Consider the following 72,089-nt stretch of genomic DNA (forward strand, 5'->3'; position numbering starts at 1 on the left):
TGGGCTCCATGAATGTGTGAATTTTTAATGCCAGCAGCTGCTGAAATATTTCATGGACCAAAGAGGTAGGCTGAATAACAGACTAAGTGACATTCCTAAAGCCATGACAGTCGTGTGGTGGATGTTGGTACAAGTAGTTTGTAATGTGTAGTATTTGATCATGACCAGAGGAGCTGGTTACAATGAGTGGAGCATTTGAATGAGAGAAGTAGGTCCATCAGTGTGTCAGGTGTTTTAAATAAGAGCCAAGTGTGTCAGTGGATATTTTTGGATGGCAGTGGTGGAGGGTCTGGGAACACAGCCATCAGTGGTGATCCGTTTGACCTCTGCTTGTTGTGTCTGTGTTGGAGAAAGCACAGCTGCTTTGTGAGGGCCGGAGGGTCTCAACTGCAGCCTGTTTGATCTCCACTGTTCTCATATCCAGGATGTGATAACGACTGCTGGTAATGTAGTCACACTTCAGCTGAGGCTCCTGTTGCTGCTGCCAGCAAACATCCAATACCAACTCTGGATTAGAAAATGCACCATTTTTTTAGACATTATTAAGTACACTTTTCACTGAATATTGTGGGAGACACAACAAACCAGGTGTCTGAGGAAATTTTGAGCATCAATACTTCATATCCTGCATTTTGGGAAATCTTTGGCACCAATTTGTGCCTTTTTGTACATCACTTATTAATGAAAATGTCTGTTGTTGTAAAATAAAATTCAGACAGGGGGTTGTGACTCAAAGTAGTCATAGGTAGTGTCTACAGATACGGACCCGTACCCGTAACCTGTGGCCTACGGATACACTTTCCATTTGCCAGACAGATACGGACCCGTACGCGAGTCTCGCGAGTCAAGAAGCTGCTAACCACTGCAAACTGTTGAAAGGTAAGCAAAGGTTAGGGTTAGGGTTAGTGTTAGGTTTAGGGTCCATACCTGTAGTACCGATGCTACGGGTCCGTACTCCTAGCGTCTACCGGGAGTCACGTGACCAGATCTCGCGTATCTGATTGGCAAATGGAAAGTGCCGTATCCGTAGGTCACAGGCTACGGGTACGGGTCCGTACCTCTAGCAACAACCTATCATATATTGGTCCAATTATGTTTTCCTCAGTTAATTCATTGGTTGTATGAGATCATAATTCACATTTTGGGAGAAAAAAACAAGACCCAGTGCTGAAGAAAAAGAAACTTACTCCTGTCTAAGGTATTGTTCCCATCCATTAGTAACTTTGTGGCAGTTCTTCAAAACAAGATGTCTTTTTCTTACGTGTTTTTGTTGATTGAGCTCATGATAAATTACGCCTTTGTCTACATTCATGGCGCCTAAAACAACATTAAGCTATCTTTACACATCAGTAAAATGAGTGAAATAATAATAAAAGAATCAGTCAAGCAATAAAAATAGACAACTTTATTGATTAGTTTGATTACTGTCTTCGACCCAGAGATCAGTTGTGCACAATGTCAGGCTAATTTACAGTCCGATGCTCACATGCAGTATCAGGCATGCCACCATGTATTCCAACCACCTCTCATGACCGATCGATTGTGTGGAAAAAATGGTCTAAAGCAAGCTTAAGCAGCACCGCATTTCTGCATAGATAAAATCAAAACCACATCTGCTGAACCAGACATTGGCTAGTTTGAAATCTATCCTGCAAAACACGAGGGACATTGTGCTCATTCATTTTCATTTTTTAACCATAATCTTTTTTTTTCTAAACTTGAATATGAGTAAAATCATCATGATGGTAGGGATGCTGGTCAGAATAAAAATATCTTGGATTAAAAAAATCAAACAGACAGTGATTAAGTCAAAGATGGAGCAATTTTTCAAGTAAAATGTACATATTTCATACAAATCCAGTGTCAAAAGCGCCAACATTCCTCATAGTCTTAATGACTGCATGTGCCACTGCTACAGTCTTTCGTTTTGTGCAGGTTTAAAATGCTTAGCTAAACCAAAAACAGCTCACAGCTAATGTGGCGGTTTCTAACATTAAGTACAACCTTGCAAATGTGCATCTTCACTTGTTTTTGTTTTTCTTCAAGTGCAAAAAATAGAAGATTGAAACAGTAATCTGTAGCACCATCACTTGCTTTAGACCACGTACGCGGATACACATGTATATAAAAACGGGGAGGATTTCAGTTCTGACGATTTCCACAGAACAAACATTTATCAGTCATGACAATATGTGTGCAAACTGTTACATGTAATGTAAACAATAGAAGGTTTATGAGAGAAACTAACAGTAAATCCAAAAATAAGTTAGAATGTCACAATGAAAAACATGATATTTTATATGTTTGTATTATACAGTGATTACAAACGCATGTTTTATTCCTGCAAACATCATTAAAGTAACATATGATGTGGGACGGAAGCTGATAAGTGAAGAAGAAGAGTAACATCCCTGCTTGTTGAATCAAGCCCTTTAGCATTTATTCTGTATTCATGAAAAAACAATCCCAGTAACCTTCTGCGTCTTGGCTCAAACATTCATGTTAAACAGAGAAACTGATGCTTTCGGGTGTAGGACTGGTAACTGGACCCTAACCAGACCTCGGGCTGAGTCATGTCGAGGCCAAAGGCCGCAGGATCTCCAGCTGGGACTCCAAGGTGACTCTCTCCTGGTGAACCACCTGCAGCGGACCAAAAGAAAACACGACCTCTGATCACTGCAGTCTGAGCAAGAGATGCACCTCAGGCGGTAATAACGTTATTTGCTTTGTTTGCCGTGGTGACGACGGCTGAGAACAAGGTTAAAACTGCTAGTGGCCCCAAAAGGCTGCAATGTTCATTACATCACCAGATGTGCTGCACAAGGATTCAGCTATTATGTAAATTTTACAGGAGCAACGCTTAAAAAAGTACATTTGTTATAGGTAGCGCTGCAAGAAAAGCTGCAGGGTCGATTCAGTCAGCAAAAAAGTGCAATAGATTACATGAATGTAGAATATGTTTAGCATTAGTATTTGGAATCTAGGTCCTGACCTTGTCGCTCCTCACAAGAAAGCACAAAGCTCAGCACAGCAGGGAGCGGCGATAATAAGTAGCCCCCTGGGGGACGTCCAGTGCCATGTTAGCACAGCAGCAGACTCAAGCTGACGGCCTGTTTGCTATGGCAACCATAGTCCATAACAGGATTAATCCCCTAAATTGGCCCCTGATGTTCAGCGCACCCCAAAATATGAAGGCATCAACGGATCTATTCCCAGAGCTTTTCCAGAGGTATTTAAGGTCACAAAGTGAGCAGTCGGCCACCTCACGTGGAATAGATTATATGTGCCTGTGGGACATATACAGCATTGATAGACGGCTGTGCTCCAGCATCACTCCCCACATCACATTAGAGAAAAGGTCACTGCTAAACTAAAAATTTATGACAATGTGCTTGTTAGATTTGGAGGAACGGTGAATGAAGAGCTGACATTTTGGCCTGAGGTTGGCAGCAGAAGGAGGGAAGTATCAAAAATGAAAAGGGTTCTGTAAATTTCATAGCAAGTGGCCTGCAGTGACATGGAAAATTCTGCTAGACGGTCGTGTTCAGTGCTGGAAGAAGTATGCAGATCCTATTTTATTTAAGTAAAAGTGTGAATACAGTGATGTAAAGGTACTGTATTATGGGGAAAAATATTGCAAGAAAAATCCGACGTAAGTAAAAGCACGTTAAGTCATTAAAAAAGACATTAAGTAAAAGTTTGTTAAGTACATTTTTGGGTTTGTTGGACTGATATGACATCATTATGGTCATTCTATCATTAATACCAATCATCAGTGTGTCTTTAGCATGTTACTGCTGCAGCTCAAACTACTTTATGTCAAGTTTTATACACAAAAACAGCAGATAAATCTGAAGTGTCCAAAAAGAAGGAGAGTTCTGATGCACAAATATGTTTTCAGTTTTTGAACTTTGTCTCTAATCTTTGATTTTCACTGGAACATTGTTGAAATGAAGCCATGTGAGAGTGAAAAATCCCTATTTGGTCGAGCTGTAAACAACTCTGACATCTGAAATTTGATCCTGATTTACACACTGCTTTTTGGAAGAAGTCAAAAATGTTGGAAACCACTTTTCAAAATCTAATTTAATGGTAAAAAGCTTGCTATATTATCCATTGTGTAAAATATTCATCTTTAAAGCAACTAAAGCTGTCAGACAAGTGGAGCAGAAAGTGCAGTATGTCTCTAAAAATGACAGTATAAAGGAACAAAAAAGCAAATATTCCAGTAAAACACAAATACCTGCAAAACTCTACTTCAGTACAGAACTTGAGTAAATGTACTTAGTTACTTTCCACCACTGGCAATGCTACAGGATCCTGACTGTCCATGCTAAACATAATGAGAAGGTCAATAATTGCCAAGTTATCTTCTCTGAACATCACCGTTTTGAACTGAAACTTCACTTAAAGTAACAGACGTTTTGGAATATTTACAAATACTCTCAAATTTGGGGGTAAGTAAAAAGCCACACTGTAATCAATACCAAAATGTCTGTTTTAGATCTGTGGAGATTTCATTAAGATTTTCTTGAACTGTCTCCGGGCAAAGCCAGGGCAGAGCTCTCGCTTTTCCATCCAGCCTCTTCTCTGCACTCACACACCCTGTTGTATTTGGATGCCTGACCGGCCCAGGCTCTATTTCGAAGAAGACAGTTGTGGATGCCAGTGGCTGTTTGGTATTTCAACAAGGCCCGAGTCTATATAAAGACACATATGCCTTTCTCTGCAGAATTCCACAGATGCTTTGAGGGAGTAGCAGAATTAGACGGAATAAATATCATCCCACATGACCTTAAACAAAGAGAAGAATAGGATTGTAAAACCTTGAAATCTGTGAAATCAAATAGCCTGTTTGGATCATATTTGAGAATGTCAGAAAAATAGGTCATTTGTTGCCAGCTCTCTTCTCCTCCTTTTATATTCTTTATTCTCTGTTGTATTGAACCTATAAAAGCGCTGCATGTGAGCGTGAAGGTTTCGCTCCTGGATCATTTACGGGGAGAATGACAGGCATGCAGCATGTGCTCCAAATGTGAGCGTGAGCGCCACAGGCAGATCCCCAATGCAAACAGCCAAGTCTTTGCCATTAGTTCAGCTATGAGTGATGGGTTGGGGAGCAGACAGTTGAGCTTGGGGCTTTTCACCAAGTTGGACCGGCAGGAGCGTTCGCTGTCAGTTGCAAATGAGCACAATTCAACTTCTGACACACAATCGAGAGCTTTTGGAAACAGCGTTAACACCACCATGCTCGAAAATGCAGTGGTGCTCGATTGAACTGTCACATTTAAAAGCACATTCTGTGTGTCCAGTATGCAGCCTTTTAGATGAGGTTTGCAAGAGCTGCAGGGCTGGTTTTTACATTTCAGCGTCCCTAAGGGCAGAAAGTTCACACAGATGGACACACGCTAGTTTAGCAAAGCACTGTGCATAGACTGTGTGGTGCTCTCAGGAATAGAAAATGAACACACCTTCAGTTGCTGCTGGAGCTCACTATTGAGGCGTGTCAGCACTGCGTTGGTTTCCTTGTTCTTACGGATCGCCATCTGGATTTCCCTCTTCTGTTTGGACAGCAGTCTGAAATAACGTCACTCATTAATTATCAGCTTTTAAATTAATTGTTTAGGAAGATAAAACGGCATAACATCACTAAAAGGCATAAGATGGATGCACAATCTCTGTTTCCTTCTATCTTATCTCAGGGCTGAGCACAGTGTTTGTTAATTAACTCTCAGACAGGACTGTGTCACTCGGCGACAACGCGCATTAAAAGGTCAATGCAAAGATCCTTGCAGCTTCACATCAATCAAACCAGTCATTGCTTGGAGTCTCCGTTTATTGATAGCCACCTTCTACTGCACTGACAGTTTCACTGAGCTGTCTGGTCAATGAGGAGACAGAGGCACACATGTTAGAGTCATTATGGTGAGTTAGGGGGCGCCTTAATGTTTGGTGAATTCCTCTCTCTGGGTGTGTTGCAGCAGTTTTACGATCACTGCGTACGTGGAAGAATTCATTGTGCTGCATTAATTAATATTATTGGCCACTAGGGGGCATTTCAACAAACAGTAAAAACGGACATTTAGCAGTGGCTTATTTGTGTGTCATTAGCATTTTTATGGATTTACATTTTTACTGACCTCAATGGAAGTCCAATATGCACTCTACCGTTATCTCTGCTTTGTTTGCAACCAAATTATTTTACCAATTCAGCCTCTAATTTGTTCACAGTGTTCACAATCAGCTGCTAACTTTGATTATCTGCCATTAGTGGTGAGCTGGTGGTGTACAGTGAGTTTTCAGTGCTTTTGTCATTGAAAGAAATGCTGAAAGACGATGCTAATCAGTGAGTCAGGGAATATTGTAGGCTGAAAAACTGAAACAAGTTCGAAGATGTTAACTACAGTTCCGACTTGTGTTTGTGTCCCTCTGCCAAATAATCAATTTCTAATTTACATCTGTATCAGCTGAGACTTGCACCATGTTTTTTGGATGTAAAAGGTCATCACTTCAGTTTCTCAGAGGATATTTGTGTGAAAGTTTTTCATAATTAGTGCCTGAATTCTTGAGTTGCTACCAAAAATGTGTTTAGTGAGATCACACTGAACTCTGACCGACAAAATCTAATCAGTTAAACATAGAGTCCAAGGAAACATTTGTGCCAATTTAGAGATATCCCCCTCGGGCTGATCCAAGAGATAACACAGTAACAAGAATGGGATAGACGGATGTGTTTATGGATGAACAGCCCCAAATATAATCCCCTTTTTTCAAATCTCAGTTTGTACATCCTCGATTCCTTTCCTCATGTCTGAGTGTCTCACACCTGATATGCGAGGAAGAAAAACAAGGAGAGAGAGAAGTTGAAGATACAGGCATTTATTAAAAGGAAGCCTTATTGCTTCAAGGAGGTAGTTTTAAAGTCAATTAAATATGATTTTTGGCACAGCTGCATCACCCGTTTGTTGTTTTATTACAGCCTACTGCTGTGTTTTATGCTATTTGTCTGATACAGTGTTAAAGACTCTTCAATTATACATTTACTTTTAATTAACTTCACAGCATGTCATAATGTGACGAGAATGTACAGAAATCACACATAATATTTTTGTTTTAGACATGCTGTGAGGTATTAAAGAGCAGCGCCACATAAAACTGTACTATACAAATAAAGTTTCACATATTCTGATAGTGTGATATTATCCTGACATACTGCTGCCACAGGGGTTTGTATATCCCAGTTGCGCCTAATTTTTATTTTTTTTAATGTCAAATCGCTGCAGAAACGTGTGCTTTCTCACTCACAGCTCCTCCGGTAAGCTTCCCCTCTCCTCGAGATGCATTTGAGCAATTCAGACATCCTTCAAAATGGCGTGCTAAGATACATTTCTGGGTCACAGGCAGGAGGGTGGAGGACGGAGGAGACGAAGTGGCACAAAATGGAGAAATGAGAAAAGCCTTATGCCTCCGGCCAAGACATGAAAGGCTTCACAAAGCGATCAGTCTCACTGCGTTCATCGCTAGTTCCAAATTACATCGAGTCGTTTGATTCATTGCCGACACATAAATTAATTATACCAGCTTTAACATAAGTCACCTTCCCTGGAAGTTTTTTTAGTTAGAAGTTCTTGTGCTGTCCTGCGGGTCAAAATTTTGAAAATGTGGGAAAACCCCCCCCACATATTTTCACAGTGAAACTTCTGATGTCCACATTTTCAACATTTTTGGGAAATCTTTCAACATTTTTCAGTGGAAAAAAGAAATGTTAAAAACGTTTCTTTCAGAACATTCACATAAAAATCAACCAAAATCCAGCGAACTTCGCTGGATTTTGGTTGATTTTTATGTGAATGTTCTTAAAGAAAATATTAGAAGTTTTACTGATATATATGTAATCACTTTAGATATTTTTAGGATTTTTCTGGAAGATTTTTACTCATTTTTTAAAAAACTATTTACAAGAATTTTCTTGCCAAATTATTATTATTTTTAAATAAAACTTTTAATGAATTAACGGAATTTTCTTCCTGAAGGTTTTGCAAATTTTCAGAACTTTGAGGATTTTTTTGCTGAATTTTTGGATTTATTTCAGACAAGGACAATATTTTTGCCTGTAAATGAGGACAACAGGAGGGTTAATGAAATTCAGCACAGAATTCGAAAAATTCCATGCGTTGAATGTTTGACTAACTTTTGTGTAGCTTTGGCAGCCGGAGGAAACGACACGGCAGGTGGAGGCGGAGTCTCCAGGTTTTGGCTCTCTGGGTGATATTTCCTGCGAACTGGTTTCTGTGGCGCCTGACCGTGAGATGAGCCGATGGCGTCCTGAGGAGTAAACAGAAACAAAGTCTGACAGCTCATCACAACAGAGACACAGAAACCTGAGCAGCAGAACCAGGCGGGCTCTCGCATGTCGTGTCTGTCAGCAGTTCTGACCTGTTTTGACTGATTTGTCGGGTCTTCGGTACCCGGTCCAAATCTGGAGCGTGGACTCTGCTCTTCAGGTTTCACACTGCTCTCCTCCTGCAACACAAAGGAGAAAGCAAAATGAAATGATAGCAAAACTTAGCCTGGACATCAGCTTTAGTTCTAAAGATTCCTTCCCACAAAGAGAAGAGTGTTGATGTCGTGATGAGGTGAATTGACACGAGGGAGCTGCTATAAAGAGGGAGGATGAAATGTATCTGCAGGACTGTGGATAAATCAGCAGCTTCCCTACAGGGACCACGATGTAGTGCTCTCTAGACACGACTTCTTGCCTGCTCAGAGGATGGATTTCCTCAATTTTATTGCATCGCCTCACTGAATTTCAGCCGTTATTCTCTTTTGGACATAAACTTTAATGCATCAACACCTGTGCTCATTCAGCAGAGAGGTTAACAGTGCAAAAGTGTGAGGACAGACCCTTCACAATAAAGTTGCTAATTTTGGCAAGACGACAAGTTCAGTTATTGCAGAAGTGGAAGACACTTTGTCCCCATCTGTTAATGCTGTATTTAGTGAATAGGTTCCATTATTTCTAAGGGCTGCTCTCTCCATTGTGGTGGCAGCAGAGATGTCTGGGTTTTCCTGATGGTTTAAACAGGCTCTTGCTTTAATTTGTACCCATGGAGCCTAAAAATGCATTTTCCTGAGAAACGCTACCAAATGGCTCTGAAATTTACTGCCCCGTTGGATGTGAAACACAACCACAGCATGGAAACTTATAAAGGCACCGTAGTAGTTGCTACAGTGGCAATGAACCACAGGAACCCATTAGCTGTATGTGTGGTCACATCAGCTGGAGGTCATGGATGTTTCACTCCAGCAGGATGAAGGCTGGAGTTACACAAGGAGTGTCATCACTGTCACCAAGACTCTCTAAGGAATGGCTTCTGCAACTGGCCTAATGTAACACAAACTATGGCAAACTAGCTGAAACTGAAGTTGTTATGTACACTACAGTTCTACTATGTGGTCATTGTGCTAAAATTGCACCATGAGTGAAGCTTGTGAATATGATAGAGGAAGGGAAAAGAGACAATTTCCACCCTGTCTGACTTTTTGTCTGAATGTATTAACTTCTGCAGTGGATCGATGCTGACTCCACCTACTCTCAGGAGGAGACAGTGGAAAGCATGGATGGTAGTTGCACTGACAGATACATGATTTCAATTCTGCTGTGCTTTAGAAAAGAAATACAAACATGTGGCATTTAAAAAGCACAAAGATGACATGGCAGCAGTTCTATCCTGACTCCATACTCAGTGTTTCAGTTGCCTTTTATACTGACCCTGCTGTGGTCACTATGAAGGTTTGTGGTTTGGAAACATGAAGCAAAGTGACAAAAAGAAAGATGTGTGATATAAAATAAGGGTGAAGCAAAGGTAATGTCACTCTCTGGTCACTGACCAAACAACGATCTGTTAAAAACTCATCAAAATTACATATTTAGAAGTTTTCTCTGTGAAAGTAATCATTTCCTACATTAAAATGACTTTGATTTCTTCTAGATTGAGAATCTATGAACTCTTCATCACCCCTCTGCAGCACAAGCACACTAACCTGGCAATAGCCAGATTAATAATTGTGTAGTACTTGATAGTACTCCACAATATCAATCTGGGACCGCTCCATGTAAATCCGTTCGGAGGAAAGAGGCACGGATTGGACAATGCAACAGTATGTCCCGCCTCTGACAGGTTTGTTTTTAGCCAATCGCGGCAAACTTTAATATGTCGTCATCGGGTTGCGCGCAGGTGCTATGGTGTGGTCAAAGTAAAACTGACTTAACAGCAGCATCTACACGATCGTTGTCCTCCGTTGCCATGTTTGTTTTGATCTACTGGCGCTTGGTGTTGTCGTCACACCCGGATATCCCGCACATTATCCCGCCCCACACACGAATACTGCTGCGTGATTGGCCCGAACCAACTTGGTGCTGTACGAAAAGTGAAGGCGGGAGCAGAGCAAGATGGTTTCTTGAGAGATTTGTGAACTCACAAATATCGCGAGAAATCAACTTGCTGGCAAGGTTACAAGCACACCAGCTCACCTTCAACTTTGTTTAATGTAAAACTACTTTATGCTACACAGTAACAAGTTGTAATATTACAGTAATTCACCCATTCATGTTTGAACCTGAAGCTGATTCTGAAGAAGAAGAATACAGAAAGTTCCACCCTATGGTGCTAACTGCTTATTTCAGCCCATGACGTGTTTTGCAGCAAAATACAAAATACACAGACAGGAGGGGTTTCAGCAAAGAACAGGGAGTTTCATGAATGTAAGTGGAGTAAAATGTGAAAATGAAGTTAAACAAAGGGAGGTGCGGTGAAGAAAAATAAGTGAGGTAAGTCACATTAAATCAAGTAACTTTTAGTGAAGTTAATCCAATTAAAATAAGGCTAAGTGAAGGTAAGTGAAATAAAGTAAATGCAAAATTGAGAGAAGCAAAGCCAAAAAGCTTTAGTGAATTCGCAAGATGTAAAGTTAAATAAAGCTGAAGTTAAATGAAGTTGATGTAAGTGAAAAAATAGAACAAAGTGAAAGCAAAGGAAAATAAAATGAAGGTCAAATTAAATAAAGTAAAACAAAATGAAGTTAAACAAGGAATAATGAAGTTAATTTATGCTAAGACAGGTGAGTTGACGTAGAGTAAACTAAGTGAAGAGAAACAAAATAAACTGATGTGAAGCAAAGTGAAGAAGAGCTCAAGTTAAATTAAATGAAGTCACACAGCAAGTGAAGTGAGACACGAGTTAAGATAAATAAAACAAAGTTGAGAGAAGTCACATTAAGTTAAATAAAGTGAAGTAACAGAGTGAAGTGACTCTAAATTAAGTCACACTAAAGTTCCTACTATACTTTTACCTTTTTACTAAATACACGACAAAACTGAATGACATGCACAAATAATGAACAGTATACATATTTACAGCTGCCAAATTTAACTGCTCCCAGGAGCCGCCTGCAAAACCTGGTATCAAATATTCACCTTTACCTGTGGATCAACATATTTTATGTAAAGGAAGCTATTTTTAAGTATGCCTATAGTTCACTCATGTAAAATGTCTCTCTGAGGAGTACGGGCTGGTTTGAGTTTCTGTTTGTCTTATTAAGTGAAAAATATACATGCAGGGCACAGATACCTTTGGGATCATCTGGTGGGGCTGGTTTTAATTAAGTAAAACATCATGAGGGGAGAATGAGACATGCTGATACTGCAGCCGACAGTGACGGGAAGGAGGAAGTAATGGATACGAGAGCAGAGTGAGAGCAGTAAAAGGTCACCTCAACCACAAGTGCTAACAAAGACAACACAGGAGGAACATAACAGACACCATAAGAGGAGAGAGGCTGGACTGAGTCTGTCTGAATACAATTAGGGGCTGCTGTGGCCTTTAACCTTAAAACTCCATCTGGTTTGTCACTTGAATGCCAGAAGGTTGGAGTCACAATGCTTCACTCTGTTCCCCGAGACGACAAACAAACACTGTGAAAAGCTGTGTCAATACAAACCCTTTGAAAATGGGAAATGGGGATTTTTTTCACCTGTATGTACAGAAATTTTTGTGCGCTTAATGTCTGTATATTTTATTTACGTTGCCTGTTGGGCACACAATTGATGGTCAATAATGAAGGTCAGTTTAGTTTGGCTGTTTTGCAAGAATTTACAAAAAAAGACTCTTTCATGTCAAAGTAAAAACTGACTTCTACAAAGTAATACGAATTAATAAAAAAATATAGTATTTACACATGCTGCATTTGCAGCATTAAGCCAGTGTAGCTGAGTCTTAATCAACCCTCCACTTACAGAAATGCAATTTTATAGCATTTTTCTCTGAAAAAATTCTCAGGCACTGTCAGGTTGAAAAAGTTTTTTTTTCACCTTGAAATGAAAGACTATATTATTGTAAATTCTTGACAAAAAGGCCAAGATAAAGTGATCATGAATCAATGTCAAAAAAGCATTAAACTAATTGAAATTTTTTAATTACTTACACACGTGGACAAAATTGTTGGTACCCCTCAGTTAAAGAAGGAAAAACCCACAATTCTCACTGAAATCACTTGAAACTCACAAAAGTAACAATAAATAAAAATTTATTGAAAATTAAATAATCAAAAACAGCCATCACTTTTGAATTGTTGATTAACATAATTATTTAAAAAAACTAACTAATGAAACAGGCCTGGACAAAAATGATGGTACCTCTATAAAAGATTGAAAACTATTTGACCAGAGTGACATGATTAACTCAGGTGTGTCATTTAATTGACATCACAGGTGTTTCCAAACTCATAATCAGTCAGTCTGCCTATTTAAAGGGAGACAAGTAGTCACCCTGCTGTTTGGTGAAAAGGTGTGTACCACACTGAACATGGACAACAGAAAGCGAAGGAGAGAATTGTCCCAGGACATCCGAAAAAAATTATAGACAAACATCTTAAAGGTAAAGGCTATAAGACCATCTCTAAACAGCTTGAAGTTCCTGTGACAACAGTGGCTCATATTATTCAGAAGTTCAAGACCCACGGGACAGTAGCCAACCTCCCTGGACGTGGCCGCAAGAGGAAAATTGATGACAAATTGAAGAGACGGATCGTTCGAATTGTATCCAAAGAGCCCAGAGCAACCTCCAAAGAAATTAAAGGTGAACTCCAAGGCCAAGGTACATCAGTGTCAGATCGCACCATTCGTCGTTGTTTGAGCCAAAGTGGACTTCATGGGAGACGACCAAGGAGGACACCACTGCTGAAAAAAACTCATAAAAAAGCGAGACTGGAATTTGCAAAAATGCATGTTGACAAGCCACAAAGCTTCTGGGAGAATGTCCTTTGGACAGATGAGACCAAACTGGAGCTTTTTGGTAAGGCACATCAACTCTATGTTCATAGACTCAAAAACCAAGCATACGAAGAAAAGAACACTGTCCCTACGGTGAAACATGGAGGAGGCTCAGTAATGTTTTGGGGCTGCTTTGCTGCATCTGGCACAGGGTGTCTTGAAAGTGTGCAAGGTACGATGAAATCTGAAGACTATCAAGGCATTCTGGAGAGAAATGTGCTGCCTAGTGTCAGAAAGCTTGGTCTCAGTCGCAGGTCATGGGTCTTCCAACAGGACAACGATCCAAAACACACAGCCAAAAACACCCAAGAATGGCTGAGAGAAAAGCGTTGGACTATTCTAAAGTGGCCTTCTATGAGCCCAGATCTGAATCCCATTGAACATATGTGGAAGGAGCTGAAACATGCCATTTGGAGAAGACACCCATCAAACCTGAGACAACTGGAGCTGTTTGCTCATGAGGAGTGGTCCAAAATACCTGTTGACAGCTGCAGAACGCTCATTGACAAATACAGAAATTATTTAATTGCAGTGATTGCCTCAAAAGGTTGTGCAACAAAATATTAAGTTATGGGTACCATCATTTTTGTCCAGCCCTATTTCATTAGTTTGTTTTTTTAAATAATTGTGTTAATCAACAATTCAGAAGTGATGGCTGATTTTGATTATTTAATTTTCAATAAATTTTTATTTATTGTTACTTTTGTGAGTTTCAAGTGATTTCAGTGAGAATTGTGGGTTTTTCCTTCTTTAACTGAGGGGTACCAACAATTTTGTCCACGTGTGTATTATTTCTTAATTTGTTCTTCAGTTAAAATATATCTCATATATTCAAGAAAATCCACTGTTGAAAAAAACATGCTTTATTTTAAGTTCAATAAATGCATTTTACTTTCAGAGTTAATTAGGAATCATGTTAAATAATCATGATGTCAATAATGACCAAAGATAATGGTGATTATTATTTTTGCCATATTTAAGCAGCCCTAATAGCTGATATGAAAATAAATATGTCAGTACAGTTTAATGAGCAGCACATGTGGTGGAGGCTGACGCACTATGAAGTCAGTTCTGAAGGGCATTAACCAGGCGAGGATACTACTTCCTAATATGGTGCCTGCCCATGCTTCCTAGATTAGACTCCCCACTGGGAAAAAGAGGAAATGTTAAAGGTTCTCATACAGAGTGGCATAAAAATGAGATAAAGAGAATAAGGAAGTTCTCCTACTGACTGGATGGTTCTATGAAAAGGCACAAAATGTTAAACATGGTTTTACAGAAGAGCTTGAATAATTTATGTGGATATTCAATGGAACATGGTGACACTCCCTCTTCAAGCTGGATGATGTGATTATATTCTGTTAGAGATTGCTCTCTTGCAACCTTTAAAATGCTTAGAATATTAATAAATAGGCTGTTAAACATGCACTGTATCACTGTGTGGTGTAACAGGGTACCAGTATAGATTGGTCTGGATACCAAAGCTGTGACTGGACGTTGAACATGTAGCTCCAGCCATAAATAAATCTGTGATGTCTTCATTTGCTTGCAGTCCACACAACCAGACTTTGATGCACGGATATATGTCATAACCTTCAAGTTTCTTTATGTCTTGAAATAGACGCTCGTATATTTGTCAAACACAACCTCTGTGACAGATTTACAGCACAACATCTGAGATGGAAAAGCCTGCAGTGGAAAACGCTGACATTTTGGGAATGCAATTTTTAGTTCGCCTGCTTTACTTTTTCCTTTTGCTGAGACAATTTGTGCTGCAGCTTGCTATATATGCAAGCTCTAACCGAGACAAATCAAGGAGGAAATTCAGTGGTGCAGCATGTTTCATGCTCACCTCTTCTCTGAAGTGACTGAAGTCTGCAAAGTTCGGCTGCTTCACCTTATTCTGGGGAGGCACCTCTGAAACGTTGATGAAATGAGAAACCTGACGAGAGAGGTGCAAAGTACTGATTAACCAAAGCTGTCTTTCATCATTAATTTATGAGACATTTAAAGTGTCGGAGGTCAGAGGAACAAGAAAAGCTTTGTTAGCTCGATATAATTAGCATTGATCGCTGCTGCTGAAATCTGTAATCGAACAAGACTTACCTGTGAGGTTGATGGTCTGGGAGGGAGGGCTGGAGGAGGCAGCAACCATCCACTTTTCACCCCTAAAATCCAAACGTTTTGCATTAACAATGTTACACATACATTTTGAGTCAGATTTCACTCTTTAAAACACACTAGTTTCAGCCTCTCACCTTTCATACTGAGCAACAAAAAACACTCATCTCCATTTCTGCTTTTGTCCCCCGTGAAAGGAGAACTGCCATCAGCAAAACACAATAACCTGTTTGTGTGGCTGCTTGTGTTCACGCTTTCTGTGTTAAAAAAGACTATTACTTTGGGAGGATCTGGGTGAAAGTGTGGATGCGAATCATACCTGGAGCTCCCTGCTGGAAGAGCTTGTTGAGGTCCAGCGAGGAGGCCCTGGAGTGGGTCTTCTGTGGTCGAGGCGGAGGGGTGGGAGGCTCTTCTGCCTTCTTCATAGCATCTTCAATAGAAGTGCTGGAGTAGGACCTGGAGGTAGGTCATATAAGTGGTATTAGGTGGGATTAAGTGATATTTTTAAATTCATTTGTGTGGTGGAAGGGGAGCAATCTTCACCTTGGTCTAGTTTTTGTCCTCATTTGTGGGTCCAGGTCTTGAGGTGGTTCTGTGAGAGAGAGGATACAGTAAACAAAGGTGTGCCAGGATTTTGCTCTTGTTTGAGGGGCTGTAAATGAGAAGCAGAACTTCCTGTTATCCACAAACTGTAATTTCACTCGTGTAAAGCAGCTCAATCTACGCAACACATAATCATCGCTGCCATTTCTGCAGATACTTTAATTACCAAAATATGTGACATCCTTCTGACACGCCTAAACGCTGCCATGTGCTGTCAAAATGCATTTAATCCTGTAAAGACATGCTACAGTCTCAGTTCAGTCACACTGAACTATACATAAAGTGTGAAGCATTTGTAGTACCCTACAACTGTGGCCACATCCGATACTTGATGTAAACAGATAGACAGAGAAATCATCCTCTGTATCACCTGGTCTCTCAGGAAAAGCACCAAGTTGTAGAGCCTGCTTCTCTTGAGTCCCCGCTCTCTGCACACTTGCATCTGCAGACACGGTAATAAAGAAATCAGCCTCAGAAATGACTACATAAAGAGTGGAAGACTTCAGTACGTGCTAATCTTATAGAGTAATGATGGCAGTGTGTGAATACATTTGAATGTAGTGTTGTATAAACTGCAACAGTGGAGTGTTATTTTTACTTTTTAATTTGGTCAGAATTGTGTGTGAAAAGTATGAAATCTGTTTTTGTGCATTTCTTATATACGTGCACAGGCTGGGACAGCAGTATGAAGACTTTATATGTTGATTCTGATTATATACATATTTGATGCTTTACTGACACCTTCTGTTTTGTAGTTTGAAAATTGAAAGAAAGTAAAGAAAATTGAAAGGCTTCTTATCATTGTGCCTTAAGGTGCATCAGTTTTGTATCTGCCTTCAAAATTCAAAGAGTTATTATTTACTCAAACAGAAGGCATTTCTACATCAGTATTATTACCTTGTTTACTGGATTCCTCCTTCATATCTTGTGTGATTATGGTCAAGCCTGGCTGGAGTCTCTCTATAATGCCACGATCCTAAACAAACACAGAGCACATACAGAACACACCATCACTGCCTGTAAAGAGACAGAAATAATGTAAAGTATGTCATGTGTTTCAGGGAGTATTCGCTTCTGCTCTAAGCTCATCATGTTGATGGGACTCCACGGTCCTGTACTGGGCTGGTCTGTCTCATGTTTAGTTTGTTAGTGCCCCCTACAGGGACCAAAGAGGACTCCATGTTAACATTTTTAAAATTGGCAGAAGTTCTGAAGATTTATCTTACCATCTGACTGGGCCTCGGTTCTGTATCCTCAAATACAATTAAAGGCTCTGCATTCTGCCAGAGAAAGCACACATAGAAAGAGCTTAATTCTGAAGAAGGTCTGAAAAAAAAACCTCAAACATGACTCGTGTTGCTTGTATCCTCACTTCAGGGGTATCGGGTATGTCCTCTTCAGACTGCATGAACCCTGGTCTCAGGGTTGGAGGGAGGCTCTCTGGCAGAGGGTAGCCGTTCTTGCGCGCCACAATTAAGTGAAAGGCTGTGCAGAACTCAGAGAAAGTGAGAGCTCCATCTCTGTCCACATCACTCAACTCCCTTAAAAAATGTTAGAAAGATAAAGAATATCTGCAAAATCTAAGAGCAGAGTTGTAAAGTTGCAACTCAAACAAGAATTCAGATTTATCCGTGTAGATTCCCAGTCCCTTAGGTCATGGTAATCCTTAGAGATTCAGTTAAAAAGCAACTGCAATTCACTAAGCATTCCTGAAGACATTTCTCCTCTTATTCAAGAGGCTTCTTCAGGTATGAGTAAGAAATTAGAACTGTAGAGGCCTTTTTCAGTGAGAGATGAAGGGTCTTAAAAAACTTTAAAAAAGGGAAATCCGGTTGCTTTTTACTGAAGTTTCATTAAGAGTGTCAATAATGACCAATACAAGAAACTGTAAGTAAATTGGTTTACATTTTTTGAAAAAAAAAAGCAAATTTCCTTAAAAGAAAGACTCAATTTAACACTAAATTACAATATCTTATAATTCAAGCTGCTATTATTTTTTTTTAGTATATCATTATCCAGCTGACCTGATGGACATAGACAAAAAGACAAATGAACTTTTACTAGAGTCACTTCCGCAGAAAAACACAACCGAAATTTTCAGAGTTGAGGAAGTATCTTTTTTCTGGGAAACTTCATAATATGCACAATTACTCTAAAATTATAGACAAGTAAAATGAAAAGTCACTACAATTTTACTAAGTCTCTTCAGCATAGTACTGTTATAACAGTTAGCATATAACTGTGTGAATTAATATGTTTTGGTATTACAGATTTACTAATGTTCAATATTTATGATAAACGCTAAACTACGACATGACGCAAGTAAATATGCTGCTTTCAACCTTATAGTAATGGTAACAGGTAAAGGTAACAGCCAGGAGTTCTCTTTGATGATATGCGCAGCTAAGCTAAGCTAAGCTAAGCTAAGCTAAGCTAAGCTAAGCGGTTGTTAGTTGCAGCTTCATGTTCATCATAAAGACCTGAGTGGCATCATTCTTTTCACTTACTTATCTCTAACAGCTTATTTTTGCTCAAATATTTTGCTACTGAATCACAGCCTACATAAAATAAGTATTAGCTGTGTGAGTTAATTAATATGGTTTCGCAAAATTAAAAGGTTTTATGTTCATTTTAAGCTGAGAAAAGTGGCAAAGCCTACTGAGGTTTATATTACTGAAATAAAGAACGGAAAAAAGTTCATAGATAAAAATCTGCTCTCCCAGCACCTATGATCAAGTTACACTGCTTCTGTTTGGCTTAATTTGTATGTAAAGTAAAGCATTCAAATGAAACAACATGTTTCTTGTGTTTGTGCTACTCTAAGCTAACCGGGTGTTTGCTGTAGCTTCATGTTCAACACCATGATGTACATTAATTGTCTGATCTAACTCTGCAAGGAAACAATAATTTTTCCCAAAATGTGAAACTATTCCTTTAACACTGCCTACATTGTTAAACGAGTACAGAAATTTCTTTAAATAAATGCTATTCCCTGTCCACACATACACAGATATTTTTTAAAACATAACTACTTCTATGAGTTTTGTCCTTCTGGTTACTTTTGCTGGAAAAGCCCTCCCATTATGAAGACATTCAGAGACTCTGTTTACTGTGTTGACATCTAGACTAGGAGAAATTGAGTTTTTGATTCGTAACGAGTGTGTGACATTTGTTTATATTATGTTTAGAACTATGTTTACGTTAAGAAATTTTGTGCAATAGTGTACATTGGTGGTGTAGAGTCTAACATGACTTTTTACATGTTTGTACATATGTGTATAGTTACTCTCCCACTATACTGCATAATAGAGATATCAGTATCAATCCCCACATGTAATTTCTCTCTTTTGCATCACTGCTGGTAGCCTAGGTAGGTTTCTGAACGGCCAAAATGGCGTTAGGGTTGATGTTATTTCATCGCCTGCTTTTCATGCATGGTCTTGACAGTGATTCACGTGTGTTTTTGTGTTTTCATGTGGCTGAACACTGTTTTTGAAGACAAAGTAGACAAATCCTGTTTAAAAATACTTATGTACGTGTGGACGAGGCTTAAAACTGTTTAAAATATTCTTGTAGTGCAACCTTAGTGCAGTACAGTACAGGTCTGCACTGAGGCCTCTGCCTCAGTGGGCACGCTGAGCACCCAACCGACACCAGAACAGTACAAGGACACAACACAATGAGTCAGCACTTACCAAATGTGGGAGAGCTCTGGTATTGGGAGCTTGGATTTTGTGAAGAAATTCTTTGCTACAGCTCCTGAAAAAATCAAATCGGGGGTAAAAATTCTGATAGCATGATCTACAGTCTAGAAACAGGTGCAGGTAGTGGGGTGTTCATACCCAGAATCAGAGCCCCCAGGTCAGGCTGCAGGGTTTTGAATTGATTAGTGTAATACTCCAGCTGTTCCTCTGTAATCCTCCAGGGGTCATCGTCAGTGTAGTCCACGAGGCCCTGCTGGTCGAGCCTCTCTACTGAGGAAGCCTGAGCAGACATAAAGAAACACAAAGTAAGATGTAGCATAATACAAATGACAAAAGGTAAATTTAACTGCAACGTAAAGAAAATGTCGCTTCACCCGAGCCATGGCCTGCTGCTCCACAGTGGGTTTGGTCCCATAGTTGCTGGGTGAGGAGTGCTGCTCCAGCTGAACGATCGGCCGCGAGGAATGTTTGCTTTCATAGGCTGCAGGGTAGAGGAGAAAAACATAGCTTTGCTGGAGGAGAAACCTGAGACTGACATGCAGTGATTTCCTGCTGATTGCATCCCTGAAAAATGTGATCTAAAAGAATGGTGGCAAACAGTTAGGAAACCCACACCACTACATCTTTTTCATTTCTGTACATCTGTTTCTATTATACAATATAAGTGAGCATGCAAATTGCAGTCCTGTTACAGGAATGAAAAACTGTCTTACTGATCTGTGAGTCAACCCCATTTCTCTGCTTGGAGTACTGGTAGCTGCGGTAAGTCAGTGGAGAGCCAGGCGGAGAATTACACGGTGATCGTGGCGGGGACCAAGGCTCCTTTGAACAAAAGAAGAAAGTATTAAAATATTTGGTATTTCAAACTCATAAAACAGTATGTATATGCTCTGTGTGTATACTCCAAATACTCCTAGAACATGATGTTGGAAGCCCTCCAACTAACATGACAGTGTGACTGCAGTGAGATCTGTTGAGGATCATGTTTCTGCAACTATCCTTGAAGGTATTTCATGTATTTGTCAAATGCAGGTCAAGAAACTGTTGACAGGAAATTAAATGGAAAGTGGTGGAGGTCTGGGATATTAACCCCATGGGCCACCAGAGTACAGCCAGGGACAATGTTTGGGTATAACACAGAAAAAAAAAATCTCTAACCAGCCACAACATTAAAACCACCTGCCTCAGATTACGTGGGTTCTTTTTGTGCCCCCATTGGGGAATGGACAAAGAACATCTTAAGATGAGCAGTAGATTCTTTATATCCTGAGGTATCCTCAAGGAAACTATGACAGGCGCCCAGCTTGTGAATGATGCAAAAGAAATCGCGGCTCATCAGGCCAGTCCTCTTTCTTTCATTACTCCATGGAGAGGTTCTGATGCTCAGGTCTCCATTGTAGGCTCTTTCAGCAGTGTAATGCAGTTGACAAGAGCTCACAAGCTCCATATGCAGCAAGCTGCGATATTCTGTGTGTTCTGACATCTTTCTATCATAGTCAATAATTAGAGTTTTCAGCATTCCTGCTACAGTACATCCTCTATAGGGTCAGATCACACAGTCAATCACATGAATCAATGGATCTTTGGTGCCCATGAACCTGTCACTGGCTCCCTAGTTGTCTTTCCTTGGACCATTTTTGGTACTAACCACTGCATACCAAGAACAGCCCAAAAGTCATGCCATTTTGGAGATGTTCTGACCAGGCGTAAACGAACCGTGACGCCGAGAAAATGAAGCCCGGATTTTGCTACTTCCTGGTCGCCGTTTTGGATTTTTTGGAGCCAGTGACGTAAAAAGCGTCATCAAACAGACTGGACCGGAGAGCAACTCGGGGCAGGATTGGCTGAGGATTCTCTTATCCCACCCACATTTTACCACAGAGGCTTCTCTTGCTGTCTATCAAGTATAGCCACGCCCCCTGGCTCCGCCAACTTTAACAATTTATTTAAAATTCAGTATTGATTTATTTGAAGATCGGCCACCTGATCTCTCATTTTGACCATGAAAACTAACGGGAAAAAAATCCTGAGCCGTAGAAAATCAGTCTATCAAATTTTATTTTTTCCAAAAATGAATTGGGGTCTATGGAGAAAAAGCTTTTTGGAGCCAACACTAGCGGACGGCGTGATATTGCAAGTTTTTGACACTTCCGGGTGGGCTTCAATTCTGGAGCCAGATGCTACGTCCACTATATATACAGTCTATGGTTCTGACCCAGTCATCTAGCCATCTTAATTTGGTGCTTGTCAGAGTTGCTTAGATCCTCACATGTGGCCATTTGTCCTGCTTAAAACACATCAGCTTCAGGACCCGACTGTTTTACTGCCTAATGTAATCCAAGATAATGAAGGTTATTTACTTAATCCTTCACTGAAAGAGTGTTTTAATGTTGTGCTAATGTGTGTGATTTTAAACTGGCACTAATATGACAAAAGCATGCTATTAATGTCAAATTTTGACCGAGCTCCCAAGTTGTGGTCAGGAAAGTCATTAGGCATGCAATTTTGAGAATCATGTTCCTGCTCTGTTTATTAAGCTGACACTGAACAACTGTGCATGGCATCCACATCATGTTTAGATTTGATCTGATACCCTGAGTGAGGCTTATCATTGTTTTCTAGTCTCTGATCAATGAGGTATATCTGCTCTGGTGATTATGGTTCACTGGAATGTGGCCAGACTACACAGCTTGCACTAACATATCTGTAACAGTGATCCATGCATGCAACTCAAAACTATCTCCGATCACAGCCCACACATTATGTTCTTGTGGCACGTTTTAGAGCCATAATCACCTTTTTGTCTACATTGGCCTCCAGGTGTCTGAAGGTGCTCCTGTCTGCTGGAGTCCAGGAAACAGAAGTGGGTGCTGATCCACACTGAGCCCCCTGAGTGTCAATGCCAGGAGGGACGGCTGGATATCGCATCTCTGGTTCATTCTTCAGCCCAACAAATCTGGGCAGAGGTAGATCTGCAGAGACAACATGAGGACACTTCTGAATTCTTGTTTACCATTGTAGATTTTTTTTCCCCTTTGACACTAGTATAAAGCAGCTTCCTGTCTGATGACCTTTGATACGTCTAGAATTAGAATGTGGGATTTAATCAGGATGAGCGTCTTTACAGGTCTTATTCTGCTGAGGTGAGCTGCTGCTACACACTACAGTGAACATGAACCTCTGAACATACACACGTGGACAAAATTGTTGGTACCCCTCAGTTAAAGAAGGAAAAACCCACAATTCTCACTGAAATCACTTGAAACTCACAAAAGTAACAATAAATAAAAATTTATTGAAAATCAAATAATCAAAAACAGCCATTACTTTTGAATTGTTGATTAACATAATTATTTAAAAAAACAAACTAATGAAATAGGGCTGGACAAAAATGATGGTACCTCTATAAAAGATTGAAAACTATTTGACCAGAGTGACATGATTAACTCAGGTGTGTCATTTAATTGACATCACAGGTGTTTCCAAACTCATAATCAGTCAGTCTGCCTATTTAAAGGGAGACAAGTAGTCACCCTGCTGTTTGGTGAAAAGGTGTGTACCACACTGAACATGGACAACAGAAAGCGAAGGAGAGAATTGTCCCAGGACATCCGAAAAAAAATGATAGACAAACATCTTAAAGGTAAAGGCTATAAGACCATCTCTAAACAGCTTGAAGTTCCTGTGACAACAGTGGCTCATATTATTCAGAAGTTCAAGACCCACGGGACAGTAGCCAACCTCCCTGGACGTGGCCGCAAGAGGAAAATTGATGACAAATTGAAGAGACGGATCGTTCGAATTGTATCCAAAGAGCCCAGAGCAACCTCCAAAGAAATTAAAGGTGAACTCCAAGGCCAAGGTACATCAGTGTCAGATCGCACCATTCGTCGTTGTTTGAGCCAAAGTGGACTTCATGGGAGACGACCAAGGAGGACACCACTGCTGAAAAAAACTCATAAAAAAGCCAGACTGGAATTTGCAAAAATGCATGTTGACAAGCCACAAAGCTTCTGGGAGAATGTCCTTTGGACAGATGAGACCAAACTGGAGCTTTTTGGTAAGGCACATCAACTCTATGTTCATAGACTCAAAAACCAAGCATATGAAGAAAAGAACACTGTCCCTACGGTGAAACATGGAGGAGGCTCAGTAATGTTTTGGGGCTGCTTTGCTGCATCTGGCACAGGGTGTCTTGAAAGTGTGCAAGGTACGATGAAATCTGAAGACTATCAAGGCATTCTGGAGAGAAATGTGCTGCCTAGTGTCAGAAAGCTTGGTCTCAGTCACAGGTCATGGGTCTTCCAACAGGACAACGATCCAAAACACACAGCCAAAAACACCCAAGAATGGCTGAGAGAAAAGCGTTGGACTATTCTAAAGTGGCCTTCTATGAGCCCAGATCTGAATCCCATTGAACATATGTGGAAGGAGCTGAAACATGCCATTTGGAGAAGACACCCATCAAACCTGAGACAACTGGAGCTGTTTGCTCATGAGGAGTGGGCCAAAATACCTGTTGACAGCTGCAGAACGCTCATTGACAAATACAGAAATCGTTTAATTGCAGTGATTGCCTCAAAAGGTTGTGCAACAAAATATTAAGTTATGGGTACCATCATTTTTGTCCAGCCCTATTTCATTAGTTTGTTTTTTTAAATAATTATGTTAATCAACAATTCAAAAGTGATGTCTGATTTTGTTTATTTAATTTTCAATAAATTTTTATTTATTGTTACTTTTGTGAGTTTCAAGTGATTTCAGTGAGAATTGTGGGTTTTTCCTTCTTTAACTGAGGGGTACCAACAATTTTGTCCACGTGTGTACTTCTTGTAATAATCCATCGAGCTATGTGGTGCTGTGGAGAAAACAGATTTTCTCTTTGGTCGAGGTGCGACTGATTGTGCACTCTTGTAATAAGGGCAAACCCACTTAGCCCTTTCCACGCGACTCCCCTTTCATCCAGATTAGACCAAATCCTGCCATGTTAAGATAATCTCCTGATCCCCTTTTGCTCTCGTAAGACGCCTCCTCTAGGAGCAGCAGACTTACTGGCTGTTACACTCTCCAGGCGGACGGGCAGACCAGACTGGGCGGCTGCGAGCAGCTTCAGGGCCACATAGAACTGAGGAGTACCAAAGTAACCCAGACGTTTAGCTCCACACACTTCGGTCACCTAAAGAAGACAAAATAACAGTCATTTTCCAAGAGAGAACAAGCACTTGATCCAAAGCAGTTGAGCATATAATTACAGTCGAAACAATGTTCTCACTTGATTATTTGTTTCTAACAGTCTGCTTCTCTGATACATCTCATCTTTCACACTGCCTGCAGCGATTTCCTTTTTTTCTGAAACACAATCCATCCAGGCCTTGAGCATGTAATTATTTTACACCCTGATCAAGATAATGTGTGGTACAAAATTATGTGCTCTATCAACAGTATAAAGCTTGAAGAAACACTGTGTAAAGGATAAGCAGCACAGTGAGATCTGTTTATCCTGTACCCTTTTGATTGGAGGTACAATGACTGCTTTAGGGGGGCCAAAGGAGATTAGGATTATGTAGGACAATCCAGAAAAGAAATCACTGAAATGTAACAAAATTGCCTTTTGGCAGAAACAAAACAGGTTCTTCAACAGCAAAACTATGTATAATTGAGTTTAGATGTAAACACAACCTCTTCTGCAGACCCTAAATTAAAATACAGAGAAAAACAATGATCTCTTTCTGTCATGGAAGTATTAATGGTATCCGATATACTATGTTCACATATTACCCTCAGCTCACTTTCCATCAGGTTCCTAAGCTAATCAACTACAAGTGGTTAGCATGCACAAATGTGAAACTATCTGTGATATTGGCTGATTCATTGGCTAGTCACTTAACTAGTTGAAGACTGTAATGTAAAAGCAACACTGGAGTTTCTCAGGCCCATTTTTGTTGAAAATACATGCATTCATACATTTTAAGAGGCAGCTAACTGTTTCCCTCTTTTCCCTGTCTTAATGTCAGATTTAGCAAAGCTACGCTGACTGCAGGTGGTTAGCATAGCTAACATACAGAACTGTCCCTTTTAATTAGTTCATGTTTACCTCAAAGAACTAAAGTATGAAAGCAAAACAGTATAGTTTTAGAGAGGAAACAAAGCCAGACTAGCTGTTTGACTCTATTTCTAGCCTTTATGCTAAGCTAAGCTAACCCTTCAGTAGGCAGAAGGTGCGTATTTATCACACTAACATGTCTTGACAAGAAAGCAAATATGCATGTTGTCCAACATGCTTAGACTTGTCTTATGTACAAATCTAGTTTGAATAGTGTTTATATTTGGATTGATGTTATCTTCACATGCATAATCTTAAACAAACATGTCAATAAGTAAGTTATTTGGCAGTTCAGTACCAAAGAAGTACTGACTAGTTTTTACCTCATCATAACGACTGGGAAGGAAAACAGTTAGCCTTATCCTGTCCCTCCATTAAGAAACTCCCTTAAAACCACAGTGTGTTGCTTTTACATCACTTTCTGGAAACAAGTGTTTATTAAATAAGCAATTAATTAGCTAGTTGATTTATTAACTATTATTATTAAGATAGTTCCAGTGTTGTGCTAACTATGCTAATCATCAGCAGCTGGTTAGCCTACTTTATCACAAAAACTGCAGAGGAAAACAGCTGTTTTGTAATGACTTTGAAACTACAGTATGTTACTTTCCCACTGTATGTTTTCAACAAAATGTTTACCAATTAAACAAAATGATAGTTCTTAATATGTGCAAATGGACAGGTACAAGATGCCATTTTGGTCAGCTCTGAGTCTGTTGTTATCATTTCAGTATAAAATAATGTGGTTAGAATGATTTAATATGTTGCAAATAGCAGCGTTTTCTGTTTATGATTGAATTAGTCTAGCAGGCAGACAGCTCTCAGCGCTCTGTGGTCCATTTACCCGATGTAGAGATAATGTGCAAATATTTTCCCCTGGCGACCGATTGATTGGTTTAAAAGTGGGTACGATTTCACTTGACCACAGCCCTGTTGCTTTTACACTGTAGTTTTTCAAAGAAGTGTTTATTAATTTGCCAATATTAACAGTCCTGTATCTGTGCAATTGGAGGGAGTGCAGGTAGCACGGCTTTATTCAAAGGTACCTACCATCTATCAGCATCATCTAAATAAGTTAACAAGGAGCACATTGTAGTGGATCTCTTTGGTTTCATCCCCTCAAAACCCAAGGTAAACAAACAACACGTCATGGTATCACAGAGCTAAGCTAATTAGCAGCTAGTGTTAGCTTCAAACTGTGGAATTAGAGTTCATCCTCCAACTTCTATCGATGATCATTCATGCAGCTCACTAAGACAACACTGATTTCTATCATCACTCCAAAAAGGCTTGTATGGAACAAGACATCCTGCTAAATAAAGTCTTTTCAGCACAAGTCACAAAGAAGAGACTGACAGATTCCAGACTGTCCATTTTCTTGTGGAAACAAAGGATTAACACTAGTTATCTAACACGAACAAGTTTTTCATAAACACAGAAAATCCAGAAATCTCCTTTTAAGTCAGCTACTCAAGTGTGATATTATGCAAACCCACATAAAGATGTTTTTTAGTACACACTGGCTGGTATGTGTTTATGAAATATGAAGTGACAGGGGTGCTGTTAATACTTATTGTCTAACGAGGTTGAGGAGCCGGTTGAGTGCATGTGGCTCACATTGTCTTATGAGACATTACTTCTGCCTGACCTGCATTGTATTCATTCAGCAGCTTTCAGAAGGACAGGGATTCCAAAACAACTGCAGTCTCGTGAGATGCTGAGCAGACACTGAGGGTCAGGTCTGCAGTGTTGCTGAGTGTGCCTGAGGTCACTGGAGAAAGATTGATGATGGGATTTTTTCAGGGCCAACGATGAAGGCCTGGAGGAACCAGACTGACAGGTCAGATCTATTGCCTGAGGGAGAAAGTTATTTAAGGAAGATGGAAAACTGCAAAACATATTTCAGCGCACATAGTGTCACCACTGAATCATGTGCCTTGTTGAGAATGAATGAGAATAGAAGATGAGCCATGTTACTGTAGCAGAAGGACAATCTGACAAAGGTTTGACCTTTTTAAAAATTTTGCAGCAGACTTTTCCAGTTAACAGATCAGCATGTACCACAACTAAAAATCTGCTGGTATTGTAAATCACACCGTTTAACTAATACCTGATTACATATAGTATATTTGGTGTTGAACAGCTTCAGTATCATCTCTGTAATGTGAGTAAAAGCATCTAGTTAGTGAAACCAAGACTGAAGTGCTTATTCTGTGTTTGAGCAAATGTTGGAAGCAACCAGTGGTGTGCAATTATGTAGTCCACTCCAATTCAGAGAGAAGCATTCATTTTCCTTTACAATTATGTAAAATGTATAGTTTTTGTTGCTTGTCAGGTTGTGCTTTTACATTAAAAACCATATGACAGATGCATAAAACGCATTTCATTGTCAAAGACTAAACCAGTGGTTCCAAGTAGCGCATAGACTGGACCCTGTTATCGTGTTCCAGCTGTTAACAATTTCAATATCTTTTTATTTAGGCAACTGTTTAAGGTCCAAAAAAAGTGAAATTGTCCATTAATTCCCCACAAAAGCAGAATTTAGATAGTAAGCTCCTTCTTTTAGACCTACCCTTTGACCCTTAGGAGGGATCTGATCCCTTGGTTGTGAGTCACTGCACCAAATGACCAGTCTGACTGACTGGAAGTAGGATGCAGGTTTAAGTCCACTATTGGCTGCTGAATTCTGCTTCTGCTTTCCATTTTCTTCATGACAAGAAACAACAACAACAACCTCCGAGCACCAACTAACCACACAAAATGTCAAGTTTGGCAGAGGATTTGGATCGTGCAGTAGGGCAGTGCTGCTATTTTTTTTTTTTATCTAGTTGGTGGATTATCCATTTTAATCACAGTGCTCATCTGCCTGCATGCGAATGTTCCACCAAAACAATTCCACTTGTCACTATTTTTAGGAACCCCCGCGATGACTGTGATTGGTTTAAAGAAATACAAACAAGCCAAAGCATACTTTTTCCTCCCTGTGACAGAACAATAGCGAGATGTAGTCAGACCATTACAGTATGTTTTCAAAATGAGTCTGCTAAACTACTAACTGCATATCAACTGAGCAGCTGCAATATTGAAAATACTGAAAAATAAAGTTCATGACATTGATTTTCTCGTTACTACGCAATGTTCTGCTGGAACAACTTGGGTTCTTTGACACGTACCAACCATGTAAACTTTGCTACAGACCATGCCCACCACCTTAGCAGCAGTGGCCTCAACCTGCAGGACAATATGCTTTGCAACACTGCAGAAACTGCATAGTTATAGCTAAACGAACATGACAAGAGCTGAATGTGTTGACTAGACCGCCAAACTTCCAGATCCCAATCTGACTGAGCATCAAACTTCCAAGTGCCAGACACCACAGGAAATGTCCAGGCTGGTTGATGAAACTCATACTTTCACTTTTGATACTTTAAGTAGATTTTGTTGATAATACTTGGAAGTATGAATGCAGAACTTGTATTTTCACATTGCTCCTTTCACTAAAAGATCTGAGTTCTTCTTCCACCATTGCAAAAAACACTTCAACCATCACACCTGGATGTCACAACGTCATCCGAAGCACAAACCAACAACTCATGCAACTAGACAGGTTTGGCAGCCATATCTGCCAACACATCAGTGAGCATGCCTCTGAGCGCAAACACATACCGAAGAGTTAACCTTCAACCCGACAAAACAACACACATATTAATTCTGTAATTTCATATATTTACTACAAGTTCCAGGTAGAACGCTGACCTACATCACTAAGGACTACTCAGAATGGCTGCTGTGGCTGTGACCATGCTCCCATAGTAAAATATCATGGGAAACATTTGCATAGCTAGCAGAGAAAATAAGCTAAAGTGTGTGCATGTCATTGTAATAAGTTCAGCAACTGATTTCACCACAGCAGGAGGAAGTATCATGTTTTTCCACTTATCTGCTGTAAACACAGGTGAGACAACAGGATCCTTGCTCTATAAATGTGATCACTGTGAAAACATAAGTCAGCAAAGCACACCTCCACATTTAACACATGTGGAAAATGTCCTTGTTTTGTGAAATATCAGAGACTATGAACAGCAAAACTTAAAAAGGCCAAATTACAATATCACATCTGACTCATCATAAAACTGAGTGGAAATACAGGGTTCTGTGACTCTGCGTGACACGCTGACCTAGAAGTCAGCTCAGACTCCAGGAGTGATCCTGCAGGCATCCTGCAGCAGCTCCAAACACAGCTCTGAAGGCTGAGTGTCAATCTCCTCCAAATGGTGGTGGCGATCCAGGCCGGACAGGAAGGAAGTGCAGCTCATTGCCAAACTTCCTGACACCCACGCAGAGACACAATAGGCTGCCATCGCCGGGAGCCGACCCCTTGGGACGGAGAGTTGCCTGAACGGAGACGGCAACCTGCTGTGCTCATCTGAGCTGGAAAAATGTGTTTATATATTCTTGTGATGGGTCAGCAAAATGACTTGGTGCTTCTATTTTGGAGCCAAAACAGTTCAACTCTGCCACTGTTAATCAGTTCTCTGTCTGGCATGTCTGCTATCAACTCTTAAATCATGATTTCTAACTTGCAAAGCAAGTTTTTGAATTTTATATGTATTGAATTAGACTCTCGCTTTGTCTGAAATGACTTTGAAAGCATCAGTGAACAAAGTAGTAGATTCAAACTTAAAGAACTACACCAGTGCTTTTTATGAGATTAATTTCAAACTAGGCGTATTTTTGTTATAGTTTTCAAATTCTGCGGTTTCAGTTTTACATAATTGTGGCTGTGGCTCAGGTGAAGAGTGGGTTATCCAGGAATCACAAGGTTGGTTGTTTGATTCCCAGACTAAACATGCTGAAGTGTCCTTTGGCAAAACATTGAACCCGAAGTTGCCCAATGGCAGGCAAACTTCTTACATTGCAGCTCTGTTTCTATTAGTGTGTCTGAATGAGCGAATGGGAAACATTGTGAAGGGCTTTGAGTATCACTAAGGCAGAAAAACTTAGACCACGTTTTCTATTTCTTCCTGCTCTAGTGTGATCTTAAACCCAAATTTAAATACTATGTCTCTAATGATGGCCAACAGACTACATAAACAATCAATCATTTTAAGCTGTTTAAAAATAATCACTGTCATGTTAAGTGTAAGTGTAGTAAATGGGCAAAAATCGCAAAACCACTGGTGTAGTGTTTTAAAAATGGATTTTAAAGACCTAACTCTTACTTTCAGGTAATACCAATTACTAACCTTACGTCTTATTATAAAATGTATAACTTCTCTTAGGAGGACCAACAGACTACATAAACAGTCAGCTAAATAATCAAAAAGTGCCTAAAAACTAATTTACTAAAAAATAATCATAGTCATGTTAAGTCTAAGTGAAGTAAATGGACTAAAATGACAAAAACCACTGGTGTGGTCCTTTAAAAATGAAAATTTTGCAAACCTAACTCTTATTGTTAGGTGATAACAACACCAACTACATCTCAAATTAGAAAAAAAAATGTAATCTCTAACTATGAAAAACCAACAGACTATATAAGTACTCCATCAAAATAGTGACGGAAAGCCTAAAATAATCACTGAAAGTAAAATATATGTTTAGTAAATGTGCGAGAACTGATGGGGTCCTTTTAAAAACAGATTTTAGAGACCAAACTCTGATTGTTAAGTCCTTGGAACATCACTAATTTCTTTAATCACTACAATCGTTTAATCAATGAGAACTCAAGTCAGACCACCAAAATCTGTCATTTCTCTTATGAGGACCAACAGATTATCAAAACAATCAGTTATTCAAGAAGGAGACTGGAAGCTTCATCACTATTAAAAACAATAAGTCATGTCAAACTTGCAAAATCACTGGTGTGGTCCTTTAAAAACAGATTTTAGAGCTTGAACTCTTATTGTCAGGTGACACCGACAACAACTGTTATGCAAAGCTAATCTGAAATTCCTTTGAACACAATGATAAACACACCGATTGCAAATAAGAACTACATGTCTACCCTTACACCCAATTATAAAATCTATAACTTCTCTTGTGAGGACCAACAGACTATATAAACTGTCAACCAGGTTACTGAGAAAGTGACAAAAAGCTTTATCAATATTAAAAATAATTAGTGTTATGTTAAGTGTAAGTGTAGCAAATAGACTAAAAATGCAAAACTACTGGTGTGGTCATTTAAAAAGAGATTTTAAAGACCAAAATCTTTTTGTCTGATGACACCGACAACAGATTAATCCAAAGTTCCTTTGATCACAACCGTAAACAGACTTATTGCAAATCCAAACCAAAAGCCTAACCTGAAGTCTGACTCGAAAATCTGTCATTTCTCTTATAGAGGTCAACAGACTATCAGTTAACCAAGAAACAGACTGACAGCTTGATCACTGTTAAAATAATCCAGTGTAAGTGTAGCAAATGGAATAAAATTGCCAAACCAATTGTGGTGGGGAACATTTTGCAAACCTAACTCTTCCTGTTAGATGATAAAAGCATGCAGCATCAACACAGAAATTCCTTAGATCACAATAATAAACAGGCTATTAGCAAACCAGAACAAAAGCCTGCCTTAAATCTACCTATAATATCCATAATTTCTCCTGTAATGATCAGCAGGTTGTACTGATGTGCTGAGGAGACATCTGCAGCTCTGTGTGAGGAGGCTTCCTAAAGAAAAGGTGTGTGACTCTTCTGTCTCACTCACAGCACCAGAAAGCAGCTCCACAATGAAAAAAAAACGCCTCATTGTCACACCCAGTAGACCTCAGACTGATCATTCGGTGTCTCCTGCAGATCTGTGAGGCTTTCTAGCAGCAGCAGAGGCTTCATTCCGGGTAACATGTGATGCAGCTGCAGACACTCACTTTATGCAGGGACTCCGGAGGCAGCTGAGACGCCTTGAACAGCTCCGCCACTTTGCCGGACGACAGTTTTCCTGAAGTGTCCGCCTGGCACAGACCGTGGAGACCTGAGTAATACCTCTGCTCGTGTTCGTTCAGGGGGATGAAAGTCCCCGTGGACGCCGCACCGGATTCCTGCTCCATTCCCGGGGCTGACGCATGGAGGATCCGCCGGAGAACAAGCAAACAGATCAATACATGCTGGAACCCGGACACCGGTTCCTGTTTCCAGTCGGAGGAAGAGGAGGGAGGGTTTAGCAGGTGGTGGCTGGTTTTCACCTCCTCTGATCAGTGATCTGTGCAGACAGACTGCTGCCTGCTCGTCCACTCCTACCGCCTATTGTGACTGATTGTAGCAGCACCACCGTCAGCCTGCAGAGGGCGACAGAGCAGCTGCTGTAATATAATCCCCATAAATAAAAATAGTCAATTAAATGGTGTTTTATTACCGGTTACTGTGCTGTGTTTGTTATGGTGTATCATATTACAGCTGTGCAGTGTTAAACAAGTAATGAAGTCTTTAAATAAGCAAATAATTAAAAATGAATCCGTGAAAGAGCTTAGGGAAGGTTTAGTGTATCCCCCTTAATTTAACATGATAATAATGACAACAATAATTATAATTATAGACAGGGTGTCCCAAAAATTTTTACATTATTTGAGATGTCCATATCGGAGTGACTACATGGTCATGAGAAATCATACTTAATAGGATTTATTTTGGACATAAAATGTTTTATTCTACAAAATTCAAATTCAAAATTCTGGGCAAGGGTAATTTGATAGTAATTTGTTCATGTAATTGGTAACTGTCACGTCCAAATCTGCTTTTCTGTTGGCACTTGTTTATGAAATTTTCTAACAAATTGCACATTGCACATTCACATTTGACTGAGTTTGGGCGCACTTCAGTACACAGAACACCTTTTCTGTTGTAGTAAATGGCATGGCTATTACTGAAGGCAGAAAATAAAAATGATTAAACTTTTTTGAGCAAAAAGATCAAACAAATTTTAAGCTAATTATTATGTGTATGGAAGTAAGAACAATAACAGCATCACTGGCTTTTAGGGAGGAATAAAACTAATGTTTGTCTGTACAGGTGGGTTTTTTTTAAGTTTATTTAACTGAGGCTCTAACAGGACTGTAACAGGAAGTTTGGTCAAGAGTGTTATGGCTACAACAGTAAAAGCACATATATAAATATATTTATATACATTCTAGGCCAAACCTGGGTAAGCCGGATCAAATTTTTGCCCCCCAAAAAATCACATTTTCATTGGTACAGCAAAATAAACATGACTATTATATGAAGAATCACTCATCAGAATACATCTTTACTGTCATCATCAGGTGTCTCTATCTATCAGTGGCGGGTGGATGAGACGTCACGAGGCAAAACATGTGACTTTGCATGTTTTAACACCTTATTTTGCAAAGAAATTAACACATTCTTGCCATATGCAGATTGCACGTTCAAGAAAAGAGCCTTTATTTGTCACGTTGCGATAAAACTAAATAAAATGTTTCCTCTCCAGCCTTTACAGTAGAGCCTGGAAGTTGCCTGATCTCAGACCAGCTCTGTGTTCCAGCAGGGCCATACATTCACCATGCCTGTTTGCCTGTAGTGGGAAAACAAAATATATGTAAATATAAGTAAACGGAGTGCAAGATCTCCCTGGTCGATAGAGTGCTTTGAATTTCATTATGCAACAAGCTGTCCGGCCGTTATAAAGGAGGCCTGTGAAAAAGAAGTGATCGCTGGATGAGATAAAGATGAAATGTAATAGTTTACGCCACCATGAATCTAAATGTAACATCCACACTATTAGAAAGGCCGATAAGAGCATTTATGACTATTTGCTCAGTGTCATAAAGGGAAGTGGGCTGTTTGATTAATACGAGCAGCTGACTTTTGCGGAGCATTTTGATAACTTTTCATCAGGAAGGTCTGTTGCCTATACTGGCCAAATTTGTGGTCTCTCGGACTTACCCCCGATGAGTTATTAATCAGAAAAAATTTACAGCTAATACAAGATGGCCGACTTCCTGTTGGGTTTAGGGCGTGGCCGTGATTGACTGTCTCCTGTGTCCTGATGTGCTGCATGTGCCCCCAAATATTGTGACTGTAGATGAAACGTCCTGGCAGTTGGCCCAATGACCACTTTTTCAATTTTACAGGCGCTATGGAGCCATTTTGCCACACGTGCACAGCTCCCATAAAATATCAAATTTTTCACCAGTCCTGATGTGCATGCAAAGTTTGACGCATTTTGGGGTATGTTTAGGCCACCAAAGTGGAGTTTGAAAAGACGGAAAAAGAGTGAAGAAGAAGAAAAAGAAACCCTAGAGTTTCAACAGGGTCCTTTGGCACCGTTGGTGCTCGGACCCTTATAATGCAAAGCAAATAAACAGAATTTTTGTATATTTTATGATGTTTCAAAAAAAAAAAAAGGAGTTAAATACAGTAAAAGATAGAAAATGCAAACACAGAATTTGAAAACAAATGAATTCATACAATAAACATCAATTGATACAATAATAAAAGCTCCAAATATGTAAAGGAACACATTCAAGGAAAACACTTGCGTTTGAAATGCAAAAACAATACATCCTTCCACTGCTGCATTCATAAGCAATACAACTTATTTTAATACAGCTGAGGTTTATGACTGGTCATATGTTGGATGACTCACCCTGACTTCTGGTAAACAAACTTAAGGTTAATATTATTAATGGCTTCATGACTCTTTTAGGACTTAGCAGTATTGTTGAGAGATTGCAGATATTGTTTATCTGTTTTAAAACTACGTCTTTAACCATTAATTTAACAAGGGTATTTGCAAAGCAATATTGTGCAAGATTGATTGTAATGTTATGGATGTTTTTGAAGCTTGAAGGACAACAAATAAAGTTATATAAAATAAATATTGGACTCTCAGCTAAATCACAGATCAAGTATGGGTAAATATATTTAATAATCTCCTCAACATAAGAATAAAAAATGTAAAAATTCTGAAAGTAAATACAAAGAAGTATTTATAAAAAAATTAAAAGTGAATGATTAGGAAAAGTTAATTATATTTGGTGGAGATCAGACAGTAATATATTCAGATGCAGGGAAAGTGAAAGTGCAGGCTATTTCCACAGAGGTTATTAAAGTGCTGCCAGATTTCATTATATTTAAAGACACACTTTAGAAAGTAAATCAAATATGTTCAGGGGTGACATAGTGAAGAGTATCTTAAATCCAAAGGGAATGACTTGGCGAGGCAGATTGATTCCACTTTAACACTGATGAAAGGCCTCCCAAAGGGATGAGAAATGACACAGTGTTGGACTTGAGCCTTAAGATTACTTCTATACTTCTTCACAATGTTTTTAGCTGGATTAGGTTTGGACCACGTATTCCAAATGTCTAATATTTTTGAGAAGAATTAAAAATAAAAATCATACGTAGACATTTTTCTTGCAAGTTTGATATCAGCTAAAAGTGATGACTGAAATGTTTGCAGCTCTATACAGTGATTTATCAATTCATCATGTTGGGTGATACTGTGTGTATCGCTGAAAACATCTAGGGAATTAAACAGGTGTGCAAGAGAAGACGTGTGCAGTATGTCTCGTATTAAGGCAACAGCATGAACCTCCTGGGTTTCTCATTTCATTTAAATTATTAATGACTTAAAATGAGGAAGTTTAATGGAAGACAAAATGAGTAAATCTAACAATGTATTCAGAACAGCTCCATTATTAGCTGCAGCTTTAATTTTTTTAATGACTTTAATGAACTGAAAATGTAGCACTCGGGTACTCTTGTGATTGAGCATTTCATTTTCATGTAGTTGGCGGAAGCAGCAGAATATGAAATATTCGGACTTTTTGTCTTTAATATGATTCAAGCTCCAAGAATGCTGCACGCCTCACCGCAGACCTCTATTGCAGTAAAATGTCTTCAGACTCCAACCTGCTAAATACACAATGAATGTTTCTGAGATCCTGTGAACCCAGTTTGTGACAAAGTCTGTAACTTGTAAACCATCACTTAAGAAACTAAATCTTGCATTGAGTGAAGTACTTTCTGAGACGAGTAACCTGAACTTCATGTGTGAATTCAGCCAAGTGCCAGTTTAAGAAATCAAAAATTAAAATCTAAAAGGTTTAATTGTTGGATACAAGTTTTGCCACGCTGCAGTTTTGTTGTTGTTGTTGTCATGTTTATGCTATTTCAGAATGAAGGGATATTAAATGAGAAGAATATCAAAGTCCAGTCTAGCTTGTCTTCATTGGGCTTCTACTGCCATCATCTGTTCAGGAAAGATATTCACAGTCAGAAAGTACACGAAAAGCACACTCTGTAAATCTAGCAGTGACTAAACTAGAGTCAAGCTAAATTTAATTAATCATTTGGGGAAATCTCACTAAGATTGTGAAAACAAAAAGACGTCCAAAATTCTTCGAGTTATATCTCTGTTTATTATGTTTTTTCTCTTTCTCTCATTACTGGAATTCTTGTCATATTTTCTTAAATAAAAAGATTTATAATCTGATTTTAGGAGGAAATATCAGTTTTGTTACTGTAACTGGGATATTTCACTGGACATGTACTGCAGTGTAAATCTCAGCCATGTGATTCCTTCTCCTTTATTATAGCTGTTGTCTGGTTTATGGAAAATCACTCGACATTTTATGAGAGCAAAAGATCGTTTATTGTGGGCCAAATGCATGATTTAATGTGGCTGGCTGGGGCCTGGATAGATATGATAGATAGTACGACAGATACGATCTGCTATCAAGAATGAGAGACTAAAAGACAAACTTGGCAGCAGACTTTGCTTACCTTGTGTCAATTTAGTTCCTTATAAATGGCTGTACCAGGCACACTTCACTCTGGAGTGGTTGAACAATTAACCAAGGGGCTTTCAGGGCAGAATGAATGATTAACCTTAAATATACTTAAATATTTTTATGGATAACTAAGTTGGGCATGATGAGGAAAAACAAGGAGTAAGAACAGTGCAGCACAGCTTGTAACAAAAAGTACTGCTTGATATGTACTAGTGTTGGATTGATTCTCACAAGGAGTGTAACTATGATGTTTTTATCTTTTTTAACAGCAGATACGGTCAGATATTTGCTCCTTTTCAGTCGTACAGATTGTGCATTCTCTTTTTTGTCACATAAAGGGGCAAAATGTTATTATTAAAGTGTGCAGGACGCTGAATAGGTAGGTCACCTTGTACTGAGTAAACAGAGCAACCTGAGCCGCTGTGTTTTCCTCCTGGAGACCTGCCTCTCTGGCATTAGCAGACCTATCTGGTTCCTTTAGGAAGCTGGAGCAAACAGGAGCACTTCAACTGCAGCGTCCACTCCACAGTCTCCATGTTGTACAACAGCAGCCGCCATTTTTTTCCCAGTTTTTTCTAAAGAGGGCGGATTAGTTCAGGTGTGTCCTGGCTTAACCATTAAATTTTATGTCAGTTGAAGTTCCTCTGCTGACATCTTGAAATCACAGCTGAGCTTTGGCAACGTAGTGTCATTCTGCTCCTTGTTTTCTGGAAAAATGTTGGATAAAATCTTGTTCCTGCTCTGTTTGGCGTCTGCTTTGGCAGATGAGCGCTGCATGCCAGGTAAGACACCCCCTCAGAATGTGGCTTTTTGTTAAACAATTTAAATATTAACATTTTATCACACAGTGTACACACAAGTGTTGCTGCCCTAGGATCACCAGTTCAATTGTGTGTCCCTATTGCTCCACCAGTCAGTGTGGAATGCAGCTTCTAATCTCTTTTAGTCAGATTAGACACATAATTCGGATGTTTTCCTCACAGCTATGTGTTTCATTGAATATCAACAATGATCCTTAAACGTGTGCTAAACCATAGTCAGACTTTGAGGAAATACTGTAGCCGATGTAGCTTGAAATGATGTTGACTTTACCTAACAGAGCTCGAACTTTGATTTATCTACCAGGACAAACTGGGCACACTGTAGCTGCATTATTTATTTAAAATCTAGGACAGAAATGTATGGCACATAGAGCAGATTTTAATGTGTTTTATTTTTATAGATACTCCACACGGCTTCCAAGTTCGACTCAGCATCAAAACTGCTCTTGGAGATGAAGCTGTACGTACAGATTTACTATGTCACATACAACTCAGACTACTTCCAAATATTACATATTTAAATAGTAATGTACTGAATATTGTCCAGAATTTTCTCAAAGTGCACTTGACTGCTCACTATGAGGACATCTGGTGATTAGGTCTTTAGTGAAAGTAGGCTGTGATATGACTTTGTTGATGTTGCAGTATGCCTGGAATGAAAATGAAATGTTCCTTTTCCGAGCAACTCTGGCTTTTGCGATGAGGAACCACATGACGGGACAGCAATTTAAGTAAGAATTTTTCAAAAATATTTGCTGTTTAGTTTCATAAAGTTAGAAATGTTTGACTTAATAGGTTCTACTCTTGTAAAAACATAAGATCTGTGACTCGTGGTTGATGAACGTGACATCGCTTTTATTGCCTTGTGGAACTTTCCCAGCGTGTCAAACATCGTTGTGTGCGATGAGACCGAGAGAGTGTCCTTCTGGTTTATTGTGACGTCGCCGTTGGACACTTCACAACTTATTGATCAAGAAAATGTGGAGGCTGCTATCAGGTAATCACATGATCCAGAGACAGTGTGGCTCTGCTTCAAAATATTACACCTTTTTTTTTCCTCAGAGGTCAGAGGTCACATTCAACTTTTTTTTGTTGCAATTTTGTAGTTCTTTTGAAAAAGTGCTGAGGTGTGTATAATATGTATAATATAATGTGTAATACTGCAAAAATCCCAGTAGCAAAGCTATTGGGATTTTGACCTGATAGGCGAAGTTAAAGGAAAACTAATTTTTGTTAAACAGTGACCATTGTGGGAATGGGTAAATATTAAATCATATGTTACCAGGAGTATTAACAGACAGGGCTGGCTCTCTAACATTTATCATTTTGCTACGTTAGCAAAACTCCTGAATAATGAATTCCAAATGTATATTTTATGAAGAAGAATGTTTTAATGTGAATGTGTTATTTTGGTAACATTAGCTAAAGTTAGCCACCATAAGCTGAAACCAGAAAAAGTTAGACCACACCCAACAAATGATGAAGATCTTGTAAATTTTTAACAGAGAACCTAATAAATCCAAAGTGTCCTCTCGATTCCCTTTAAGCAAGGACTTGATGACAGTGGGAAAAAAGAATTCTCCCCTTTACTGAATCTTGAATTTCCCTTGGGATTATCTATCTATCTATCTATCTATCTATCTATCTATCTATCTATCTATCTATCTACTGGGAAGGGCAGAAAAAACTGAACAGAATATAACAAAAAAACAGACAGAATCAGGCTCAGGGAGGTTGGGTAAGGATGGAGATAGGTGTGGTGTGGGAGTTTAGTTAACGTGAGCAAATGTTAGCCACAATAAACTCAAGCCAAACCAAATAACATTGTTCAGTGGTGCTCCATGTTACTGATACTAATGCGAATGTGCTGTTTTGCTAACACTGGCTAAGTTTAGTCCAGTTAGACCAAGTAAGACTCGTCTGATGTGAGCAAGTGTGTGTGGTTTTGGTAATGAATCCAACTTGAAATTTTTATTCACAGGATACTAACATAAAAGTGTTAAAGGTGTGTATTTTGCAAACATTAGCCCAACATTAGCCACCACAGGCTAAAACCATAGCACATAAGGTCACAGCAAAACTCTTGAGTATGTTTTACTAAGAAAAGGTGTGTCGTATTGTTTGACTGGGGATCAAGCTTCTTTTGGATTTAAAATCAATCAGTTTCACTTCAAAGAAGAGGCAGTTTTCTTATCAGTAGTTTAGATTTCAACATTTAACACTTCAACTGACCGGTTATTTTGATACAGATGTTAATGCATTTTCATATAAAAGTGAAGCTTTTTTTGTTAGTCTCATAAGTTAGAAAATCCCCTGCAGCTGCTGTACTGTTGCTTCTAAAACAGGTAGAACTTGGGCTGTAACCTAAAGCAGAACAGTTGAGTTCTTGATCAGTACATGTTGGAAAACCCTCTGCCATACTGTCGGCTTTATATCTGATAGGTGTGATTTTTTTGTGAAGCGAGTGCTGATATAATTAGCAACAATGTGATTTATGCAGGCCAATCTTTGTTGCAATCGCCATCTACTTCATTAGTTTTTGGATAGCGAAAAAGAGATTTTCCTCTGGCCTCACTGTAGTTAAGAAGCCTAAATGTGTCCAGTCACTTCTTCTTAGTCAACGAGAGGAGCCAGCTCAGTCAGGATGGGCCCTAATATCTTACCTTTGGAGGTTTTCCAGGTAAAGTAACTGGCAGATGATTTACAATGAGACCTTGGAGATGTAGATCTCCCCATATTTTGACATAACTTGACCAGTCTGCTTATTGTATTGGAGAAGAGAAGCAGTCTTGAAGTTGTCTTCCCTGTGACATTTGGGATTTTTTGTTGTTTGAGCTAAATATATGATGTTAAGCTGTGTAGATAATAAAATAGTATTTCAGTCAAAGCAAGACCACATTTCAAGTCTAGACTTTGTAAGAGACCTCTTGTGATGCATCTGGACACAGAATTACTCTATCAAGGAACACAGCGGAGTTATGTGACGATCGGCATTGGTTTGTCTGTCCGTCTGTTTGTCTGTTCACAACTTTACTCAAAAACGGAATAACGGATTTGAATGAAATTTTCAGGGAAGGTCAGACATGACACAAGGACCAAGTGATTAGAGTTAGGCAGTGATGCAGCTTATAGTCTGGATCCACAGATTTGGAAAAGATTTCTGTATCGTAGCAAGATAGCAGCACGGCATCACTGTAACTATGACAACCAGTGAACGCCACGTCAGCTGGTTGCTGACGATCACATGATCGCGATCCTACTAGAAATTGACTGCTGCAGACCAAATTTTTTAAAGATTCCTTCTGTCAGAAATCATACAATGGCTGAGCAGCCTTGGCGGAGTACTGCGCTCTCTAAATGCTTTTCTTGTTACGGATAATGTGTTATTACGTGTTCAGACAACCTCATCTTATGTATATCAGAATTTCCCCTTGGAGATCAATATAGTATTTCTATTCCATGTTATTCTATTTCATGTAAAAGATCTTATATTCATAAAGAAGAATAAAAAGAAGGTAGAAAAACAAATCAGAATGTTCAAATGAATAATAATAAGCAACAGTGGGCATAGGTAGAAGTATGTGATGACTACTTCTTATGCATAGCCACCTTTAACCAACTCCTGCTGCCTCGGTGACCAGCTTCGTGTCTCGTTGTTAGCTGTTCTCTTTGCTTGTGGCCCAGCATGTCATAGGCCTCGCAGACAGACTTTTCCTATTGCGCAGTACTGTGGCACTGCTCCACAAACTTATCACACTTTCATTTTGTTTGCTAAGCTCTAGGACAAACTTCTTGGAGGCCTTTAGTAGCAGCTCCACATTTGACCTCTTACATTGTTTGGCACTTGATGCTTCTTTCTCAGGTTCATGTTCCAAGAACATGATTAAAAACTGGAGAAGCTACTGCAGAGAAAGTTTTCAGGGAAAAAATTTCCACCTATTTTTAACTGCTGACCTTGACCAAGATAAAATATGGTGCAAAACATGCATCAAAATGTAACTTGCAATAGACTCATGCTCGCCAAAAAATAGTCAGTATTCCTAGCAGGGTGACAACTATGTAGCAAATACAACTGGCTGAAGGTGGGTGTAGCCACAAAATGTGAACATAAAGGCATTTAATGTGTCTATGTACCTGTCAGGTCTTGTTTTTTGTTGGTTTCAAAAAGTCCGATCACTGACTAACTTGTCCTTGACCTTGTCAAACTCTGGCCATCTGTCAGCCAGCAGAAGCAGAGTCTCCCCATAATCACATCATTTGTTTTTTTCAAGCCATTGTTTAAAAATGTAAAACTTACTTTATACTATTATGCTCCTCCTTCATGCTAAGAGGGTACAACTTTGTTGATTTTACCAGAATATTTACTTTAAATCCAGCCTTATTCTTTTTTTCCCACAATAGACGATCCAGGAATCGCATCAACAGCGCCTTTCTGCTGACTGATAAAACTCTGGAGTTTGTCGACATCCTTCCCACCCTGGGGACACCGTACGTTCATCCCACCCCCCCATGGCTCATTGCATTCGGGGTGGTCATGGGTGCGGTCGGCGCCGGCATCATCATCATGCTTGTTTCCTCTGCGGTCCAAAAGAAACTGTGAGCAGATGATCGCTGTTAGATTCATTTATCTTAATGAAAATATGACAACTGAGACTGATGGGTCTTATTTCTCCTTCCAGCAAGACAAATAAGAAACCACAAGACAAGGACGAGGACGATGAGGAAGAGACTCGGGTGAAAACGATGGAGAACGGTGTCGCACGCGACGGTGTTTATAACATGTCATTCTCAGAAGATGAGCGATTCACAGCAATGTAAAATGCTTCTAACAGAAACTCTTCCATGCCAGTGACATAGTGGGAAGAATGTTATCCAGCTGCTCTGTGTGGAATTTTGTTGCACTGTAATGTTTTGATCTATCTGCAAAATCATGTCATTTTAGTAATAGGTACTAGTTTTAAGAAATTAATTTAAAAAGTTCATGATTTCATTCTAAAGGTCATCTGCTGAACATTTCAGTACTGCCATGACGATCTGCCTTAAACAGAAATCAACCTGTCATTTTTGATGCCACTACTTTCATTTCATAAATAGATTTCTGGTGTTGACGGACGATGAAGTAAGAATCTCTTTTTGACAGGGTTTGTGTGTGTATATTTTGAAAATCTGTCCGGTCTTTGAAAGGATTGTTTTAACCATTTTCAAGCGAGAAACTTGTCATTCACAACCTGATTTGGGAAATGTCAAAAAACGCTGTGCCAGAACACTCACATATTTGCTTCTCTGAGCTCATTGTTGGTACAAAGTTGCAGAAAAATGTCTGAACAAGTGTGAAACTGTGGTCACTTCAAAATGTAATGTTTGACTTACACTATAGTGCCTCCTGCAGACTATTTCATGTAAAGTAACATGCCATTCTCCCCCAGCGCTTTGGTTATTTTTCCACACATGCTAAAAGAAACACATCTGTTGCTATCCATAGACACTGGGTGTTATGGTAGAAACTTCCCCAGGTAGCATTTCAGTTCAATGTTACCAACTATTTTCTTTTTAATGATCCCATAACTAAAAGTAACTTCGTGATTTTAATAAGTTCAGCTAAAAAAGTTTATGTTTAAAAAAAACAACAACAGAACTGAACATCTTAATCTCACGACACCCCTTGATATACTTCAAAATCATTTGTGGGTGCTGAAAAATGTAAATGTTTGTGTGAAAAATGTGCAAAAATTTCCTGGAACATGGAGGTGAGACTGACACTATTCAATAAATGTGACACTACTGAATTCATACTTTACACTAATGATGATAAATTCTATGTATTGATTTTTACATTTATAAATATAAGAAATAAAGCACATGATGAGTTCAAGTTGATACACTACAATTTAAAAGACAGTTTCAGTTTATTTCTACCTGGTGTATTTCATATAAATGTTACTATTATGGCTCTGTGGTTCATACTAACTTTGCTCGGTTTGTTTTCAAGTAAATAAAAAAATGCTGCTTGGAATGACAAATTTGCTAAGCACACATGAGGCTCTTTCTAGAAAATGCAAACAGCCAAACCTCAAGAAACTGGTTCCTGATTTCACTACTCTGCTGCCAACTGAAGAGGAAAATTGTTGCTGCAAAGAGTGAAACCTGTTGGTGCCTGCTGTGGAAAATAACCACGAGTGAGAGCAATCCCACCTGAGAAACTACAGGAAATGAATTTAATAAACATTACCACCGTGGAGATGCTGTTTCACCTCCTCACAGTCTGCTGTAAGACCATACGGTAAGGGAGACATTAAATGGAAAGCTATCTACAACCTCAGTCATGTAAACAAATCAATATGGAGTGGATAAATAAGCAGGGTGATCAAGTCAGCTGGCAAATCAGATCACTAACGCACTGAGCAAGAGATGGATTCAAAAACAAATGTGTGAAATGATTCATGTAAAAATGATGTTTTTTTTGGGAAAGCTGCAGGAAGATTGTGCTTTCTGCTCTAAAAAATGTTGCTGTGTGCAACCCCTTGCAAGCCCTTATCTCGACAACGAAGGTGGAGAATAAACGTTAGCATGTCACCTTGAGCCACAACAGTCACATTACTGGTAAACACCTGGTCGAAATAAGCACAAATTATCCTTTAAACTCTTACTGGAGTAAAAATTCTTACTGACTCAAATCAAACAATCAAGAGTGAAATTATTAATTGCAGAACTTATGAAAAAACAACAAACGACGTTCCCTGTTTACAGAATATCACAATCATTCTTTACTTTAGAACCAAGAGCACTTTAATGCAACAACAGTATTTTACTTCTGAAAGCTCTTCGGGTGTAAAAGAAGGAAAAAACTTCTGTAGGTTAATTACAAAGACCTGATAATCTATCCACAGTTTCTTATTGGACATAATAGATATTATCAATCTTTATGCTGTAGATAGAGATCTTGTTTTAATTTCTTTTATCTTGTCAAATAAAATACAGTAAAATTAACTTTTGACCTGTAGCACAGATCATTCCTGTCTATGTGCTGTAGATACTAATATCACTCCTTCTCTCTCTCTCTCTTTTTTTCCGTGTTTATCTCGTAAAATAAAGTCTCACCCCAGATGGCCTCATAACTCTCTTGCCTTTTTGACCTCCAATCCCCAATCAGTTTTGCATTTAAAATCTCCAGTTGAAGCCTATTAGATGGATTTTGGCTTAAAAACAGAAACTAAAACTTATTTCTGACTATTTCCAGCTACTCTGTTGTGATTTTCCAACACACAGCTTCCATGACAGCCCAGATGTAATCCATATGGTCAACTTTAGGTGGCACCATCGTACTGTCAGCTGCTGCCTGCTGCAGAAAAACACTGACATCCTCCGCTTCACAGCACTTTTCTTAGCACTCTTTTAAGTGCACTTAAATGGCAATGTACCTTTAAAACATTTGAATTTCAAACATATGTTAATTTACTGTTATTTTATTTTTGTCCGACTAATTTTGAAGCGATAGCACAGATCGACTCTCTCACTCTCATCTATATTTAGCTCCTTGTTAGATTAAATGTGTTCCTGTGATCTGCGAGGAAACTTGTCATTTTGGACAACAATATTTTGTTATAGTCTCCTAGAACTGGCAGTGTTATGTCAAAAGATATCCTGATAATATGCAGTCTGATGGCTGGTTATCATTTGGCCCCACTCCCTTTTACTCTGCATTTCATTTTCTTGCCTGAGGAGTCCACTCTCTTTTACAGCTCGTTTTTCTTGTCAGGCCGCCAAAGATTTTCTGTCAAATTCAGTTCAAAAGCATTCCAATCTTACTAGAACGTGACGGATTAAGACCTGAATTCCCACCGTAGAGGAATAGAGGAAGTGGGAATAATTGCACAAAGTCAAATACATTTTATCATATTATTGAAAATAATGTCATTATTTTAATAACTCATCCTGATACCTTCTGAATAGTAAATGAGTTTTGAAATAGCTATATAAATGAGCCATTTTCCAATGACAGATTGCCTGAAAAACATTACGCAATCATAAAGTAAATGATTATTTTGCTGTTGCCTGTCTTCAGGGTTCATCACAAGAACAATGTGTGTGTGTGTGCCGCATCGCATAATAGCTTTTGCCTAATTTTCTCCCTTTAAAAGGTAGAAGATAAGTAAGCCTCTGGAGATAATTCTAGATGAGCAAACACAAGAGCGAATTATAAATAATCTTGTGTGGGTGAAATTACGGGGAACATTGTATATTGTGCGCTCGTGTCTGCAACAGTTTAATAACGGGGGATCAGACACTTAATTTCCTGTGTGATTAATATCCAGCTCCCAAAAAACTCTCGCCCAATAACCACGAAAGCCGAGGTTGATGTTTATCTACATATGGACATTATTTACTGTACTTTCACAACAGTACACAAGTCTTTGACAGTGACAGTCTAATCATTTCTAACTGTGCAAATTGCATAGTGAGCAGGATTTTCTACTGTAACGGTGAATAATCGCAGGAGTGTCTCTCTCTATGGAGCTACATGATATAAATGTATATAATGAGGCTCCTTGGAGAGACTCTGTGAACACATGGCAGTGGAGGCCTGCATCATGTACGCTCGTGTTGGTTTTAAAATTCTCCAATTCAGATGCAAATGCATTCAAATTCCAAGGATCTTCTGGTGAGTGTGCCCCTATTAAACTATTAATATCAAATATCACAATTCAGGTCAATATTTGATGAGGCCTATTTTCTAACAATGCAGCTTTCAGGGCTTCAGAATCAATATTTTAAAAAAAGTTAATTTTTCATAACTTTAGCTTTGAAAGCCCAAGTGCATTATTAATATCAGTTACAACAGAAGTGTGAAAAGTGACAGGTTCCATATGCATTTTCTAAAGACAGTGGTGGTGAAAACTATACGCTGTGCACTGATTGCACCACAAATCTTCACTATAGTGGCAGCCTCCTGGATTTTTCCCGGGAGGGGGCAAAAACAAGACGATTTCTGTCAAACGCCGTGTATTCTCCCACCCCTGCTGTGCTTAAAATCCATCACTGTCAGGGGATGTTCTCCTCTCTCCAACTTTTCTTTTATTGCAGTCTAGAAATCCCATCTCTGCTGTTCTTTCTCTTTGTCCTCACTTTGTTTATGAGTCTCACTGAGAGTAGCATCTGCCGTTACGCCTCCCTCAGTCGCTTCTCCTCCACCGCCTCCTCCTTCCTTCTCCTTCTCCCGGTCTCGGATGATGTCCACGAGCCTCTGAAACTTCTGATTTAATTCCTCCATTCCTCCCACCACTCTCACGTCGTCCTTCTCTCCGTCGCTCTCCAGCGAGCTCAGAGACTCGGCCCTCGAATCGCGGCCCTCGAACTCATAAGTCTGCAGCGAGTCGTAGGGCGGCTGAGAGAGGTCGAAGGTGACCTGATCCAGACGGATGTTCAGGAGCTCTTCCATCCGGAGAGGCTGTGGGGCGACGGCTTCTGTTCTCCCAGGTTCTGCCCAGCCTCTGTTGTTAGCGAACATCCCCCCAGGTAAGGGCAAAGACTGCGAGGGCAAATCCTTTCTCTGGAGTCTGCACATGTTCAGTAGCTGCAGCCCTGTTGGAAACAACCCGCCGCCGCTAGTCCCGTTCATGCACGTCCCTCTGCTGTTTGGGTTCAGGGAGCCCACAATGCTGTACGTGTCTCCTTTCAGGTAAACAGGAGGGTTTCCGCAGCTCATCTGACCACCGTTTGAATAATTTTGCTCAGAAACGGAGGGAATGGAGGAATCAGTATCAATGTCATCCATCGTGCAGCTGGTGGCTCCAGTGCTGACCTGAGTCTGGGATGACCCCGGTCGGCCCTCTTGTTGGTTTGATGAGAAGCTGGTGCGACTTTGGCATGAAGACTCATTGGGGTCAGAGTAGGTCAACTCTGCAGCAGTGTCGGCTGGTGTCGACGCTGTTTCTGTGGGGTTTATCTGTAAGAGAAGATGGAAGAAGTAAGACGATTTGAAAGGACATGCAGAGATGCTGATACGGAAGGTAAAAGGCTAAAATAATTTCTTTTCATGTAATTTGTTCACCATTAAATGCAGGAATTTAAATACCACTGAAGAGACTGTAAGGCCATGCAGTATATTTGAATGTATGTGGTTAAGATGGATATATTCAAGTTTATCAGCTTCCACTGGCTCATTTGAACTTCTATTTTTTGAGTTATTGGACTGACAGAACTTGATTGAAGAGCAGATTTCATTGCAACCAAATCTCGTAATCTCAGTAGTAGTAGTAAGTTTTGAAGTTTTGTGTCTGAAGAATGTTAATTTTGTAATTATACTGAACTCTTTGTTAAATCCCTGATAAACTAAAAAAAAGACCAAAAAGGTGCTTCCTGATTCAATATGTTACCACTAAACCTTCGTAAATGTAAATTTTTAACCATTTAGCCTCGAGCACCCAGATATTTGGATTTGATTGTTTTATTGTAACTATTTGACAATTGTACACATGAACTTTGTACCGACTTTGGGAATCTCTACCTACTTAACATTTATGATGTTCAGGCTTATTTTGATTTTCCTACCGTTTTTAAAGGCTGTTCTTTCATCATATGTTATTGTTATTGCACAGCCTTGAGGAACTGTGACCTTGCATTTCACTGCACACACTGTATGAGCATGTTACAAAGAAAACCTCTTCAATCTGGAATTGGTGCAAAAAAGATCAAGCTCCAAAGTCACAAAAATATACATGCACGCATATTCAAAAAGCAAAACATCAGCTCTGAAAAACTTGCTTTTTAAAAGAAACTACCATTGAAGCGGCTGTATTGACTATGAATGATGAGATTCTACAGATTTTTGTCTATTTTTCTCTGGTTTAAAGAGCTTTGGACTTGAAAAAGCTGATGTCAGTTGCCACAATTTAAATCACAATCTGATTAAAGAAGCAGATTTAACATGAAACAGATTAGCTCCTTTTTGAAATTGTTGCATATTTAATCCTAAATATTTTAGTCTGAGATTTTATCTTCAATTGTGCAGCTGTAATCAGTGTCACAGTAGGTATTGACTTGTTTATGAGATTCAAATTGTTCCACCCTTCATTTTCTTTAATATAGTCGTTAGATAATTTTTTCTGTCTCTCTCTCAGCACTGCCGTCTGACCTTGGCCTGGTCTTCATTCTCTTTGGTGCCAGCTGCGTTTGCTTCACTTCCCTCAGCCCTGCCTGCAGTTTTGCTCTTCCCCAGCATGTGTTCTGATTCGAAACTTCCAGGGCTCATCTCAGGGGAGCGCAGAAGAGGCTCAAAGGTGCTTTGGTTCTGGATGACGAGGGAATTGCCGAAGTGACCTCCAGTGAGCCCGTGGGTGAGCTGGGTTAGCTGCAGACCTGCCTCGAGTGGCCCGGCTGGATAATCTCTGAGAACAGGCAGTGTGTGGATGCCATAGCAGAGGCGTCCGTAGAGCGGAGCAGAGCCGGGGCGCTGCTGAGGGTCTAGGCCGGGGCGCATGTGACGACTCCAGCTGTACGTCCTGGCCCTTGGCGGATTCTGCTGGGTGTACCATCTGTGCCAAGAGATAAATGTCAGAGAGGCACACGGTCATACACAAACACACACACACTCCCACAAGCCACCATGGCAAGGATAAACTTTGTTTTTTTTAAAAATATATTTTTGGGAACAGCTCACATGTTTCTGTTGTTATGCATGTGCTGTATTCTGTGCATGCTCTGCAGCGCTGTAATGTCAAAAGCTGCGGTGTCGGCCTCCCCTCCCCCCTCGTCATCATAGGATATGATGTTCTCCCTGACATCATCCTCCTCGAAGGGTGAGTGGGAGTCTCGTTTCTGATGGCGCAGTGACAGTGAGAGTGCACACACCACTAAAGGACAAAAAAGAGGGACACAAGACCACACACTGTTTAGAAATTGCAGAGGGAACCTGACAAAAGTGTTCAGCGTCTTTCAAAACAGTCACAAACAACATATTCAAAGAGAAGCGACTGAACCCACCCAGCAGAGTGGTGACACAAGCCAGCATGGCCAGTAAGGTGACCAAACTGAATATGAGAGATGGCGAGGCGGATGGAACGGGCAGACAAACCATGTGCCTCTCCCATCTTCTGTCCCTCTGTCGGCCCCTGTCCTCCGTTTGCATTCCCCCCGCAGACAGGGACAAATGGTCACAGTGACTGTGCCAGTGTTGGTCAGACCCGAGGCCCCGTCGCGAAGCACAACTGGCACATAGAGGGTGAGTAAAGATGAAGAGAAGCCAGGGAGTGGCTCCAAGGCTGACTGGAGCACCAGACTGGCTGTCACACCTGATAACGTGGCAAAGAAATCACACATCACACACGGTCAGCTGCACAACAAGCATGTACCAGTTTTGGCTGGTGCCGAGTTTCTGGGTTCTGCTTGAAGTGGAAAATGAGAACCGTGCCAACCTCCGGTTTCCCTGATAGTGAGGTTGACAGTAGAACTGGACTCTGGCGGGATGCTGAAGTGAACTGGGGCGTCCTGACCTCCTTGGTCCTTGTCGACGGCTCGTAGCACCTGAACTACCTGCAAGCAAAGATCAGGACGCTCAATTTTAAGAATAACCGCAGATAAGAACTTCTTCAAGTTATACATTTATTTTCTTCTTTTGACATCTGAATTATTGAAATTCCCCCATTCTGTCCAATTAAAATCCCTCATTGATATGCAACATGTGATCAAAGGTTTGCTAGAAGTTTGTTTTTTATTATTTATTGTTGTTACCTTTCCAGCAAAAAGCCACACAGAGAATTTACATACTACAATTACGTCTCTATAGAGTAGGTGTCATTGTTAGTGGAGGGTTCTGTCATGAGGGATTTCCAGGAGAGAAGAAAACATGTGGTGCAGTGTTTCTAATTTTACATCAATGTTAGTGTAATGTGCTAAGTTACTGCAGATCTAAAGCTTACGCTGCAAGCAGTAGCTGCCGCTTTATAATAAAATGTAGCATTTTTATGTTCTGATTTTATTTCCCCCATTGCAGTTCAGAAATGTTTTAAATTGGACTTTATCCATATAAAACGCTTCGATAACTTTGTGTTCATGACTGCTGTATAAATCTAGTTTATTATTGTTGTTATTATCACTACTACTGTAAAAGTATTCAACTGGTGAAACACAGGGAGGCTGTTAATGTGAAGTAGCCACAAAAACACGAACTGACCGCTCATCGATCACTTTTCTGACAGGCTTTTAAAATGCACAGCATGAAATTAGATCGCGACTGCAAATGTTATTTACCGACCTTTGTTTATTGAAATGATCTTGCACTTGCTGTTGCCTCGGTAACCGTAGTTGTCACCAAATCAACCAAAACTGAAATAAGGTTGACCATTTTAAAGTCAGAAAAATTAGTTAGCAGGTTTTCCAATTCAGTGCAACATGCAAAGGAAAGATAGCTTATTTAGACACTGTTATGTTGTACAGAATAATAAACAACAGAAAACCTCTTATAGAATAAAAATTCCTCCACTTTAGATAAAAATTGTATTTTGAGGGAAACCTGGCCATTACAAAAAGGATAAAATCATGTATGACAACAACAAACTCAGGACAAAAGCATAACTCATAACAACAATCAAGGGACTAAAGATGTACAAAATAAAATCCAGCTTCGAAATAACAATTGCACTTTTCAGTTCCTTTGATCAGAGCTTTGAACTCTCCAAGCGAGACAAAATCATTAAGCTGCGGTGTGTTTTGAAGGTTATTCCAGGACCAGGGCGCAAAATAATAATTGGTGGTTAAAACACAAGTAAACCATGCTGAGTTGGTTTTGTCTCCACTCTGCTTTAAAAACAGAGGACCACAATAAATTCAAGTCAACAGTGAAACCGAATGAGAGAAATTCTACAGGTTATCAAAACCAGCCTCTTGAAGAAGCTTGAGACAGAATGGGCGAAAAACAAGAGCACAGTCTGAAGTTAAATGTAATATCAGGCAAAAACAAAACAAGAACGGACCTGGCCGGGGGCACTGGAGTCACATACTGATGTTGTGTATTGCCTGTCCAACTCTGGCGCATTGTCATTCTGGTCTAGTGTCTCTATGGCAACCACAACCCTTGACACAAGATTTGGATTGTCTGAAAGAAAAGGAAAGCGACACTAATGTTGAAATGATCAGAGAATTTCAAGCCATTTTCACTGCACACTTTGTATCCCCTTCTGCAGGCAGCGCTCTCAGTGAAATATGACATTGGTGAGCTCTGTTGCTCATAGCGCCCGAGGGCAGAGGGGCTGACATACCCCTCTGTGTGGCGATGACAGTGATATTATGCCACTGCTCCTGCTCACGGTCCAACTCCATCACTGTGCTGATAAAGCCCGTGTCAGAGCCGATGCGGAACAGAGCCTCGGGGTCTGACTGGGGATCGATGGAGTACCTGGGAAACAGAAATGGGTACAATCAAGAATAGGAGGGAAAAAGAAAGCCCAGAGAAGCCAGAGTGAGCGACTGAATGAGTGAGTGATGGTGTAATAACCACCTGATGTTGCTGCTTTGTCCTGTGTCTGGGTCCATGGCGTAGACCCGACCAACGGAGCAGACAGGAGGGCAGTTCTCAGACACATCCAGATGGTACAGAGCATGGGAGAATTGTGGCGGCTCATCAGCATTAAGGACCATGACCCGGACTGTTGCCTGGTCCTTAAAGGGACCTTTCTTTATGTACCGAGCGTCCACCATAGTGTTTGCAACTTCCACGGAGAAAGTGTATGAACTGCGGATTTCATAATCCAGGAGCTGTTGGGTGATAAATAAAGCGGTCTCAATCTGCATCAGCTGTACTGTATTTAAGAACTTTATATATAATAACTCTCTGAACCCCAAAATCTGCCTGCGGGTGTGAAATGCATGTTATCTTTCCAAAAAAATCCCCAAAATCACACCATTTATTGGAGCTGGAATCTGAAAAAACTGAAAAAGTTGTAAGAATTTCAACTTTCCAACAGTCTTTGAAGTACTCATCTGTGACATTCCTTTCAGTTTGGGAAAAACAATGAATTCTAAGCTTGAAATTGTGATATTTAATGAAAATCACTCTCATTTTTTAAGAAAAAAGTTTGCAGAAACCACATTCTTCCCAAAAAAATAAAAAAAGATTCTATGTTCCTTGTACCCAGGAAGACATCAACAACTCATCTACAACAAAATGTCACTTGACAAAAATTCTGGGACTATTTGGCTGAAGTGCAGGCCATGCATAGAGCTAATGGAAGTAAATTAAAAATATAAGCATGTAAATATGTGAAATATGTGAAGCCACCATTTTTTTCCAGTACTGACAACATCTGAGGGCACTTGGAAAAATGTTGTATATGTTAATCCCATTTTTTCTTATATTTCTAGAAAATAAATATTCAAAGAAATTCAATTTAGTTTTTTTTTCTTTTTTATGATTTATGGCTTTGTATCTTTGCTATGCTGCACATTTCTGAGTTCTCTCTGTTTCTAGTCATGCTTTTACTGCTCCCACAGAGGCACAGGACTTTATACTGTGGTGAAACATGAGGAGCAATAACAGAAAAACCCCACACCCTGCTCTGGGTTCAGAGGGTTAATATGCACATTAACCTTCCCCGTAATTCATTTGAGATACCTTTCTCCCTTTTCATTCTATACAACATACATTCCATTTTGCACTTTCTTTTTTTTAGACCTGGCTCTAATAAATTTTCATGTAATTACTCATCAGCCCCTCTTCTTACTTCACTCTCTGCAACCTCTTAATTTAAGGCTCCACAGTACAGTAATTATCGCTGAATGCCCAATGCTGTCAGGGCTCTTGAAAGTAAAAGGACAAATTCACACTGGCTGCCTTTAACATCACCTAATCACTTCAAATGAGCTACAGTTTTTTTTTAACTAGCTCATTATTGGTTCATTGTTTCTCATTAACTGCCCATTGTAGAGCCCTGGGAGTCTGAACCTTTCAGCAACAGAGGATGTTCGATTGGGGAGCTGAAGTGTTTAACTGCCAAAAAAATATTAATCGGCAACAACAGACCAAAGCAATTTTGCTTAATTGCCTGAAATATAACAAATTGGAGGTATTGTATTTGTTATGTCGCCTTTTAAGAATAAACACGCATATATAGCCTCAGATCTTCTGCTAATCAGCTGAAGCTGCTCACTGGTCTCTCACCTTGTTCAGCACAATGACTGCCTCTTTGTCTCTTCCGGTCACGTTGAATATTTCGGCCTCGTCGGCGTCCATGATGGTAAACTCCAGTTGTGCATTTTCCCCCAGATCGGGATCGGTCGCAGTGAGACGGCCCACCTCCACACCTGGAGCCGCTAGCTCCGACACAGAGAACGACCACGCACCTGTGGAGAACAAAACACTGAATAGAACCGTTTGAGCGCTGGCACTGAATCCTAAATGAGGCTGTTGTTTGGCTCAATTCTCTGTCATGTTATTAACATAATGGATGTGGCTGCTCTCCTACACATATTTCATGACCAGGTTTGAAGGACTGTCCACATTTCTTTCAAATTTATCTTAGTATATGACTTGCATACTCATATGTACATGCAGAGGAACAGGCATTGGTTGCTTTATTAATTCCACTTGTCCAAAACGGTGAGAAAAAGATATCCTCCTAATGCAATTCTTATGTAAGAAATGGGACACGACATCCAGAGTCCTCAGTTCTTAAGTTCACCATAAAGCTAATATCATGTAAATGAGGTGAGTCTCTTTCAAAGCCACAGAAATTTTAGAGTGGAATTCCCTATTTGTAGGAATGTAAATTCTCCCTTGCAGAGCTGCAGAGCAGAAGTTGTAACACAGAAGGAATTTTGCATTAAAAAGACTGACTTGTGAAGATACACACTTTTCCAGTGTATTTCATTAGAACTTCACTCTGGCATCAAATTATAGCTGCTCATGATTTAAGCACAAGTATATGGGCCTCCGTGATCAGTTATTTTGGCAACGTGGCATACTGTAGATGTTCTCTCTTTTTATTGAGCTGAAAGGATTAATCAGACAGACAGTCGAGGGTTTTAAGTCTTAGTCAGACAAATCAAGCGATTCAATGACATTATGTTGGTTTCTGTGAGCTTGTGGTGGATATTGTTCCGTATTTTCTACCTTTTCTTAGACCCAAGGACCTACAATAAATAATGCTGTAGTAATCGAGATTGACCCTGGTTTTAAGACAACTGTTTGAAGGTCTCGGCCTCTACTTAGGATTTCAATCCAAGACCTGCCAAGTCTACAACATGTGACACTGTCTGAGCATTGTCTGATTCATCTGTTCACATCGTTACTGTCATTTGAATTAGATTTTAAACTGTTCTGTTTCAAATGTCACCAATCACGTAAATAAAGCCAGTTTATTATTTCTTTTAGTTTTTAGTCTTGGTTTAGGCGGTCTGTACCACAACATTAAAAATTAAGGTAGCTGTCTAGTCCACCACAGTGATCAAAACTAGCTCAAAATATTGCATGGATTTCCACAAAATAGTATACATTAGACACTCATGATCCCCAGAGAACGAAGCCCCCTGACTTCGGTGATCCCCTGGATTCTCTTCTTGCTCAACTTCCATGTTTGACAATTTGTCCACACTTTGATTTATCACCAAATATATCAAAAAATTAATTGAAATTTGTGCTTGGTGCTAATTGGAAACTAACCCTAACTAATGCTATACATCACCATTTTCTTATGTTCTCTTATGTGTTATCTGTTTTCTCTTTGCTGTCCTTTTCTCTCTGGTTCTGCCAGAGACTTCTTCTTTTTAAAAATGAATTTCTGTCTTTAATTTGCTGCTGCAGTGCATGCTCAGAGGGAATTGTTTGGATTTGTTGGGTTTTTCTCAATAATGTGATGTTGTCGTTTCTTCACCTATATGTTTTTTTTTTTTATTATAAACTATGAGCATTTTACCTGCTAAACATGACTATGCAGCTCTAATCACTGCAGGGCCAAAGCATCACACTCCTGGCTGTAAATTCTTGCTACTGACACTAACATGGATTTTCAGACTAGACTTGCATATATTTCCTCTTTTATATTAGTAATAAACTGTATTCATAAGTTATTTTTCTAACAATATTAAAATGTGCTTCAAAAAGAGACTAAAACAGAAAGACAAAATAAAACAAGTATGAAACAAGAGCAACACAACAATATATGAGATAAAAAATAAATTAAAATTCACACAGATATGAAAGCCTTTTTTTTTTTTTTTTTACAAATTAAGATTTAAGAACAGTGATAGATTTAATGAATCACATCTCAGATCTCAGGTAACTCATTCCATGGTTTGGGGGTTCAGACTGCAAAAGCACAATAGGTCTTTGTCAGCAATGAGGTGCTGGAAACAACCAGAATAAGAATCTAAGATGACTTCCCGGCTCATACGGAGTTAGTAGATCCATAATATAGGTAACCACTGGATGATGTAAGGTCCTGAAAGTAAACGGTAGATTTTTTTTAAAATGAGCGCGCAGAAGAACAGGGAATCAGTGCAGGAAGGCAATTGTGGTAGTTATCTGATCTGTTTTTTCCCCTGCCAGCAGCATTTTAAACCAGTGGAAGCCAATGACAGGAAGCCTGAGTTCTACCTTTGACACTGAAATATTTGATCAATTTACCCTTCAACTACCAGAAATTAACAGTTGGCAGCTATGTTATTTGTTTAATTGGCATTATTAAAGCGAAAAACATTTGCTAGCTCAAACTACTCGACCCCTTGAACCCCAAAACTCACTGGCAGGCTTGAAAAGCACATTATATTTTAGAAATTGCCAGAACTGCACCATTTATCAGAGCCAGAAACTTTAAAAACTAAAAGACTATTTGGATATTGAATTCTAGATAGTTCCTGAGCTAATCATGTGTGTTCTGTTGGGAAGATGAACAAAATCTAAGCTGATAATAGTGAGGTTTCAGCAAAGTAATTTTTTTTCTATGACTCATTTCAAAATTAGACAAAAATGGAGTGTTAACAATAACCACATTCTGAAAAACATATTCTCGCACCTTGGCACAATCGAGAAGTCATGTCTGACTCGGCTGCAAACAACTGTCGTGTGATGAAGATTGTGAGACTTTTCAGCTGAATTAGGACGAACAGCAGGATGTGTTTTAAACACTTTATATCATGTGGAGCCACTATTGTTTTCAATATTAGTAACATATGGGAGCAATATTGCACATGTTAATTCCACATTATTCCAATTTTTGTAAAAATACATATTCAAAGAAATATTTGTTACTCCTTTTTTATGATTTACAGAGTTATAGTTATGTCATACTGCACAGAATTGGTTTCTCAGTTCTCTCCTTCCAGCCATGGCTGTGCTGTTTCCACAGAGGTGTTAGAGGGAAAACTGAGGCCAGTGAATAAAAATGCGCAGAAACTGCTCAGAGTGCAGAGAGTTAAATGTAAATATTAGCTACTTTACTTCAGCTGATATTATTGTGGAGAGAATATTTTTGCTTTTTTTAACTGATATATCACACAACTAAACATGTTATTAGGTTCTGGGACCTTGTGACGTAATCATAATAGCAGCAGCACAATTTCACACCATATTTCCTTTAACAGCACAATTACATCGCATGTTGTTTTGCATATTCCTTTCCTTATGTGTCTTTAATGTAACATGAATGCTGATCTAGTTTATTTGATTTTAATCTCGAGACAAGTAGGTAGAAATAATCCCATCATCACTGTGACAAAAGCATAAACCCCATCAAATTAACTGATGATTAATTGTCTCCTTCTGCTGCTCATGAGTTGTAATTATTAAGCCGAGAAGTAAAGCCTTGCTGGCTAAATCTGTGCTTGTGTTATTGTTTATCCTGGATTACAGCCTGTCCACTTAGCAGGCATGAAGAAGCAGCCAGTGATCTGTGGCAGGTCATGTCATTTATTTGGCGTCCCTTGATGACTTCTGCATCACTTGTAATGCTGCGTGGCAACAAGAGGCGAATTCTGAGAAACGCTTTCATTTTAATCAAAGTGGCACTACCTTGCTGATTGTTAATCATCTGAATCCTCCACATAATGAAGGACATTTAACAATCACACCCCTCGCATTCAAAGAGCATACTAAATGAGCCATTTGCCTAAGTTGTGGCATTATTGTCAAACTGAAAATAATGACCCGCAGTGAGGTGGGGAGTGCGGGGGGGAGATATAGTCAGATATCAGTAAATAAACAACAGACTGCTGGCATTTGGAAATATTAAATGGCTTCTATAAAACACTGTATTGCAGCACAATACATCAACATGAGGAAAAGGGGGCTTTACGCATTAAGATGAATGGCAGTAAGCAGAGACAGTCAAGATGAAGAAGTAGGGTAGAAAGGGGGAAAAGCGAACAGAGTGGAGGTAGTATATAGAGAAATGCAGTATAGGTCTCAAAGTGTTAGACACATTCTGCAGTGATTTTACTGTCTATTGAAGCAGAAAGCACTGAACTTTAGGATGAAATATTAATAGCATGGAACAGGGAAAAGCCTGGATAAGAAAAAGCGGACATGATCTTTCACTCTTCGACGTCTACAGTCCATTTGAACCTCAGGGACCAAACGGGAGTGTTTGTATGAATGTTAATGCCACTCTTCTTGGCAGAGGTTATGTTATAACAATTGATGGCAAAAACAATGATTAGGATGAGAGCATAAAACAGAAAGCGAATGGTAGACTGACAGGCTGTTTAGCTACTCTGGAGCTTACGTCTTATCTTGAACCTGACAAGGCGACCAGGACCCAAAGGAGGCAGAAAATATTAGACTGCTGTCACAAATGCCATTACAGGATGTTTCATCATTTTAATCTTCACTCACACATATTTTACAGCTATGGAGATAGAAAGCAGCCAACAGTTAAGTGGTTGATCTGATAACGGCAATGCTTACTCCTTCTGAAGTGAGGGGGGTTGTCGTTGACATCGCTCAGCCTCACAGTGACGGTCGTAGTCCCTGATAGTCCACCCAGATGCCCCCCCATGTCTTTGGCCTGGAGGACGACCAGATATTCATCCTGAGTCTCTCTGTCCATGTCAGGTACGGCTGTCCGAAGGACGCCTGGTGGAGAGCAGAGCGGGACGTGGAGCAAAAATCAAGACAGCGACAGATTTCGCTGTGACACAACGTCTCTTGACATTATCATCAAAGCAAGTCAGATGCATACATTTTTGAATCAGGGCGTTGCAAAACATATGACTTGGGGCTGCTTCTGTTTCTGAACAGATCATATAAAATGCAAGTTGATGCAAAAGTTCTCAGCCACGCTGGGGATTTAGCCGGAGAGGGTACCACATATGATCTCTAAAAGCACCGATGGGATCAACTATGCAAAGCCATCACAACTATGTAAAGCTGTGGAGGCATTTTATCAAACAGCTTTAAAAGGGCATGCGTGCTACAAGAGAGGACATGAACAGACCTGTCTGAGGGTCCACAGAGAAAAAGTCCTGGCCCTGAGTTATGGCATACACCAGCCGGGCACTGTTTCCATATGTTGGATCATCCGCATCCCTGGCTGTGACCTGGATGATGGATGTGCCTGTGAAAGAGAGCAGGCATGACACAGGTGACAGAGCAAAAGGCCCTTTTAAATTGAAGTCGCTAAGCAGGTCACTGGTTTATGAGCTGTCTAACAATGATCCTTCACCCTAAATATACCCACATTCCTCCTCAGCTGTCATAAAGCCGGAATTTCCCCCACAGAAATTGATAAAGTGTTATCTCACGCTACATCTATCCTTTGAATATCACATAATTAATATGTAGGATTATAAGGCTAATCCAGTTCTCAGCTGTGTGTCCATATGTACAGGATGAAAGAACACGTGGTCAAATACCCAGTTTCAGTATAGTACAGTTACCATCCTTTAAGTTTTACCAGAGGCAGTGAATTTAACCACATTTACAGGAGTATCTGGCTGCAGCCTGCATAAAGGGGTGTGGTTGAACTTTAATCTTTAATCTCACCCACAAGTAATTAATGTCAAATAATTGGCTACTATCTGAGCAACACTGACTGCCCACATAACAAAACATGTGTGGTCAAACATTGCTATTTTAAAGTGTGCAAGTTTTATCAACAAAATTTACATCAGGGAGGAATAGTAAAAGCACTATGTCAATATTTTGCTACAATATATGGTGCTTTTAATATTACCGCTATATAAATGTCTGTGTTGCCTTTTACTGCAGCTTAAAGGCCAATTCATGCTTTCCACGTCAGTGTGTTCGCAATGGTGAGCAAGAGTACATGTGACATAAATTTTGTCATCCTTCCAATTCAGTAAGTGTGACCACAGCCCAAAATTTGTAACTATGTGGACAGGCCACACTGCACATGTGCCAGAAAAACAAATGGCGTTTAAAACAATTATCTGTTATGAGGAGACACTGTGTAAGGAGATTCTTGGTCATCTACACCTTCATAACTAAAAGAATTGAAATTTGAACAGTCGCTGGCAGACTTTGAAGGTGCTTTGGTTTGTACAAGCTTTCCATTAGTGCTGCCCAATAACTGTGGGAATGGTAAATTCTCCAGAAATCCTGTGTTATTTCCACCCACTGTACTCTGCAAACCTCAGTTATAATCAATTTAACACAGTGCTAGGGCCCAGTCTGTAACTAGCTTCTATATCCGGTAAAAATTGCAGCGTCACAGCCAACCTTTCAGAAATATCCACAGGAGCCCTGTGTGTTTTTCTGTGTTTGATAAGTGGAGCAATGTGACTGTCTGCAGCACACTGACATGTACCTATAATAGTATGAACAGAACCACATGTGCTTCCGCCATCTGCTTTCAAAGTTTGCTTCAGTAGCACAGAAATCACTAATTGGCTTTAAGATATACTAAACTGTTGGGTAGTTTATCCCAAACATTCAAAGACTGAACACACATCTCACCTCAAATTTGTATTCAAGTGTGGTATTTGAGTAAATGTATATAGTTGCTTTGCACCACTGTCATTGGGCTTGTAACAAGGATTTACATTGTGTTCACATTCCCCTCTGGATGTAAACAAACCAGAAAAAATGATGAAATCTCATGGAAGAAGTAGTGACATTATAAACTAACTAACTTATACCGGTATATATAAAGGTACATACATTTTTGGCACCATTTAACCCCATCCAATCCCATGGCCAAAACTAGTTGTTTTTCACCACAGGAACCTTTGTGCATTTTCTGAATGCTGGAACTGCCCCTGTGAAACCTCTTTCGGGGTTAGATTTTGGGGGACAAAAACATGTCTGACTGGCCCTAAAACACTGCTATGTGAATCTTGACACTGAGTGGTCAAACTAACAGAAAACAATTAACTCAGAGAGTGCAAAGGGCACCATTTGTCTGCTTTCTCAAAATCCTTGTTGAGTAATCTAAAATGTAACAATTAAACTAACAGATTGTTCTACTTCATGTGTTCATACAACTGGAGTTATGCCCAGTATTACTATTTGTTGTTGTTTCCCGAGTTAATGTCATGATTGAAGCTTAAACCGCAGTAGAAACAGAAAAGCGAATAGGGCTGATAAGGTGACTGTTCCTGTAGACATTCATGCCACCTCTCACCTGCCATGAGCTTTTGCAATGGAGAGCTGCCTAGTTACACTAAATAAACTTTTCAAACAGTCAAATTCACAGCTGGTGGGATGAAATGTTTGATGTTGAACCCTGTCTATTCTGCACACTGCATTCAGGGAAACTTGGACATTTTGACAAATCCATGAGTTTGTCAAGAATACTGAAGACATAAATCTGATAGCTTGGAAATTGACTTTGTTTTAAGATATTGTTTAGACAATAAAGTAGGAAACTGACAATGCCAGTCTGTTAGTCCATCAGTTAGTCCACTGCTGTAATCCTGATGAAAAAGATTTGACATTTATTGAATGGGGTTTCCTCTAAAACTGGTGGAGCAGAGAGGATGACTCAGGATGTTGGTGATCCCTAGAGTTTACATCATTAGTTTCTGATCAAATAACTGCAAAGCAAATGACATTCCTCTCAATCTGACCCAAGTATTTGCTGCGTATTTGGAAAGGTTAGCATACTAAAAGGCTAAAGCACCATAGTGACTAATAAATGTTAAAAATTAGCATGTCAACATCGTCTTTTAGTTGTCAGTTGTTAAATTAATCTCCAACTGCTTTGATGGTTGATCAGTTGCCTTAAGTATTGTTTTAACCAAATAATTCTTTGATTCAACCTTCTTAAATTTTAATATTTTCCTGTTAGTTGTTTTTACTCTTTGATGACAGCAAATTGAATACTTCTGGGTTGTAGAAAAAAGACATTTGTCATGTTGGGCTTTCAGAAACCTAATAGACATTTTTCACCATTTTCTGACATTCTCTAGGCCAAACAACTCATTGAATAATCAAGAACAGACAATAAAAGAATCATTTTGTTAACATGTTGATTTTGCCTACGTGTAGGTTTAGGATTACACATTCAGCCTGTCTGAAATCACTCCTTATCTATTATACAGCCCAACATCTTTCTATTTATTCAGCGTCTCAATGGAGTGTCCAACAATGAACTTATTCTGCCAAAGAGCCCTTAAAAAAATCCCATAACAAAACAAAAAACGCTGCTTCTCGCTTACAATCCCACAGTGTGATATGCTGCATTTTACAGACGAAAATTACTCTACACCTGCTAGAAAGGCTGATGATTTCAGACACAGTTCCAGGTGTTTTTCTATGAATGTTATCTCCACTGGAATCCATTCTGAGCGACATGAATTCAAGCTGAGCAAAGCGGCTGCTCTCCATGAGGGAGAACACTACTAACATTTTTACTGCCACCTGTCACGAGGTTTTGCTTTAATGCTGTCATAGCACTGTACCTATGTTGGCCATCTCCGGCACCATGGCAACATAGGGTTCATCTGGGAAGATGGGCGGATTGTCGTTGATGTCCTGCACTCTGATGATGAACTCGGAGGAAGGCTCCAGGGCTTGGCCGGTCTCGCGGTCTACAGCTGTTGCGATGAGACGATACTGGTCCTTCTCCTCCCTATCCAGGGACTTGGTGACATGTATGTTGCCTGTGTTGCTGTCGATCACGAACACAGAGCCCACCCCCTCTCCCTCCAACATGTATTTAGTGCGTCCGTCCCCTTTATCCATATCGGTGTGCAGCTGCAAAATCAAACACATGCAGAGTAGACACCTTCAGGCAAACATCACCTTCAGACTCAGAAAGCTGATGCAGGTATCACTCATTAACACTCTTCTATTTGTCTGGCAAGTGCTGCAAACCTGACTGTGTGAAATGGGTGATTTATGTTAAGTCGAGATGTGCTCAGTGAGTCTGAAATGAATGGCACCAGGTGTGGAGGATACATATGGGACCAGGATGAGTAGTGATGCATACAGCTAATTAACTCATTGAACCAAACATGCCATCAGGGGTTTGTTGGGGGCAAATCCACATCAGTGTGGACGGTGGCCCTGCAAATGGTATACATATATGTTCGCAGATGCATTCTGTGAAAGCAGGCAGCATCCATCTGTAAATCTTTCTGTCTCTTCTATCCATCTGTCCCTTCCTTCGCCTTCTTGTAAATCCATCTGCCTGACTTGCCTGTACCTTTTAAACCACCTCTTTTTCCAGCCCTCGTTTCTCTCTCTTTTCATCAAGTAACCTCGGTTATACAGAATGCCCATCTGCTCACATTTCTCATTCCCCCCTTCTCCCTCTCTTTCTCTCATACTATCTGTTTTGCTCTCTGGTGCAGAATACTGGTTCTGTATTTAATGGCAGAGAGGACATTAGTGTGAGCTAGATAGGTAAAAGGCCAAATACACAGAAATAGAAAGCTAAAGAGATTACTCAGCCTTCATCACATTGAGCTTTCTGACCAGGAACCTTCACATCGCTCTATCCTTAAGACGCATCTGCACATGTTCATAATCCAGGCGGCTTACTCACAACCTCTGCTGTGGACCTTAGATACTCATGAGAACCAAAGCCTCGACTTTAAAATACAGCTGCAACGTTGTCTGTTTACAAACGTGGGGAAATTTCAAATGACTTTCGCACAGCGTGTTCGTTCTGTGGCATGAAAATTGTGCAACAAAGACAAATTTAATTGCCTGCATAATGGCAAGTGCAGAATTAGTCTAATTGTTTGTGTGTTTAGGACAGATGAGTATCTATATACCGCAGCATACAGCTGTGCATAATAGCAACATATGTTCAGTGCAAGTCACACATTTCACATCATGTGTGCAGAAACCAGGGAAAATATGGGATTAGTGTATATTCTGTGTGCGTCTGTGTTAGGGAATGAAGTTGGGATTATAGAACTCATGATAGCATTCCCTACAAATTGCTAGATAAGGGACTCAGGGTGTTTTTTAATTCATCCCTCCATCCACACCCCTCTCCCTCCTTTCTTCCTTAAAGCGAGCTTTGATTTTGATCCCACACTTCACCACGAGAGACATCTTTGTCAGAGTCTGTGCCTACCTCGCTCCCCTGCTCTCCCCCACCACCCCCTCCACCCTGCTTCCCACTTTCTATCCAGACCTCCTCTCCTCACTGTCTAATTGCTGGCTCAGTCCTGCTGTGCTTCAGTCAGCATGGAAAAACACTCTCACGGTGGGGAAGAATTTCATCCACCCCTTGCAAACAAAGCAAGGAAAAGACGAAACTGTGCCTTCCAGTCCCTTTGTCACTTTCCCTCTCAGTCTGTAATCTCAATTTTCCCCCTCCTCTCACTCGATGCAGTACATCCACCTCTGGGTTTATATCTGCTTCTTTCTCTGGCAGCTGAATTCTTTCTTCTTCTTCTTCTGCATAGGTTGAGGTACCTGCGATCTGAACTGTTGATAGCTCACCTCAAACCTCACACCGGCAATGGGTTTGACACGATCATCCCTCTATTTTTGGCAAACAAAGTGAGCTGCCACCGAGAGAAAACGCTATGCTTTCAACCCCCTCACAATGCAGGGGTAGTTTATTACATGAATATCAAAATCAAGACTGTGCTTGCAGAAGCATGAGCAGTCCCGTGTGTCCGCTGATTGCTTTAACACCCCTCCCTGACTGTATCAATAACAACCAGAGAGGAAGATTAAACATTTATGAGGTGTATACTGCACTGGTAAGAATCCAATCTAGACTGTCACTATAAAGTATACTGCTCGCTACAAAGTGGCTGGCAGCATTCCCGGTTAGCGTTACAGCTGATATAATCCTACTCTGAGTATACTGGAGCTGCCAGCAGCTGCATTAGTGTGGAGCGCCTGACTGTGAAATACTCCAAGTGAACCCCTGGGATGGAATGGTTCAGGTGTGCTGTGGATTAAATCATCTCAGACACTTTTCGTGTAGCGACACCGACAGCAGTTGAAGGTTGCTGGTGTGGCGACTGTGAAAACTCATGCAAATGACATGAAGAGTGGGGATGCTTAAACACTACAATTATGCTTGTGCATCATTCCTGGGAGCATGATAGTACATTGTGAGCACAGAAAAACATCTTGCACGCACATATCTGAGATTTTTAGTGAAACTACTACTATACAATTGCAACTAAATCTGCTTTCTCCTTTCTTTGCTGTTTTGTAGCTTTAGTATCATCCTCTTAAGAGCACATTTTGCTCATTTGCCCTCTCTCAGTGACAACTAACCGTGCAGATGCAACACTGCCTGTTTGGAGTAGCAAAGCACTCCAGAGATGAAATTTGTGTGAGTAATATAAGGTAAAAGTTTGCTTTTCGGGCCACTAAACAGCAAAACGGTTAGGGCACATATCACATGGGCACCCTCACTGCATGTCATTTCCCTGCTCTTTTTCTCCACACTACCTGCCTGCCTTCACTGTCTATCTACAAAAACAGGACAAAAACACAATACATCAAAACAAAACCTTCAGTTTCTGGTTGAATGAATCAACCTGGGACAGCAATTTCAGAACAGCAAATTTCTGTATGTCTGCTTTATTCTGAACTACACTGTTAGTCTCACACTGGTTAATGGGGAATAAATGAAGCACTGGAAAAGATAAGCAGGCACAGAACAGCTTATATTTTTGGTTATTAACCTAGATTAATGAATTTGTTTTGCACTACATTAAGCTCACTAGCCAGGTATTTGAAAATGTAGTTTGCTAAACTAACTTGACAATTCAAGCTACACAGTCACAGCATCAAACCTGCAGTGTGGAACTTTTGTCTAGCTCTTTTAGAAGTGAACATAATTACATAAAGATTGTTGATACATGCTTATCCAGTATTTTTGACTGCAAACTTTCCTCTGAACACAATTTTTCTTTTTAATTTGGAGTATTCGAAAGTTTTCTTGAATGCGTTTTACTTTTAACCGTTCACGCCTAGCTGCTGTAATCTACTCCATCTCCATCACCAAAGTTACTTCCCAGACTTTTATTTTGAAACTTGCTCATATGCTGTGAAATACAGAGAGAGTTATCATTCTCCAATAGGCTATATCATCCATGTGTAAATTTGTTTGGCATTCATTAATATGTTAAAATCATGCACTTCAAATTTAAAGTCAATATTGAGGAGTTCCTCTAAGAAACTGTCACATTTAATATTAACTGTGCCTGTAAATTTAAAAAATCTAAATCTAAGATATGATTTTGCTTGACCGTGAGCTAAATCACATTTTAACTCGATGCCAGAAGGAGGTTACTATATTAGTAAGTCAGTTAGCGATGTCAGTAGCAACTGAGGTGTCATTCTTAAGTCAAAAAGATATCTGGAAAAGAAAATACCTCGTTCAGGGATGCTTCTATTCACTATGATTATGCAAATATTAGGAGTTGGGTCACTGAGATAAAGAGCTGGAGGCACTTCTTCTCTGGATGATGCAGTTGCAGAACATGTAACAGAAGATGAGAGGATGTATTTAAAGAAGCACCAGTCAAATCTCTAACTATGCAGAAAACATGATGCAGTGATGTCTGTTTCATGAATTCGTTTAAAGAAATCTACATTTTTTTCTCTCCACACAGTTTTTTTTTGTCCTCTTCACTAAAACAGACGCTTCAGTGGCTGTTCAACTCATATATATCATATTTATTTCCATAGCACTTTATCCCATTTTTATGCCTCTACGCAGATGACATCCAAGGCCGGAAGCATTTTGTTTTTGGGTTGTCTATCCATCCTATTCTCGTGAATGCCAAGAGCATATTTCGTCAAATTTGGCACAAACGTTTGCATGGACCCTCGGGTGAACTAATTAGATCTTGGGGGTCAAAAGTCAAAGGTCTCTGGGACCTCACAAAGCACGCTGTTGGCCATAACTCAAGAATCATATACTAAATATGACACAATTTGACACAACTGTCTAACAGGATAAAAAGATGAAGTCATGACATTTTATCTTCAGAAAGGCAAAGGTCAAGACTGGACCAACTTGGATGTAAACTGCAACTTGACTTGATAGGCGGAAGCATACAAGCACAAGAAGGTAACTCTTTTATTGGAATGCCAATTTTTCCATTTCAGCCAAGTGTAAAAACTTTATTTCTATTTTAACCGTATGAAATACTGAGGTGAGGCTGTGGAGCTGCTTATCATTCTGCCAGTGCTTCCCTGCCTCCCTTGTAACCAATAACACTCCAAGAAATGGCAGCTGTTTTGAAATTACCAACTTCAATTTCCAGCTTTCAGATTGGTTGAAATTGTGGCATTCTGTGACTCAAACCTGAGAGTGCACAGAGCAGAGATGTTGACGGCATGACAACGTGATTGCTTCTGACTACATGGAGCAGGAAAACTGAGAGTTAATGAGTGAAAGTGGGTTAAAAGGTTATAATTGTGTATTTATGTTTAAAATGGAAACATCTAGCAGCATGCATTGAGCACAGAAGATATTTCTGTTTGCTGCAATTAAATCATTCTTTGTAATTTGTCTACAGAAATGTATGCGATTGAAAAAATCTTTTCTTGAATGAGGCATGAACATAATTTCTTACAATACAATGCAGGTGATTCACATGAGCATGCTGGCAGGTGGTGAACAATAGCTTACCCGTCCAATGAGCACTGGCTCAGGTCCTCTGTACTCCTCAATCACAAAGAACTGGTTCCAGAGCCAGCTCCTCCGATGGCGAGATCGAGGCTCCGACCGATTCTGTTCAGACTCTGTGACCCACTTAAAGAGGCCTCGTGTCTGCTCAGGCTGAACGTCGCCGACACCTGTCTCCAAATAGAGCCCGGACTGCAAAGCGTCCTCCTCCTCTGAACTTGGCACTAGACTCTGATCATTAATTACACCTTCAACCTCTCCATTAGTCAAATTGCTTCTTTTCTTGCGGTTCACACTGAGTTCAGGGCTATGTTTAGGTATTAGGGACTTGGCAGAAGGTTCAGGATGTTTAAGTATGACCATTCGCCTCGCCGCGTTATTCTTAAAGTCAAAATCATTGGGTTTTGTGTCATTTAGTTGAAATGCCACATTTGGCAGGGATCTTGCATCACTTCTTGCATCCTGAGCCTGACTTTCCTCCAACTCTTTGATCCTCACGAAAAAGTTGTCCTTGGACTCTGGGTGAGGTAAAACTTGTTGCTCTCTGCTTGATAATACATCCTGATCTTCCTCCAAAAGGCCAGCAGCCCCTGAAATGCCATTTCTTTCCCCTTTGCAGAATAAAAAAAGAAGAAGCACAACATGTGCTGCCATTTCGAATGTTCAAGAAATACTCTGTTTCAAGGAATAGCTGACAAGTAGATGATCAGATGTAGGCTATTATGATGGCTTGTTTGCAGTGTGTTTTCTGCTCCCGCTTGGGTGTTTCGTTTCATCTCCCCAGAGTGCGTCTTCATTTCGCCTCCTTTCCTCACATATTCCCATGCAGTACACATGCTGCACAGGATCACCTGAGAGAAGACATAATTAGTGTAGTCTTGACTGTATTCATTAAAATGGAAAGCAAATTCTTCAAGATACAAATCTGAAAGAGACACAAAGAGGCTGACATCTTCCTCATTATCTAATAAGGACGAGGATATTTTGAGACCAATTTCGAGATAAATGTTTCTCTACTGTTTGGTGAACAGCTTTGTTTGCTAATCAGAGCTCTCTGCCAGATGCTGTAAAAATAGCCGCAAGTTTTACATAGAAACTATGAACATTACGGTCTGATAAGAAATTACCAAAAATGGGAGGGTTCACTTTGTACCTGATGCGATTAGTCGTTCTCTTCCCGTTGTTGTTGTCATTGCTGTTTGGTGTGAATCTCGCTATTGATCACATTTGCAGGGAGATAAGTATGGTCTTTAAAAATTTCAATTAATTTAGAGCCCGAGGGCCTGACGATGAGGTGGAGCTCAGGTACTTTACTGCTCCCTGTCACACGCAATTGCCTGGACAGCAGGTGATTGATGCCATCCCTAAAGATGGTCTCCCCATGCCTCAATGCCCAGTAGTGAGAGAAGTTCCCCTTAAGAGATTAATTAGGCTCATAAATAATTTAATCAATGACTTGTCCTCATTTCCCAAAAGTTTAATGATCTGCGTTTTGTCAGTATTTGAGTCAGATCCCAGGCCATTGATCTTTGAAACTTGATGCGGTGAAAAAGTGTCAGCAACTTAAAAAGACTGAAACTGTGTGATGGCAGTTTTTCCATCCACGTCCCACCTGCATCCATCAGTCTGCCTCACTATGCACTGCTACTGCACTGACATCTGCTTTCACCCTTATGCACACATGGAGATGTGCATTATCATCCCCACACTGCAACAGTGCATGAGTCAGAGGTACACAGCCATGTAGGCTTCCAACACATTTAAATAAAGTTTTCGTGAATGCATTTGAGCGTTAAAATTCACTTGCAGCTGCATGCAAATTACCAATTTGGCTGAAGGACATAAGTGATATAGTGCATGCTGACAAACCCAAATCCTTTGGTCTCATCTGACTTAATAAATGCACAAAGGACGTGCACGTGCTTTGATTAATTTAGTGGAAAATAGGCACCCTGTTCTATAGGCACAGGGTGGGTCTATAGAAATGCAGCAGCCTTTGATAGCACGGTACAATATGGACCATAACAATTTCTGATACCTCCAAATTGATATGCTTCACATAAGAGGAAAGACATGTGAAAATGAAACCAATGTTCTTTTTCTCTGCAGATACTGACCTACTTAAAAAAGTACAGCTTGACTCAAATTGAGAATTTGATCACAGGCAGCATTAAGTAATTTCTGCTCCTTTTCCTCAAAAGAAAATCCACCCCTGATTTTTTGGTCTTATTTTTCACACCGAATTACACCAAGCCACCCATATGTAATGCTCCATGTTCAGCATCTGCATCTGTTTGCCGGCATCTCAAATCTACGAAAAATACAAGAAGTGGCTCCTGCACAACACTTTTGTCTTCTTCTGCTATTGTGCATTAGCATAGACTGAGCTCACGGCTTACATTTCTCTCTGCCAGCTTTGCTCCAAAACCCACGTTGCCAGCAGTACATGTCATTCACCGCTGTTTGAAGTCTTCCGAGTATGAGTGTGCACAAGATGTGTGTGAAATGTAAGGCAGGGATAGAGGATGAAAGCGTGAGGACGATTTGCTGTTGCCGGCTCAGAATGGAATGATGAGTGGTGACATAGCTCTAAATTGCAAATCGCTGTTTCAGTCTCACTTCACTCTGCATCGGGTTGCTTCACTGCAACTAGGCTATTTCGTTTTTATTAAAAATAGCCTGTGCATGTCAGGCCTTTTACATAGGGAAAAATGGGAGATGGAGGCAAAGAGGGAGCAGGGGAGGGGGGGGGGGGGGGGAGTGGTGGTGGAAGTACACTGGGAGGGAGGAGATGGAGTGGGGGTGGGAGGTTTTCTGGCTTAAACGGCCAGGACGTGGACAGATTCTGCTCCATTTGAACATCTCTGCCTTTCTCTGCTCCTGCCATCCCTCTTAATGCTTACAGACCTCTCATCCATTCTCGCTGCCTCTCCCCCGCTCGACGCACACAGGGAAATCTCTTAAGTCTCTCCAAATCAGACTGGCGAAGAGAGGCCCACTGTACTCAGCACATCAGTCACCTCATTATTGTCAAGATTTGACACTCAGACAGCTTAACCTTAAGCGCTGAGTGCTGAGCAAGTCTTCAGCCACGGACTTTATTTGTCATATAAAAATGATTCTGCTGTTACAAGGTGATCTACTTGTGTGAGAGTAGATGTGAATGATAATGACTTCTCAGGCATTAGGGTGGCACAATACATTGTCTCAGCACCCATACCACCACGTGCATGCGCTAACATCATTGCAGGAAGTGCAATGTAAAGTGCGGCGACACACCAGGCTAAAAGCTGTTTTTTTCCCCCCATTGCTGCTTGATACTTGGTTCTCATTTCCCATGACTAATCCACAGGAGAAGTACCATAATTTACTCCAATTTAAGGGTTCTTGGATAAACTGAGATTTATTAAGCTTTTAAGCTTCATTCAAAACACAGTGAGTTTGTTGACATGCAGGCTCCACATGCACACAGCAAAATGAGCGAAGAGCTGGATAGACACTAAAAAGAAGGATTTGGTTGCTAAAAGAAACGCAGCTTCAGCGATATGGAAATATTTCGGCTGCAGAAAGGATGAAGTTGATGATAGTCGGCAGTACAGCTGAACGACTGATCAAATATTGAAATAATTGCTAACATTTTTGA

The 72,089-nt window shown here is 39.9% G+C and overlaps 3 protein-coding genes across 3 annotated transcripts in view; 1 reads left to right on the forward strand and 2 right to left on the reverse strand.

The window, feature by feature from the left end:
• Window positions 1-1,390: 1,390 nt before the first annotated feature.
• Window positions 1,391-33,140, reverse strand: reps2 (RALBP1 associated Eps domain containing 2). Its single transcript, XM_022200283.2, has 19 exons — window positions 32,734-33,140; window positions 24,811-24,934; window positions 22,555-22,730; window positions 20,472-20,580; window positions 20,133-20,239; window positions 19,897-20,038; window positions 19,750-19,813; window positions 17,427-17,595; window positions 17,281-17,334; window positions 16,952-17,030; window positions 16,425-16,496; window positions 15,995-16,043; window positions 15,771-15,907; window positions 15,437-15,498; window positions 15,183-15,272; window positions 8,437-8,523; window positions 8,192-8,325; window positions 5,472-5,577; window positions 1,391-2,640 (listed from the first exon to the last, which is right to left on the reverse strand). The coding sequence occupies exons 1-19, from the start codon at window positions 32,911-32,913 to the stop codon at window positions 2,572-2,574; spliced, it is 2,010 nt and encodes a 669-aa protein (XP_022055975.1). The 5' UTR covers window positions 32,914-33,140; the 3' UTR covers window positions 1,391-2,571.
• A 4,883-nt stretch (window positions 33,141-38,023) lies between these two features.
• cltrn (collectrin, amino acid transport regulator) lies at window positions 38,024-44,315 on the forward strand. The gene is made up of 6 exons (XM_022200282.2): window positions 38,024-38,399; window positions 38,840-38,898; window positions 39,084-39,169; window positions 39,319-39,435; window positions 42,840-43,034; window positions 43,118-44,315. Exons 1-6 carry the CDS (start codon window positions 38,333-38,335, stop codon window positions 43,254-43,256), a joined length of 663 nt encoding a protein of 220 aa, XP_022055974.1. The 5' UTR covers window positions 38,024-38,332; the 3' UTR covers window positions 43,257-44,315.
• A 2,475-nt stretch (window positions 44,316-46,790) lies between these two features.
• LOC110955340 (cadherin-6-like) overlaps window positions 46,791-72,089 on the reverse strand; it is a 27,068-nt gene continuing 1,769 nt past the window's right edge. Inside the window, exons 2-13 of the mRNA XM_051947415.1 lie at window positions 68,450-69,297; window positions 63,285-63,579; window positions 59,858-59,977; window positions 59,329-59,496; window positions 54,589-54,770; window positions 52,930-53,186; window positions 52,691-52,827; window positions 52,406-52,527; window positions 50,786-50,966; window positions 50,095-50,287; window positions 49,570-49,969; window positions 46,791-48,381 (exon numbers count right to left, since the gene is read on the reverse strand). Coding sequence (XP_051803375.1) covers window positions 47,521-48,381; window positions 49,570-49,969; window positions 50,095-50,287; window positions 50,786-50,966; window positions 52,406-52,527; window positions 52,691-52,827; window positions 52,930-53,186; window positions 54,589-54,770; window positions 59,329-59,496; window positions 59,858-59,977; window positions 63,285-63,579; window positions 68,450-69,100 — 3,567 coding nt within the window. The 5' untranslated portion in view covers window positions 69,101-69,297 and the 3' untranslated portion in view covers window positions 46,791-47,520. The remainder of the gene's footprint in view (window positions 48,382-49,569; window positions 49,970-50,094; window positions 50,288-50,785; window positions 50,967-52,405; window positions 52,528-52,690; window positions 52,828-52,929; window positions 53,187-54,588; window positions 54,771-59,328; window positions 59,497-59,857; window positions 59,978-63,284; window positions 63,580-68,449; window positions 69,298-72,089) is intronic.

Source organism: Acanthochromis polyacanthus, chromosome 4 (assembly GCF_021347895.1).
Source record: "Acanthochromis polyacanthus isolate Apoly-LR-REF ecotype Palm Island chromosome 4, KAUST_Apoly_ChrSc, whole genome shotgun sequence".
NCBI lineage: Eukaryota > Metazoa > Chordata > Actinopteri > Pomacentridae > Acanthochromis > Acanthochromis polyacanthus.

Excerpts from the sequence above, each read along its gene's own strand:
- reps2 (XM_022200283.2), bottom strand. The coding sequence starts at position 32,913 with ATGGAGCAGGAATCCGGTGCGGCGTCCACGGGGACTTTCATCCCCCTG. Across the intron at positions 22,731-24,810 it reads CCTGGAGAGTGTAACAGCCA|ATCTACCTCTGCCCAGATTT; the intron begins GTAAGTCTGCTG and ends TTGTCTCTGCAG. Across the intron at positions 5,578-8,191 it reads GCTGCCAAAGCTACACAAAA|ACTGCTGTCCAAACAGAAGA; the intron begins GTTAGTCAAACA and ends ACGTTATTTCAG.
- cltrn (XM_022200282.2), top strand. The coding sequence starts at position 38,333 with ATGTTGGATAAAATCTTGTTCCTGCTCTGTTTGGCGTCTGCTTTGGCA. Across the intron at positions 38,400-38,839 it reads AGATGAGCGCTGCATGCCAG|ATACTCCACACGGCTTCCAA; the intron begins GTAAGACACCCC and ends TTATTTTTATAG. Across the intron at positions 38,899-39,083 it reads CTGCTCTTGGAGATGAAGCT|TATGCCTGGAATGAAAATGA; the intron begins GTACGTACAGAT and ends TTGATGTTGCAG.